At 43.8% G+C, this 72,089-nt stretch overlaps 1 protein-coding gene across 2 annotated transcripts; it reads left to right on the top strand.

The window, feature by feature from the left end:
* The first annotated feature begins 38,281 nt into the window (after nt 1–38,281).
* Nucleotides 38,282–68,809, top strand: LOC147421129 (uncharacterized). Of its 2 annotated transcripts, XM_086504905.1 has the most exons (4): nt 38,284–38,349; nt 38,477–38,550; nt 38,612–38,640; nt 68,139–68,809. In XM_086504905.1, exons 1-4 carry the CDS (start codon nt 38,284–38,286, stop codon nt 68,615–68,617), a joined length of 648 nt encoding a protein of 215 aa, XP_086361031.1. In that variant the 3' UTR covers nt 68,618–68,809. The 2 variants fall into 2 exon arrangements, with proteins under 2 accessions (XP_086361030.1, XP_086361031.1); XM_086504904.1 differs by having other exon boundaries at nt 38,282–38,366; nt 38,477–38,640.
* The last annotated feature ends 3,280 nt before the right edge of the window (nt 68,810–72,089 follow it).

Genomic DNA, 72,089 nt, shown 5'->3' with positions numbered 1-72,089 from the left:
ACCGGAGATCGAGGACCAAGAGGAGGTGCTGCAGCCCGAGTCCATTCTCCGACATGAAGACAAGGTACTAAGAGGCGGTAAGACTATCCGACGATATCTTATTAAGTTTAAGAATTATCCTTTTGAAGATGCTAGATGGATGCAAGGCATACAATTAAAGGATAACCTAAACCTTGTCAATGCTTACAATGCTTCCCAAGAGTAAACAAATGTACAAAATGTTAAAAATGAACAAAGTTTTTGTCTTATAAGACTCTCTTTTTCTTTATTTGTGCACAAAAATGAAGTAGTATGCATGCTTAGATCAAGTTTGCGGAGACGACGTCTCCCAAACACCAAGTAGAGCTTGTCACTCTACTATGGAAGACTGATAGGACTAATGTGTAGACATGCTTGCGGCAGCCTCAGGCTCTCAAGCGCCAAATGGACTAGTATCCATTGTGGAATGATGTCGTAGGGTAACATAGGGATCCTCTACCCGCTAAGAAAAGGACTCATGAATATGCTTTATCTTCTCTATACCATAGTCAAGGACGACTATGATTTCAAGAGAGAGGTAATGTCATAATAATCAATATCTAATTCTCCTAAATGATTTTCTCATATTAAACTGATCATTTAATGTGGGGAAGTGCCAGGGGAGAAAAAGCTAGAATGTTGACTAAGCTAGCAGACCGGCCACAGTAGGGATCCAAAGGAGGGAAAATAGGGATCCAAAGGGGAGGCCATCTGCAAAAGAGCCATGTGCAACAATGGGCTAAAAAGACCCTAAGGTTTAGCCCATTAAGACTTCCAAAATGCTAAGGTTCCAAAATTCAAAGGTTGTGTCCAAAGGTCAACCCTAGGGAAAATTGGATGCTTTGTGTGTGCCCTAAAAGTCTTTGCACATCCCTTCATGGGAGGGGGCGAGCCCTAAAGGTAGGGGATGAGAGAGAAAGCCACACACACACACACACACACACACACACACACACACACACACACAGGCTCCCTTTACACAAAGGGAATGAGGGACACATGTCAACTCCCTAGGCCAGATGCCCACAAGGTGTGCCCAATTTCTATTGGATGACCCTTGAAGTGGACCAATGAGAATTAAGCTAGAGTAAATCTAGTTCAATTAATTTAAAAACATTTAATAAAAGAAACCAATGAGAATTAAGTCTCCTAGAAGACTATTGGGCAGTCTCCCAAGGGGACCAATGAGCATTCAGGAGCCCCATGGCTTGCCTGATTCCTATTGGCCAGGAGGCAAAGGGGTCCAATGAGAGTTTAGTTTAATTATTTAATTACCTAAAGCTCTCACAAAAGGGGAAAGGGGGACACATGTCAGAAGGCTATCACTTATGCTGCTTAATTGTAATTGGCTTGACTTGGGGAGGGCCAATGAGGCTTCAGCAAGAGCAATTAGCAAGAGGGCTCGCCCAAGAGAGAGAGGGGGCTGATTTTTGGAAGGATTATCACACACACACTCACACAAGCTCATGTGTGAAGAAAGAGAAGACTATCTCTTCCCAAGCTTTAATGGAGAACTCATCACCTACTCCAAGCTTGTGAGATAGAAGCCTACATCAACACTCTCTTGGCATGTGGATGCAAATCCAACCAAGAGCCAAGCTTCAATGCATGCTCATCTCCTCTACCAAGCTAATTACTAAGCTAAGCTATGCTACATATGAGTGATTATGTGAGGAGATGTACATCTTTCTCGTAAGATACTCCTTCTTCCTCTCAATCTACTCTCATACCCTGCTAGCTCTCACCATCTTCGAAGGTGTGTGAGGTCTTGGGTCTGAGAATGGGGAAAATTCACGTTTTGTTTGTTTAGTGTTTTGCTTAGTGCATGAAGTTTCCATCTTCATTGCACTAGCTAGTCTTGAAGGAACACAAAGAATTGTATTGTACAATGTCTCTCTTGATGGGAGAAACCATAATACAAAGCCTTTTGGAGGGGGGACCGGCTCCATGAAAATCCGATCCTCAACTGTTGTCAATAGCTTAATTTCTCTCTCTTTTGAAAGTATTGTCGATGCTATCTAACTAGGTGTTATGCTTTTTGTTGCTCTCACCACCCAAGCACTCTTGTAATTCTCATTAGGAATCTATTCTAATGAAATGCCCACTATGTTCATGCTAATTTTCCGCTACACATAAGTTATTAAGCCATTAAATGTTACATCTTAGCTCCTTATAAGGTTGGGACTACATATACTTTTCAAACTTTATGTACCATTGCCTTGAGCCTTGTTTTAGGCCATATGATGCCTTACACAATCATTAGTTTCTGCCTTGTAGGTTTTTTCTCATGTTTGATTTCAAAACACTCTGGCTATTCATGTGAACATCCTCATCAAGATTTCCATTAAGGAAAGCCATGTTCATGTCCATCTGGACAAGTTCCATGTCCTCAGTGACTAGTAGTCTAAGGTCAAGATGCAACGTAGTCATCTTGATCATCATAGAAAAAATATCATCAAAATCCACGCCTTTCTTTTCCTTGAAACCTTTAGCAACCAATCTAGCCTTGTACTTAGGCTTGGGATCCTCTATTGTGTGTACTTCTTATTGTACACCCATTTGCAAGGCAAGGCTTGTTTGCCCTTTGGAAACTCTGTCAGTTTCCAAGTCTTATTTGTCATAATGGAATTATACTCAAATTCATATACACTTATTCTTTAATACAATAGAATAAGAAGCTGCAAAATAGGATAACATTGTTGTGCGCTCCACCCAAAGTAGGTCTCTCTCTCTCTCTCTCTCTCTCTCTCTCTCTCTCTCTCTCTCTCTCTCTCTCTCTCTCTCTGCTCTCGCACTTGCACTCGCACACGCTTCCCGCAGCACCTTCAGTCTATTTGTCGTATATGCAATGCTCGCACAAAAACTAAAATTAGAATAGTTTAACACATGGATATAGACAAAACGTTGTAGCTACTTCATTCTCTTCTTACTCATATGACCAAGACGGCTATGCCACAAATCAGTACAAAGTAGCTCGACTACATAGATAGAATTATCTTTCATAGAAGAGACCTACACGGAATATAATGAGCCAAACTTTTGGCATTTTATCATGACCAAGTTACCTTTTTTGATAATCTAGGAACCATTGCCAAACACTGTAGTGTATCTAAGATCATCAAGTTGTCTTATTGAAACCCCGAGAGATTCACCATGGAAAAATTACCGCACCATGTAAGTGCAGGGGAGGGGGCTTTTTTACAAGTTACATAAGCGTATAAGTTAGGGGTAGGCCCCCAATAATTTATCTCCCAAACTTCAAAATAAGGGAGGGGGGTATCATATTTATGGGGGGGGGGGGGGGGGGGGGGGGGGGGGGGGGGGGACCTGAGCCGGGTTGATTATGTGTAACGATTGGTCACCAATGTGCACTAGAACCCATATGAATTTAGGGGAAGTTTTTCATCAAGTCAAACATCAAATTTTGCATCAAGCCGGTCATAGATAAGGGCTAATTTGGAGTAGGTCAAGGGTTGATTTGGATGGGTCAGAATTGGACGAGTAGCCAGAGTGCACATTGATAGAACACATAGTTTGAAAGTCAAACTAAGACACCTTGAGGATACATCTAGTTATCAATAGAAATGGTTTCTTAGTACATTAATTGCCAGTCACTATGCTACACACTCTTTGACTAGTTTTACTCAGTTAGATTATGTGAGACCTAAATTCTATATGTAAGATAGGGATATGATAGTTTTATTCGTTGATTGTTGTATAAGCGTAGAAAGGGGGGTCATATTCCCTAATATGAGTTGTATATAGGGATTTTATCAAAGTTGTCCACTCGCGCAGGTGGTGTTCTGTTTTGTATATAGAGTGAATCCCCTAGGATTGAAACCAAGCTCTTCGTTAGCTTTGTACATGTCTAATGCCTTGCAACATGAACTCAATATTGTTGTGCATACGCAATTTCACATCTCCAATGCCAAAAATAGCAAGTTGATGAGAATCACCTAGCTTAAGTGAACCATGTGTGGAAGCATAACTAGAGAACCACTCATTATGAAAGTAACATGAAAATTCACACGTGAGTTAATAATTTAATTCTGGGAATAGCGTTTTTCAAGAGCTAACAACTCATCTGGACTCAAATTAGAAGTGATGACTAGTACATCTGACGGCTGCACCACATTAGGAACAATATCAACATATGGTGACTCAATGACATTGAGCTCCTCTATCTTCACACTACTCGTAGGAGGTGCAGAACTTACGACAATGGCTTTACCCTTCTCTCTTTGCACAAATTACTATCCTTTTTCCTGTGCCCTTTCTTGTGACAACAGTAGCATTCAATGTTTCTCATGTCATGTCCACGACTCTTGCTACGTGCATTCTTGTGATCTTGAGAATGACCACAATTGCGATTACGACCTCTCTATTCTTGATTGTTCTTCTAGCTACTTCCACTTGGCATATATGCATCACCATGCCCACTAGTGTCAAGAGACTGACGTCGAATCTCTTCTGTAAGCAAAACACTAGTAACATCACTGAAAACAAGCTTTCCCTTAGGGACAGAGCTACTAATGGTAGTGTTAAATGTATCCCATGATGTACGCAAAGAACATAGCAAGAAGATGGATTTCATTTCATCATTGAAATTAAGTCCCTTTTATGTAAGTTGCATAAACAAGCTATTGAACCCATTTAAGTGTGAACTAACATTGCTACCTTCTTTCATGTGAAAACACATAAGCTTCTTCATCAAAAACACTTTGCTCAATGCACTCTTACCATCCCATTCTAAGCATAAAGGCTCCCAGAATTCTTTAACATTGGGCTTGTCTATAATTGTGAAGAATTTAGACTCACCAAGATGCAACCTAATTGCTGCCATGGCATGTGCATCAAGCTCCTCCCACTAATCATCAACATTCAAGTCCGCTCTTTAAATGGTGTTTCAAGTCCTTTGTAGGTTAGGACATCAAGCATTCTCTCTTTCATGTGTCAAATGTTCATTGGCCGATTTTGGCAAGATGTGTTTGCTCATCTTCAGACAAAGTTGAGTATGTAGTCTTCTGACCAGCCTGAGTCCGACGTACCAAAAGAGAGGATGAAACAAAGATTAAGGACATGTTGAGAGCTTGTGTCTAGCCATGCCATCAAGATGGGATTCAAAATGATGCACACCATCCTTATTTTGATCCCCGATTGATATAGTACTCTTCTTTCTTAGAAGTTCCAGCCATGACTGACAAGAGCAAATGCAAGAGAGTGAGACTAGGAATTTATGGCTAAATTTTTGTAAATTTTTTTAGTAGAGTCTCCTTTGCATAGAGATAAAAATCTCAAACCTAAAATAAGAAAATAAACGCATAAACCATAAAAGAGTGCTAATAGGGTATCAAATCGCATGTATTGCTCAAAAATCATTGTTAAAAGATTGCCAACCTGGTGTGAAAGCACCTATACCCGTTTATACATATCCTATGGGGAGGCCATGAGTGAGGATCTCCAGCAACTTAATCCACCTCCCAATGGGTAACCCGGCCCCCAGTCCTTGGCTTCAAAAAAACTCATGCAACGACCCTCACAAAAGGCTATGCAGACACAACTAGCCATTGTCTCAAAAAGGGCTCTCCTGGATCGAGTTTCAGAATCAATCAAGATTGCCAAAACAAGCCAAAATCATCTCCACAATGAGGTACAATTGTAGTATCTACAACACAGTGTGTATTCAAAATGTGAAATTGTCACTGCAAAACCACAGGACATATGTTTGAATAAACGTCAATGAGATGCAAGCAACATCATATAACCAACTCCTCCTCATAGGTGTTGGAGAGGAGCGCTCTCATGGAGGATCTCTCTCTCTCTCTCTCTCTCTCTCTCTCTCTCTCTCTCTCTCTCTCTCTCTCTCTCTCTCTCTCTCTCTATCTCTCTATTAAAATATGCATCGCAAGGCATATGAGGAAAAGACTAAGAAAAACAAAGAGATCTCTCATGAAGAAAATGTGCCCAAGGAGGAGGAATTATCAAGCAAATAGGGATGTGCGACCTATGAGGCTGAGTTACAATTGAAAATAGGATTTTGGAATTGCAATGGATACCCATGTAATGTGGGGGTCGGCATTGATGAACTAACAAGCAAAGCCGATGTTGTACTTCTTGTTGAAACTTGGGAGCATGATACACAAAGGATTAATGGCTTGGAGGATTACAATGTACATTCGTTGATGTGGTCAAAAAAACTCAAGCAACGAAGAAGGCAAGGAGGGCTAGCATGGATTACAATGTACATTCATTGATGTGGTCAAAGAATCTTGAGCAATGAAGAAGGCAAGGAGGGCTAGCATGTATGATTAAGAAAGGATTGGAAGATTTTGAATCAACTGTGAAAGATGACGAGTACAAATGTTATGTATGGATGAAAATTATGACACCAAAAAGAGCACCCATTTTTGTAGCTGGTTGCTACATTCCTCCTCATGATTCCCCTTTTATGCGTGCATGGATAGAGATCAACCATTTTTTGATTTAGAAGAGGATACTGCTTATTTCAAAGGTGAAGGTGATGTTATTATCTTCGGGGATATAAACGCTCGCACAAAAACATTGCAACATGATACTCAACAATTTGATATGCCATACATTTCAAGGGAGTTGGAGGAAGATCACTTGTATGATCGTACTTCAATGGATGAGAAAGATCCGAATCACTATGGAAAGTTACTTTTACACATGTATAATAGCATGGGTATGCTCATTGCCAATGGTGTATCTTTGTGGAGTGGAACCAATGGATTTACATGTAGAAAACATAATGGGGATAGTATGATTGACTATATGTGACTCTCCAAAGCCAACATATAGAGTTTTATGTTTGGCCAATGGACCTCAGAATCAGACTATCGGACCTTATGTATTGACCTTGCATGTGGAGAAGCAACTAAGCATGATAATCTCAGCCAAAGGGAAGAGAAGTTATCACTATGTATGGATTTCAAACAGGCACCACTGTACATTAAAATGGTTGAGCAAAAGTTATGGATGACAGAGCTTCAATATGACGCACCATTGAAAACTAAATGGAAAATTTTCAAAAAAGATATTTGTTCTTGTGCCGAAGAATTCTTTGCCATAAAGAATCTCCATGGTATCAACAAAGACATATCACGCAAAAGGTGGTTCGATAAAGAATGTCAAGATGCTCAAAAGTCCTTGATAAAGCTTGATGCAACCATGGACAAAGACAACCATCAAATTCATTTGCATACATACAAGGCAGTGATTCAAAAGAAGAGAAGAAGATGGGAAGTAAAGCAATAACTTTTTCAAGTCCCAGAAAAGGCACGTGTATGTGGAAGATTTTGGAGAAACTTGAGGGGCAAGCGAGTTGAGAATTTTCGTAACTTGTCTTGTGGGTATATACACACATTGTAGGCAATTATTTGAGCAACCGAATGCTAAAAAAAAAACCATTTTATGGTTTGCTTCCATGTATGCCCTCTTTTTTTGCTATTGAGGATGTATGCAGTGGGCTTGAAAAGTTGGCCACTTGCACAGCGGGCGATCTTCAAGGTATCAAGCCAAAGATGATCAAATGGACGGGAGATTTTATCCATGAATGGATGTGTGATATGTTCAACCTTGCACTTCAACATGGTATGCCTTATGATTGGAGTACTAAGTGGTCAAACCTTTGCATAAAGGAGGGGATGTAAAGCATGTAAACAACTACCGAACTATAATGATTGGGTCTCGTACCTCGCGCACTCCTAGTTTCGCGGGCTAACCACTGGCACTCTACTAGTGGGGGTCGATAACTACAAATGAGGCCTTGGCCTCCCTTTTATAATAATGCCCTGCCACACTGGCCAGTTCACACTACGCCCGCTCGGACATTGGACGCCCATCCCGACGGCGTCTAGGCTAGATGCCCTCTCCTATGAGCGAGACATAACATACTTTCCCCCTTAAGAACCATTGATGTCCTCATCAATGAAGTGGGGATACTGAGCTTTCAAATCTCTAATTGGTTCCCAAGTAGTGATAGCCGTTTTTCGGCTCTTTGGAATTGCCACAGTGAGTTACCTCACCCTACCAAAATCACCCAAACACTGTGGCTATCCCTACCATTTCACTGTATATAGGCGTGCGTGAGTCACGGGACTTTTCCCTTATCTTCTTAAAAACCCTCAGCTAGCTAGTCACTGGGCTAGGTGAGCCAAAAAAAAATAAAATAAAAAAATAAAAGTATATTATGGCCTCTTTGTGTGTAAATATTTATGGCCTACATATAGGGATTTTTTATAATTATTTTGGTATTTTATTTAAATATTTCTACTTACGTGTGTGTTTTATTAAACCTATGTACACCTTCTTTCATCCTCTTACACCATAATTTTATTTTTTTGCCAATATGTACATACTCTAACCTCATATTTTTCCTTTATACAAATCACTCCCACATTTTCACCCTCACCCTCGTGAAAACAAAAAATTGATTTCTACTCATTGGTTACTTTTATTATATTATTTACTTGCATACATTTTCCTCTTTCACCCAAAATAATTCAAAGAGGGACCATATCATATGATTCCAATATCTTTCCATATCCATAACTCCTCCATATTTTTATTATTATTTTTACTCATTATTCTAACACCATGTGCTCATTGAGCTAAAGTCCATGAATAGTCCATACACTAGTCCCACCATGTATATATTTCTTTATTCACCAATAATCCTCCTCCATGCATGTGTCAAGGGCAACTTGGATGCTTTGTATTATGATATGACAAAGGAGGGGCTCACTCTTGGATGCATTGTACAAATTCAACAAAGGAGGGGTCCACTAAAAGACTTTTGCAAGCATAAAAACAGGCTTTTTGGTGAGAATTTTGGCACCTATCTCCACTCCGAATTTGGAGCAGTGGTCAAAAGAGAAAATGTAGCCCACGCTTTGAATAATCACCTCAAATTTTTTCATGATTTTTGGAGCTACCAGCGGTGAGCTATGATTTTTTGAGTGGACCCCAGTCTGTCCACTTTTTTCACAAGTAGCCCATAGTCTTCTCTCACCTCTTTCCACACTTCTACACACACACACACACACACACACACATTTCTCTCAATCCCTCACTCAAACCTGCACCTTCAATGGTTTCTCTCACCTTCTTCACCATTAACCTCCCCACTTACTCCCATAGCTCTCATATGAGCTCTCCATGTACATACACCATCTCTATGCCTCTCTCTATTACTTCCAAAGTACAATTCCATCTTACCCCTTATATATATACATAAATTCAGCATGTGTACCATGATTAACCTCTGCAAATCAAGAACGGAATTACCATTTTCATCGCGATAATCAACCTTGGCGGCGGTGGCGTAAAGAAGGGAAGACGAAGAAGAAGGTCGATAGTCATTTTGAGAACCTACACAAGTAAGTCCAAAACTTCTTCAAGCTTCACCATCACAAGGATTTTCTCACTTCATTCAACCATCTTACTTCAACCATCCACCTCATTCTACCCATTGTAAATGTAACATTAACTTTCTAGTGATTACTAACACTAACCACTAACATACTAACACAAAATAGCCATTGACCTAACCATAAAAGACACCTCACCTCAAGACATGTGTATAGTAACTCTCTCTCTCTCTCTCTCTCTCTCTCTCTCTCTCTCTCTCTCTCTCTCTCCTTACTTACTTTCACCTTATCTACCATCAATAATGCTCTCTTTTGAGCCCACACCCATGACTCAAGCAGACAAAGAAGGCCCGCAATGTTTTGATATTCAAAAAATCATAATCTTGATTTGTTAGCTTGTAAATTAGGATTTCTAATAATCTTAATGAGGGGTCTCCAACCTATAAATAGGCCCCTCTCCTTCTTGTAAAACAACATCCAACATCTCACATAGCACCCCAACACTCTATGCGTGAGGAGAGACTTAGGTGTAGCAACCACTTGTGAGCTTCACTATTGGTGTGAGAGAAGCCTTCAAGCTACACATTGCAAGTGAGAGAGCGTGAGTTCCACAAATCTCAAAACCACTATTGTACATGCTCCTTCATCATCAATAAATTGAGGTTTGGTGCATCAAAGGCGTGATTCGACGTTTAAATCTTCGTCCTTCCATTTGTGCAATACGGTTTGGTGAATTCAAGGTGACTTGTGTATTTTGAGTTTTATCGGTTGATCTTAATTTTAGAAAGTGTTTTAGTGTGTTTTTCATTGCCAGTTTTGTGTCCATTGTAAGAGGGTATTGTGGTGAGAGGTCTCCCACACCCTAAGACAGTGTGTGTGTGTTTTGGCAATGTTTAGCAATCACTAAGCATTGAGTGAGTTTTGTACAAGTTCTACGATAGCAACCTAACGAACCATCTCCATTTGCAAGTCACAAATAAGGTATTACGCAAGATCCTTTTCTCTCTCTCTTACCTTTGCTCTAGCTCTCTCGGATCCATTTTGTGTGTGTCTTGGTGTGAGGTTGCTTGTGTGCGTTGTGTGGTGCATCTTCTTGGTTGTACCAAAAATCTCTCTTGCGTCCTAGTTCGCATACCATAACTAGGTGGTGCCCCTATCTTGTTTGGGTTTGGCTGTGGGTTTGTTGTTTTGTTGTGCTTGTGGTTGCCCCAGCCCCAATTGAGCAGCACGGGAGCCTTGAGGGGTGTTTAGAGGCCACCTTTCTTGTTGCCCGCCCCGGACCGCCTCAATTTTGGTGCCCCCACGGAGGACAGACTTGTGTATGTTTTGTGTAGGCTCAACCTTTAGCATAATCAAGTAGCTTGCATGAATCACGAGAATTTGTATGATCCCTTCATTCCCATTGCAAGGCAAAAGGTACACATAATTGTTAGTACTAAGTTGCAATTTCAACGTGTAATTCGTAGAATTTTAGGTCCTCTTAGGTTGGCAGAGATAAACGCATCAGTAAATCCTTTTATTTTGCCTCTCATTAGGTACGACCTTAGTTTGGACGTCTATATTTTTGTTTTGTTTTAAGCATAAGGTCATGCATAGACAATGGATAATGGCCCAAGAATAGAGGTTTTCCCCTTTCATTTCACTCCACACATTAGAATAAACATTGCAATTAGTAGAAAAATCCATTTTCAACAACGTATGGTGTTCATGTTTGGTGCCCAAAGAGTAGGAGAAATTCTCGCGTCACCAAACCCTGTCATCCTACCTCTCATTGATTATCATAGGTCATTTGATGTGAATATTTTTATTTTGTTGTAGAATAGATTGCAATTTAGAGAATATTATTGTGTAGATCTTTTAAAGAAAGAAAAAACAAAACGCGTCACTTTGAAATCAATTCAATGGAGAACCAACGCCAAATGTCTGGATATCCTCTTTTCTTTGGAGAGCCTGGAGAGGATGCAGAATTATTTTTGGCAAATTTCAAGATGTCTTGTCGTATCAAGAGGATAGTAACTGATCAAGAACGTGTAGAAATGTTTGAGGTAGTCCTTAGGAAAGATGCTAGCACTTGGTTTGACTCTTTGCCTGAGGAAGTTAAAGAAAATTACATGGAAGTTGTCAATCATTTCAAGAGATACTTCTTTGATCCCCAAAACACTCAAAAGCTATGGCAAGACATTGTTTCTCATAAGCAAAAAGACTTAGATGACTACTACTTGTACAAGCAAGAGTTCCTACGTCTTTGGGCTCTATGGATACGAAATGTTGCTAACCCTGGTGATGGTGCAGAATTTCTAAAGAAGGAGAGGTTCATAGCCGGACTCTTTCCTGACCTTAAGGTAAAAGTTGAGGCGGGTGCACCTGCTACCTTTGATGCAGCTGAAACTAGGGCTGCTGAGAAATATAGGAAACTCAAGTGCTTAAGGGGGGAGGTTCCAATAGAAGGTCTTAGACCCAAAGGTAAGTCACAAGCATCAACATCTAAGGAGCTTCCTGAGGTAACGGTTGAAGTGATTGAGAAGTTAAATGAATCCTTAAGCAGCCTGTCAATTCACCTTGCACAAGCCGTAGGTCCAAAGGGACAAGCAAAGAAGTCTGAAGAGCGAGACCCACGACCTAGGAGAGTCTTGCAATGTTGGAATTGCGGAGAGTCTGGACATGGGATGTATAATTGTCCTTGGCCCCGTGGAGAGCCAGGGAGACCTAACTTGAATTACCCAGTGATAAATGCAGGAGAAGGAGCTGGTCAACAACCAAGGCTTCTACAAAGGCCAAATGGACCAAGACCACCTCCACAAGGGGTAGAAGGAGTTCCACCTTTGCCAGATCCAAATGTGCATGTGGTAGAGGTGACAAATTCAAATGAGGTTGACATGGAAACCAATGGAATTAAGCGTGGCCGAGGAAAAGGTAAAGAGAAAGAAGGAGTCACATCACAGAGTGACCATGGACAAGGCAAGAAGGAAAAGGGAACCAAGGAAACCAAGGGAACCAAGAGGACTCGACGTCGTATCAACCTCCAAGACTTCCCTCTTGGACATGGTATGGCTCCGTACAACTTGTTGGAAGACATGAGAGGTAAGGGTCCTGATATTTCATGGCCTCAATTTCTTGCATTATGTCCACAAGTTAGGAGGGATTTAACAAGGGCAGTTAGCACTAGGAGAAAGGTAAAAGAGAGTGTGCCTGTTGTAAAAATTGCACAAGCTAAAATGAATGAGGACATTACACCGGTGCTAGACTGTTACATCAAAGGAAGATTGGTTAGGAAAGGTCTAGTGGATGGGGGTGCACAAATTTGCATCATGACAGAGGGACTCATGCAAAAACTAGGCATGCACATCCATGAGACACCTGAAATTAGGGTCAAGATGGCAAACAATAGCAAGGCTAGGTGCGTAGGCATTTGTAAAAATGTTTTTGTGGAGGCCTTTGGCATTAAGAAGGCAGTGGATTTCTATGTCATGTCTACCAAGGGAAATGGTTACCCATTTATCCTAGGAAGACCATGGCTAATGAAAATGCGAGCTTTGCAGGATTGGGAGAGTGGAAAATTAATTTGCAGGAATGACAATCATAAGAAGGTTGTCTTTGACATGAAGGAGCAACGCCAAGAGGAGCTCCATGAAGAATCATCTCAAAGTGAGACGGAAGAAGGTTGGACCGATAGCACTTCAGAAGAAGAAAGTAGCAGCAGCATTACTGAAGAGGAGTCTTCCATCGAAGTCATGGGGGTAAAGTTTAAGCCAAGAAACCAAGAGACCTCTTGTCAAGGCTTGGAGGAGGTAGGTCCTCAAGAGAACGAAGGTGATCAAGATGAAGGGATGCTGGAAGGTATGCTATCAACAACACTTACAAAGAATGAAAGAGAGGAGTTCAAATGTGTGCTAAGGAAGTTTCCTAGGCTTTTTGCTAAAGACTACACCGATGTGCGTGGAGTAGATGTTGTTCAACACAAAATTGAGTTGAAGCCAGAGGCCACACCTAAGGCTCAGAAGCTACGAAGGCTAGGAGTCATCAAGGAGCAGGCTTTACTCAAGGAGGTAAGAAAGCTTCTAGCAGCAGGGTTCATTTATCCAGTGGAGAATTCAGAGTGGGTCTCTCCTGTTGTTGTCACTCCTAAGAAGAACGGCAAGTGGAGGGTGTGTGTGGATTACCGTCCCCTCAATGAGACAACAAAGAGAGATCACTTTCCCCTCCCATTCCAGGATGAGATACTAAATGAAGTAGCTGGTCATGAGAAGTACACTGTGTGCGATGGTTACTCAGGTTACTTTCAAATAGGGATTGCACTGGAGGATCAATTGAAAACAACCTTTATCACTCCTTGGGGTTGTTATGCTTTTAGAGTCATGCCATTTGGCCTGACAAATGCTCCTGCAACATTCCAACGTTTCATGAACATGGTGTTTCAAGCATTCTTTGGAAAGTCAATTAGGGTGTTCATTGATGATTTCTGTATTTATAGCTCAAAATCATTGCATCTACAAAGGGTAGAAGAAGGTTTAAAGAAGCTCTACGACATGGGAGGTCAACTCAACCCCGACAAGTGCCACATAGGTGAGGATGAAGTGATCTTGCTCGGTCACAAGGTTTCCTATAAAGGCATTGAGGTGGATCCTTCAAAGGCAAAGGCTCTTATTGAGCTCCCATCACCGAAGAGTCTTAAGGAGGTCATCTCTTTCATTCAGAAGGTGAAGTATATGTCACGCTTCATTCACTTAGCCTCGGAGTTGCTTCATCCTTTGCAAAAGTTGACACAACAAGTAGAATTTGCATGGTCTGATGAGCTTGAAGAGTATTTTTGTAACATTAAAGTCATTTTGTCAGAGCTACCAACACTCATGCCTCCTTGTTGGGAGTACACATTCTTTGTTAGCTCTAGTGTTGGAAGGGAAACAATTGGTGCTGTGTTGCTACAACAAGATCCCCACAGTACAAGGATGCGACCCATCTGCTTTGCTAGTAGGGTCATGAATGCTTTGGAGAGAGACTACACAGAAGCAGAACTCATGATGCTTTCTCTCATGTTTGCGGTGAGAAAGTTTAGATCCTACTTACTACCAAAACCTTTTGTAATTTTCACTGCAGAAAATTTGTTCCCTTGGGTGTCATCTCAAATGAATCTTAGTACTAGGATCTCAAAGTGGATTATGGAGTTGCAAGAGTTCCAATACTCTTTCAAGGTAGAAGATAGTGTGCGTGCACAATTGGCAGGGATTCTCACTTATAGGGTACATGAGAAGGAAATTAAGGTGCCTCAAGTAAAGACCCTACCATTGCCACCACCAAAAAGTATTCCCAATGCTTTTACTTTGTTCTTTGATGGAGCTTTTCGTCGAGCCACAGGAAAAGCAGGGGGAGGGCTAGTGTTGCTCAACCCAAGTGGAGAGGTGGTCATGAAAGAGAAGTTCAATCTACCAAGTTCAGCTAGCAACAATGAAGCAGAATATGACACTCTACTTCATGGTTTGAAGATGTGCATTGGCCAAGGGATACAACGCCTCATGGTAAAGGGAGATGCACTTCTCATTGTTAAACAGATTTTAGGCATTTGGGCATGCAAGAATGAGAGCTTACGGACAAAAGTTCATGCCATTCGTAGATTGTTTAATCAATTTGAAGAAGTGCAACTATATCATATTCCTAGGAAACAGAATGAAGATGCTGATTTACTTGCACAACAAGCCGTTGCATGTGTAAAGAAAGAAGTGCAGGTCATCATGGTGGCGGCTGCTGTGAAGCAACCGAGGTACCAGGGATTGGAGTCATTGGCTCCCATCATTGGCTACATTTTGGAGGGTGAGTTTCCACCAGACTTCACAAAAGCTCAGAAGAGGAGACTCATGAAGAAGGCAAGCGTATATCTCTTCCTAGAAGGCTCCCTCTATCAAAAAGGGAAGGATCAAGTATGCAGAAGAGTACCAACTATTGAGGAAATTCCAGCCATTCTAAAAGGTTTGCATGAAGAGGCATGTGGTGGTCATTTTGCCCAAGAATCAACTGTGAAGAAGATTTTGCTTGCGGGGTATGTTTGGCCAAGCTTGCATGTGGATGTTCAACATTGGTGTAAAAGCTGTCACAATTGTCAGATAAATGGAAATAGAAGGTTGGTGCATGGCCCGAGGCAAATAGTGCTTGCAAATGGACCCTTTGAAAAGTGGGGCATTGATGCTATGGGTCCTCTGCCTAGGACAAAAAATGGTAAACTCTACATTCTAGTGGCTGTAGACTATATGACTAGGTGGGTGGAAGCTCAAAGTGTGGCAAGAGTGAATGAGGGGACAGTTAGCAAGTTTGTGTACACTCACATTTGTTGCAGATTTGGCACACCTTTGGAGATTGTTTCTGATAATGGTCCAGGGTTTAGGAAGGGCTTGCTCACAGAAGTTTGTGAAGAGCTTCACATTCTACATCGTCATAGCACACCATACTACCCACAGTCAAATGGTTTGGTGGAGAAGGCTAATGGTGTCATTGCAGGAATCATTATAAAGATGGTGCAAAACAAGACAAAATTATGGGATGACTTCTTGGATGGTGCCTTGTGGGCGTATCGAACCACATATAGGGAAGCCACGGAGTTCACACCATTTCACTTGGTCTATGGTCAAGAGGCTTTACAGCCAATTGAGCTAAACATTCCAACAATGCGACTTCATGGCAAATCAGCACAAGATGATCAAGAGGTATGGATGGATCGACTTCTTACGTTAGTGGAGCTTGAGTGGAAAAGAGAAGCAGCATACGAGTGCTACAAGAGGAAAGCCACACAAGCGAAAGAAACGCACGACAAGAAACTGAAGGACAAAGGCATCAAGGAAGGAGAGCTTGTGCTAAGGTATGACAATCGACTTGACAATCGTTTTGATGCCAAGTTTGAAACTAGATGGCAAGGGCCATACATAGTCAAGAAGGCTTTCAATTCTAGCTACTATCAGCTTATGGACTTGAATGGTAAAGAGCACTCCAGGAAGGTAAACGGGTATCGCTTGAAGCCCTATTTGAGTCGCCTTCTACCAAAGGATCTACCAAAGATCTGTCCAAAGGCCGCTGTCTCATGTAAGTATTGTTACATGAAGCATGAGTGTAACTCCAGCCAAAATTCTGAGGGGCCAAACAATGAAGATCTCGTCAAGGACTCTAAAGCACTCTCTTTGGAAAAGATGCTCTATGATGGTACATGAATATACCATCATCCAGGGGGAGGACTAATGATAGCCGTTTTTCGGCTCTTTGGAATTGCCACAGTGAGTTACCTCACCCTACCAAAATCACCCAAACACTGTGGCTATCCCTACCATTTCACTGTATATAGGCGTGCGTGAGTCACGGGACTTTTCCCTTATCTTCTTAAAAACCCTCAGCTAGCTAGTCACTGGGCTAGGTGAGCCAAAAAAAAATAAAATAAAAAAATAAAAGTATATTATGGCCTCTTTGTGTGTAAATATTTATGGCCTACATATAGGGATTTTTTATAATTATTTTGGTATTTTATTTAAATATTTCTACTTACGTGTGTGTTTTATTAAACCTATGTACACCTTCTTTCATCCTCTTACACCATAATTTTATTTTTTTGCCAATATGTACATACTCTAACCTCATATTTTTCCTTTATACAAATCACTCCCACATTTTCACCCTCACCCTCGTGAAAACAAAAAATTGATTTCTACTCATTGGTTACTTTTATTATATTATTTACTTGCATACATTTTCCTCTTTCACCCAAAATAATTCAAAGAGGGACCATATCATATGATTCCAATATCTTTCCATATCCATAACTCCTCCATATTTTTATTATTATTTTTACTCATTATTCTAACACCATGTGCTCATTGAGCTAAAGTCCATGAATAGTCCATACACTAGTCCCACCATGTATATATTTCTTTATTCACCAATAATCCTCCTCCATGCATGTGTCAAGGGCAACTTGGATGCTTTGTATTATGATATGACAAAGGAGGGGCTCACTCTTGGATGCATTGTACAAATTCAACAAAGGAGGGGTCCACTAAAAGACTTTTGCAAGCATAAAAACAGGCTTTTTGGTGAGAATTTTGGCACCTATCTCCACTCCGAATTTGGAGCAGTGGTCAAAAGAGAAAATGTAGCCCACGCTTTGAATAATCACCTCAAATTTTTTCATGATTTTTGGAGCTACCAGCGGTGAGCTATGATTTTTTGAGTGGACCCCAGTCTGTCCACTTTTTTCACAAGTAGCCCATAGTCTTCTCTCACCTCTTTCCACACTTCTACACACACACACACACACACACACACATTTCTCTCAATCCCTCACTCAAACCTGCACCTTCAATGGTTTCTCTCACCTTCTTCACCATTAACCTCCCCACTTACTCCCATAGCTCTCATATGAGCTCTCCATGTACATACACCATCTCTATGCCTCTCTCTATTACTTCCAAAGTACAATTCCATCTTACCCCTTATATATATACATAAATTCAGCATGTGTACCATGATTAACCTCTGCAAATCAAGAACGGAATTACCATTTTCATCGCGATAATCAACCTTGGCGGCGGTGGCGTAAAGAAGGGAAGACGAAGAAGAAGGTCGATAGTCATTTTGAGAACCTACACAAGTAAGTCCAAAACTTCTTCAAGCTTCACCATCACAAGGATTTTCTCACTTCATTCAACCATCTTACTTCAACCATCCACCTCATTCTACCCATTGTAAATGTAACATTAACTTTCTAGTGATTACTAACACTAACCACTAACATACTAACACAAAATAGCCATTGACCTAACCATAAAAGACACCTCACCTCAAGACATGTGTATAGTAACTCTCTCTCTCTCTCTCTCTCTCTCTCTCTCTCTCTCTCTCTCTCTCTCTCTCCTTACTTACTTTCACCTTATCTACCATCAATAATGCTCTCTTTTGAGCCCACACCCATGACTCAAGCAGACAAAGAAGGCCCGCAATGTTTTGATATTCAAAAAATCATAATCTTGATTTGTTAGCTTGTAAATTAGGATTTCTAATAATCTTAATGAGGGGTCTCCAACCTATAAATAGGCCCCTCTCCTTCTTGTAAAACAACATCCAACATCTCACATAGCACCCCAACACTCTATGCGTGAGGAGAGACTTAGGTGTAGCAACCACTTGTGAGCTTCACTATTGGTGTGAGAGAAGCCTTCAAGCTACACATTGCAAGTGAGAGAGCGTGAGTTCCACAAATCTCAAAACCACTATTGTACATGCTCCTTCATCATCAATAAATTGAGGTTTGGTGCATCAAAGGCGTGATTCGACGTTTAAATCTTCGTCCTTCCATTTGTGCAATACGGTTTGGTGAATTCAAGGTGACTTGTGTATTTTGAGTTTTATCGGTTGATCTTAATTTTAGAAAGTGTTTTAGTGTGTTTTTCATTGCCAGTTTTGTGTCCATTGTAAGAGGGTATTGTGGTGAGAGGTCTCCCACACCCTAAGACAGTGTGTGTGTGTTTTGGCAATGTTTAGCAATCACTAAGCATTGAGTGAGTTTTGTACAAGTTCTACGATAGCAACCTAACGAACCATCTCCATTTGCAAGTCACAAATAAGGTATTACGCAAGATCCTTTTCTCTCTCTCTTACCTTTGCTCTAGCTCTCTCGGATCCATTTTGTGTGTGTCTTGGTGTGAGGTTGCTTGTGTGCGTTGTGTGGTGCATCTTCTTGGTTGTACCAAAAATCTCTCTTGCGTCCTAGTTCGCATACCATAACTAGGTGGTGCCCCTATCTTGTTTGGGTTTGGCTGTGGGTTTGTTGTTTTGTTGTGCTTGTGGTTGCCCCAGCCCCAATTGAGCAGCACGGGAGCCTTGAGGGGTGTTTAGAGGCCACCTTTCTTGTTGCCCGCCCCGGACCGCCTCAGTAGCAAACCTTTCAGATTGACCCTTTTAATTAATTAAGTACTCGTCATAAGCCTTTTGGTGCGAATGATGGGTACAATGATCTAAAACTACCTCTGGTTCTCGAGGAATATACTCAGTTTGCATATCTTGCCATACATTTTCCTTGATAGGCACAACAACGTCGGCTTCGCCCAATTTTATTTTAAGGCGGCTGACATGAAACACTGGATGTACACTAACATCCGAAGGAAGAGCCAGTTTATAGGCAACTTCGCCAATTTTCTTTGTGATCAAGAACGGACCACAATATCTAGTTGAAAGCTTATAATGCTTTCGTGTACACATAGTCTTGGAATCCTTGCGTATCTTCAGATAGACCCATTATCCCACATCAAGAGTCCTTGGAGATCTCTTTTGATTAGCATAAGTAGTGACTCAATCACGAGCCGTTCTTATACTATCTTTAGCCAGTTCAAGCATTTCTTGCATGTCATACAAGAAATCACGAGCTTGGCGTTCCTTGACTTTCTCTAGGCCAATAGCAATTGGGGATTTAGGCTCAATTCCATACATCAGCATGAAGGGGAAAAGTCTAGTAGCAGAATGCTTGCTACTTTTATAGACAAACTCTAATTGTGGAAGATACTTTTCCCAATCAGACTGCATGTGAGAGACATAGGCTCTCAACATGTCCTCTAACGTCTGAGTCATCCTCTTAGTTTGTTCGTTGGACTCAGGATGGTCAAAAGACGACATACTCAACTTCGTCTGGAGATGAGAAAACACATCTTGCCAGAATTGGCCAGTGAACTTAGTATCTCGATCACTGATGATACCCTCTGGTAGACCATAGAGCTTATAAAGCTGATCGACAAATAAAACCGCCAACGCATGGCTTTTGACTGACGACGAGTCTATTGACCACAACCCAAATAGCGTCATTGCCCCAACTAGTAGTTGGCAAACCAATGATAAAGTCCATGGAAATACTCTGCCACTTGGCATCTAGGATTTCCAATAGATGTAGCAAGCCGGCTTTCCGAAGGCGCTCTGCCTTATTGACCTGACACCGAGCGCAACTCTTCACATAGCTCTCTATGTAAGAGCGCATCCTTGGCCAATAGAAATATCGCTTGACCAAAGCCAAAGTTCTTTGAATACCTGGGTGCCCAACGCTAGGAACATCGTGGCATTTGCACAAAATCCTTTGTCGAACCTCATCGATTTTTGGCACGCAGACTTTTTTATTTTTGAACAATATCCATCTCTAATGGAATATTGTCACTGTCTCCTCTCTCCAGCACGACTCACTTCCGGGTCACCCAAGCCTGTACGCGAATTATGCCCCGCTTCGACCTCATTCCATATCTTGCCAAAATGGCCATCAGAATGACATGGCCCTCTAAGAGAGAGATAGAAGTCTGTCGAGATTTCAGCCATAGACAAGGCATTAACCTCAAGAATCCTACTGTGAGTGCATCAGCAACTCGATTGATGAATCCTTTTCTATAACGCATCTCAAAGTCAAACTCTTGCATAAGCTCAACCCATCTAGCCTTCCGGCCTTTGAGATCACCCTGATCACAGACATAGCACAAAGAGTGATGGTCCGTCCATGCTACAAACGTAGAGCCATATAGGTAGTGTTGCCATTTCCTCAAGGTGTGAACTACAGTGTAAAGCTCCTTCTCATACGTCGGATAACGCATCTCAGTTTCGAAAAGTTTCTTACTTTCAAACGCAACAGGATGTCCATCCTGGTATAATGCCGCACCAATGACATAATCACTAGCATCCATTTCAACCACAAACGGTTTGCTAGGATCCACAATGTGCAATATTGGCGTAGTAGTCACCAAGTGCTTTAGTGTTCGAAAGCTCTCGTCGAGATGCTCATTCTAGACAACGGGGGGGTTACCTCTATGGTGAGGACCCGAAGTCTTTGGCCCTTTCACCCCTCCTTTTAAAAGTTGCGTAAGCGGAGCAACAACTTTAGAGTAATCCTTAATAAACTTGCAAAAGAATCCAGTAAAGCCTAAAAAGGACTTTACTTGGCGCACAATTTCGCACTTTATTCAACTTTTCAGGGTCAACACGAATTCCATCGCGAGTAATGATGTGACTTAAGTACAGAAGCTCTTTCTTAAATAATTCACACTTAGAAGGCTTGGCATAAAGCTTCTCGGTTCTCAGTACTTTGAGAACAACGCGTATATGCGTTAAGTGCTTAGACAAACTTCGGCTGTAGATCAAGATATCATCGAGAAATACAACAAAGCTACCTAAAAATGGTCTCAGCAAATCATTCATCATCTGTTGAAACATAGGTGGAGCATTGGTCAAACCAGAAGATAAGACCAAAAACTCGTAGTGACCATAACGCATATGGAAACCTGTCTTATGAATATCTTCCACTTTGATCCGTATCTGGTGTGATAGCGTGACCGCAGGTCTATCTTCATAAAATACAATGCTCTCCATGCAATCAATCTATCAGATCATCCATACGTGGGAGCGGATACATGTTCTTAACAGTGAGCTTATTCAACCCTTTGTAATCCACACAGAAGCACATAGTGTTATCCTTCTTTCGAGAAAGTAACACTGGCGCTCCCACGGGGATTTACTTGGCCGAACAAAACCCCTGTTGAGATAATTTTTCAGCTGTTGCTAAATCTCGTCCTCTTCGGTTTTACTAAACCGATAGGGTTTCTTTGAGAAGGGCTGACTACCAGCCACCAACTCAATGCCATGATCTACTCCTCTCGAAGGCGGCAAGCCAGGAGGTAGATCATCAGGAAAAACATCTTGAAATCAGTCATGATTTCTCGGATAAGGTTGGATTCATAGGAATCCACAAGTTCAACAGAAGAACATGAAACATTTTTATGAAATTCAGTGACAGAAGTACCAAGCACTAATGAATCAAACCAAACAGATGGTACACATTGATAAAAGTCAACATCAGAAGACTTTGTATCTATATACATTCCCAACGCATTAACAATTGGTATTGTAAAACCATTATTTATAGAATTCTGATTACAAAGCGACACAGATACATGAGGCATGTCTTGCTTAACAAAAACAAGAGAGTGATGTACATAGTCTATATACAATGAGTTTTGTTTATCATAAAACCATGGAATTCCTAAACTACATCTGCTCTGTCTAGGCGCATGATGTGGAAATCCAGGTTCTCTTTGTAATCAGCTAGCTCGAGCGACAAATTTGGAACCATCCGATTCCATACATCTGTATTCTTGCCACCACGAGCCATCGTCACGTGATACTCATGGTCACTGTCCCACGTCCGCAGGCTTAGTTTCTGCACCAATTTTGCATCCACAAAATCTGTGAGTTTCCATAATCAAGGAGTACGGTCACGTCGTGACCATTGATCTTCTCGAGGAAACGGAGAAGATCGTGCTTATCAAACACTTTGGTGCTAAAAGTACAGTTAGTGCATGAAGTTTGCGCTAAATGATGGATTTCAACTTGAATAACATTAGAGTTATCTGAAATCTCGTGAATCTATACCGAGGACGACGTTGCGATTTCTTTGTCTTCTTCTTGGGGAAATCCTTGATTTGGTGACCCATTTGGCTACATCCGAAGCAAGCCCCCTTCTTCACTGCATCAGCAACTGAAGCATTTTTGGCTTTCTTCTTCTCCTGAGAAGATCTCGGCGGTGATTTGCACTTATGCTGGAATCGGGGTCGCTTCCTCGAAGCGCCCTCACTGGATTGATGGTATGCAGTTCTTTTCTTCTCATAATTCGCTCCATTTATCAAATGGAACGTCTTGGCCTTTGCCACTCCATCCTCGATGTCAATTGGGGCTTTGTCCTTGATTAAGGCCCAACGGTAATCTTCATGTAATCCTAGCAAGTACATGTGCACAGTGTGCGTGGAATCCACCTTGCAGAAGGTGAACGCTTCTTTGAAAGTTGTCGTATACTTATCAAAAGATAGAGCTTTCATCAAAAGACTCCGCAATTTGGCATAAGCTTTCAAAGGATCCCTTTTGGCAAAATACCTCTTGAATTTCACACAAAAGTTAGCCCACGTTGTAGGCTTCTCTGCCATGTCGCGCCACCAAGTAAGCACCTTACTGTGCAAATAGAGAGGAATCATTTGAATCCTCCGCTCATCATGCTCCCCATGGAGGTCAAAATACATGGTCCACTCATGCAGCCAGTTATTTACAGCCAATTCCGTACATTCTTTCTCCTCCCCTGAGATTTGTAGTTTTGTACGGAATCGTGGCAGTTGGACCTCCCTGTGAACGCCCAAAAGGAGCAATCCGCATCTGCAATTGCTGGAGATGGGTTTCGCCCTTGGAAATACGCGCAGTCGTCGACTGAGCCATATTTTCCAGAGTGGTAAGTCGGGAACTAAGTCCTTGGACGGCCCCTTCGAGAGAGGCCAAGCGAATGTTCGTCTGAATGTTCGCGTTTTCCAGAGCGGTAACACGTTGGTCGAAGCTCTGGAAAGTACTTATAATCCATGTGTATAGAGCATGCGTGAACTGAATTTGAACATTATCCAGCGCGTCACCACGCTGCATGCCTGAGCTAGAGGAATCCATGGCAAAATCCGTGAAAGACTGGAAATTTCATGCGAAACTGGGCCTTTCCTACACTTTTCAGTCACAAAAAGTTGTATTGTGAGTAGCTCTATGCATCGGTGTGAGCGTCTGAATGCGAGCAAGTGGTGGCAGGAACACTGGAGTGCGAGCGGGTGAGAGGGAGGAGCAGTAGAGAGAAGCAGAGGGCTGAAAAGAATGAGTTTCTCTGCAAGAAAACTCACTTTGTGTAAGTCTTTTAATAAAACACAGATTTCGCATTCACCCCTTTTATAAAAAAATCAAGTGTCCACACTTAAAAAGACCTGGCCTTTCAATAAAAAAGACAAGCCATCTTGTAGCGTTAAAGAGAAAACACCCAGCGTTGAAAAGAGGCAGCGAAAAAAAAAACACATCCGAGCAGCACGCGTGTAGAGAGAGAAGGCAACATGTGTCAAATTTGCCCCCGCTTAGATGCGTGTGCGGGCTTGTGCCAAGCATGCTACTCTTTCCCACGTTGAGCCCTCCACACTGGAAAACGAAATGCTGGCTTCTTCTCTTTCCTATAGCGTTGCACAGCAGAAGCTTATCTCTGTATTAAGAGAGGTAACTCTCTCTCTCTCTCTCTCTCTCTCTCTCTCTCTCTCTCTCTCTCTCTCTCTCTCTCTCTCTCTCTCTCTCTCTCTCTCTCTCTCTCTCTCTCTATGCTTCACACAGAGGAAGAGTGCAGAGAATATGTACTACATGCTGAATTTTAATCTGAAATCAGCAATTCAATGAATAAGTCACTGATTTTCATCAAAAATGAGCAAAAGCAATAAAAATCCACTGCTTTTCAGCACCTCTGCCTGTTAAATTGCTTAATTTTATAAAAAATCAACGAGAAGCACATTAAATTTCACCTGCAAGATGCTCATGAGAAGAAAATAATCGATTAAACAGTTATTTCATAAAAAGTTTCATGAAATGGTAATTATCCGACTCTAACCAGCCTGTAGGTGTGCACACATTCCATCCCGTAGCCAAGCCGGCTCTAAAACCATGAAATGAATGCAGGGAGTGGATCTCCCGGCTACACAGACCGCCTACAAACACGCGTCGGACGAGCCATCCGACCATAGCCACCATTCGGTAGCTCCCCCATGTGCTGGGGCAGCATCTGGGGACGTAGGTGTGCACCTGTAAGACCCGACATCCCATACCACCTAGCCTCACCTCCTCCAAGTGACCTCGTGCACTCTAGCCTCATGGGCTAACCACTGGCACTCTGCCATTGGGGGTCGATAATTGCAAATGAGGCCTTGGCCTCCCTTTTATAATAATGCCCGGCCACACTGGCCGAGTTCACACTACGTCCGCCCGGACACTGGACACCCATCCCGACGGCGTCTGGGCTAGATCCCCCCTCCTATGAGCAGGACATAACACAAATCGACTGTGCACATTATGCTCACTTCAAGTTCCAGAGTCTGAGTACCACACTCTACTAGAGTGCTCAGCTTTAGGTCACATCCGATCTTGCTTCTCTCACATTTTCAGCCATGACTTAGACCTACACACTTTTCTCTCCGAGCCACAGTTTGGGCTCTCCATTGCGACTCTCATCACCACAATTTTGGAGCATCGAGAGTCATTCATCAACCATACACATACTACATCACATGTAACTTTGGTCCTATTAGGTCATATTTGACCTCCGAGGACGATAATAAAATCTATCTATCTCTCGAACTTGCTACACCTTTTGGAGCTCTCGCAGTCTCTGTCTCCCACACTTTCTCCCAAGTTGGCACTAGCCTGCCCTTGAGAACCAGCTCAATGAACCTGGTCGATCGTTGTGTGTCATGGGGGCACCGTCATCGTCCTGCAAAACTACCACGCTAGTGGCAATTTGATAAGGTTAGAGTAATAAACTCTAACCTTATCGTATGTCCGTCTCTAAAAGATTTAACTTAAAATTTGGTAAAGCTGCCATTAACCACTCTAGACGATAAGATTCTAAATACGTGAGCAGAATAGTGCTTTTCAACAAAAAAAGATGTGCGACAACGAGCAGTTTCATAGAAATCGATATGAGAGAGAAGGTATGTGTGAGGTCAAGGGTCGGACACAACGAGTTGGGAACCAACGCAGGGGTCTGCTTATAAGAAGAGGAGTGACAACGAGAAGTTTCATAAGAGATGATCATGAGAGAGAAGGTATGTGCGAGGTCAAGGGTTGACACAGCTAGCGGGGAACCAACGCAGGGGTCCGTTTATAAGAATAGACATAGATGATTAAAAGAGCATACGATAACCTCATTTTAAGCCTCTCACTGGTATCGAAGCAAAAAGAAAGGAAGCTCGACTTTGATGTAAGCAGCATCCCCAGCACACACACACAAACTCGACCTGCATCAAATCTCTCTCTCTCTCTCTCTCTCTCTCTCTCTCTCTCTCTCTCTCTCTCTCTCTCTCTCTCTCTCTCTCTCTCTCTCTCCCCCCCCCCCGACCCCCCGATGCATGTGGGCTTGAGGCATGTTTTGCGTTTCTATTGCGCCACAAGAAGAGATTGCTAAAGCTCACCATAAGTTCAAAGCCCTCAAATTATGGGGCTTTACTTTAGCCAAGGGGTCCTTCTGTTAGGGTTTAGGCCAACTGTCCAGACACCCATCACACTGGCCGTACTAACATCATTTATTCTTTTGATCATATAGAACAATAAGGACTAGTGAGGCATTCCACTCCTCACATTGAACTCCACCAACACTTTGTGGCTACTCTTCTTCTCCCTCTCATTTGCACGCACCACGCACTCCCCCACCAAAGGTTGTGGTGCTACTCCTCTCTCGACGTTTCCCTCTTCCCGGCGAGCTTCGCATCAGCAATGGATCAAAGCTCAAAAATACCATGCTATGGAGGCATTGTGAGCTCGGCACATAGAACTACATATCTGTTGGAATTAGGGTTGCAGAGAAACACACACAGCTTGGAGAAGACGAAGGAAGCTCAAGGCACACAATAGAGAGTGTGTTACTTAGTGTGCTATGGAAAGATAGATAGCCCTAGAGTGATGGGCGTATATACAATGCACGGGGGAAAAAACCTCCTAAAGAGGGAAAAAATGCCCCGGCGGTCCTAGTGTGTTCACACACATCACTACCACATGTATATGGTAACAAATCCCCCCTGGAGTGATGCGGTGAACGAGAGCTGGCACATGAGTAAAGGGAAGTGCCATGCCCTGAGGACAGGATCAGTCCACAAAGGGGAGTAAGCCCAAAGCTTTGCGGAAAGCTTCAAGCTTCTCACGAGACAATGCCTTTGTGAAAAGATCTGCAAGGTTGTCCTGTGTTGGCACATAAGCCAAGCTGATCTCTCCTGCTGAGAGCCTCTCCCTGACATAGTGGTAATGCACCTCAATGTGCTTTGTGCGAGCATGAAAAACTGGGTTCCTCGCAACTGCCAATGCGCTCTGACTGTCAGTGTAGATAGTGTTGGCAGTGTCCTGTCCAACACCCAAGTCAGCCATAAGGCGTCTGAGCCATACACACTCAACCGTAGCTGTGAAGACTGCCCTGTACTCAGCCTCACAACTCGAAGTGGCCACAGTAGGTTGCTTCTTGCTCAACCATGATATACATGAACTGCCAAGCATGAAACAAAAACCACTTGTGGACACTCGCGTGTCAAAACAACCAGCCCAATCTGAGTCCGAAAAAGCATGTAAGTCTGGCGGCAATGATCCCCCCTTGGGATAAAACAAGCCAAGATGTAAAGTGCCACTAAGGTAGCGGAAAATCCTCTTGACAGCCTGCCAATGCTTAGACCCTGGGCTATGCATAAATCTGCTGACCTGCGAGACTGCAAACTGAATATCTGGCCTCGTGTTGCATACATAAATGAGGCAGCCAACAGCAGTTTGGTAAAGAGTGACATCAGCAGGATCGCCAGCATCATGTAGACTCAACTTCAAACCTGTTTCCATGGGAGTGGCAATAGGTTTGCAATCCTCAAGTCCAAACTTACATAGCAATGTCTCTATGTAACTTTTCTGACACAAGGCAATACCACCATCACACTGCTTAAACTGTATACCCAAGTAATGATGCAACAGCCCCAAATCTTTCATCTTGAAAGTAGCATTCAAATCAGCCTTAAATTCAGCAATATGTCTCTCATTTGGTCCAGTGATCAGCAAATCATCAACATAAAGAACCACAATGAGAAATACATCATCCTCACGCTTTACATACAATGTGCTTTCTGTTGGACTGTTACGAAAGCCTCGTTTAACCAAATGAGTGTCAGCTTTCTCATACCAAGCACGAGGAGATTGCTTCAACCCTTACAAAGCCTTCTTACATTTGCACACTTTGTCCTCTTGTCCTTTTATGACAAAACCGCGAGGCTGCGTTACATAAACTTCCTCAAATATGTCACCATTCAAGAAAGCAGTAACAATGTCTGATTGATGTACATCCCAACCAAAATGAGCTGCCAATGCACATAGAAAACGCACAGTAGTCATACGACAAGTGGGAGCAAAAGTCTCTTCATAATCTATGCCTTTTTGTTGTGCATAACCCTTTGCAACAAGTCGAGCCTTATGGCGATCGATCTCACCATCCGGCTTGCATTTCAACTTGTAAACCCACTTCGTACCAATGGCCTTTTTGCCAGGAGGCAAATCACATAAAGTCCATGTGTCATTCTCTATAAGTGCATCATATTCTGATTTCATGGCAACAATCCAATTTTCTGAATTCTGTGCTTCATCAAAAGACAGAGGCTCCTCAACATCATGTAAACTAGACACAGCCAAAGCATAACAATCTGATGCATAAGATGCATGGCGAGAGCCTGAACGAGTACGACTAGATAAAGGTGCATCCAATTTACTGTCACGCAAAGTGTGCACCAGCCATTTTGGCATACCTCTAGCCTGCTCATTTTCAGCCCTTTCCTCATCAAGTACATCATGTACATCTGCATCAGTAATAGGCTATTCTAAAACATTTTCAGAAACCCCCATAGGCTGTACATTTGCCTCATTGGAACTTACATTCGTATTTCCACCACTGAAAAGAGGCAACAAAGTGTCATAAATGTCCTGTGAGCTTACATTACTGTCTCTAGTACATGACAGCAAGGGTTGAACAGAATCTTCCACAAACACTACATCCCGTGAAACCAAAATACGTTTTGTTTGCGGATGATACAACCTGTAACCTTTGCTTTCAGCACTATAACCAACAAAAATACATTTGACAGCCTTATCATCCAATTTTCTGCGCTGCACTTGTGGCACCAAAGCATATGCCAAACAGCCAAAAACACGCATGTGCTCAATAGAAGGTTTTCTATCATGCCATGCTGCATATGGAGTAATAGACTGCAAAGCTTTCGTAGGACACCTGTTAAGTACATAAGTGGCACACATGATGGCCTCAAGCCAAAAAGAATGCGGCAAAGCTTGACTTTTGACCATACATCGTGCCATTTCCGTTAGTGACCTGTTTTTCCTCTCAGCAACACCATTTTGCTGAGGTGTATAAGGCACTGTACATTGGTGTTTTATCCCACGACTAGCCAGAAATGCATTAAATTCATGAGACATATACTCCCCCCCTCGATCGGAACGGAGGGTGCCCATAGTACATTTTGAGACATTTTCAGCCATAGCCAGAAATTGTTTGAAGCACATAAAAACTTCGGACTTCGCTTTAAGCGGAAATACCCACGCATGCCTGGAGTAATCATCAATGAAAGTCACGAAGTACAGGTAATTGCCCAAGGACGGAGTTTGCATGGGCCCACAAACGTCACTATGCACAAGCTGCAACCTGCATGTGGCCCTAACTGAACCATCCTTTGGAAACTTAGAACGCTGCATTTTACCCAGAATACAGCCTTCACAAACATGTTTGATAGGTGCTTCAAGAGGCGGCAAAGAAGCAACCATATCAGATTTCTGCAAACGCAGCAAACTGGCAAAATTCAGATGACCAAAACGTGCATGCCAAAGTTTTGCATCTGAAATAGCCCTTGAATCTGCAACAGCATTTGCAAAATTTTGTCCACACTTGTCATACAAAGTGAGCTTATACAGCCCACGGCACAAAAGCCCAGATGCAACAATTTCATCACCAAAACTGAGATCATGAACTGTACATCTGTCATCCACAAATTTGACTACAAGTCCAAGTCTAGCAAGTGCGGATACAGACAAGAGATTCTTCTTGATCCCAGGTACATAAAGTGCATCAACAAGTGTGAAGGAACTGCCATTAGCAGCAGTGAGCACAATCTTTCCAACTCCCTGAACTGGATAAGAGGCGTTGTTGGCACAAGTGACTGAATTCCCATGAGGGACAGACTCGAGAGAGGTAAACAATTCACGATGTGAGGTAATGTGCTTTGTAGCACCACTGTCGAAATACCACACATGTGAATCTGCAGCAACTGACAAGCATGCATCATGGACAGCAGGATTGTAAGTGCACTCTGCGCTAAAAGCCCATTCTGCATCAACATCAGCATCACAATCTCCTTTCACAGAAGACTCAACAATGGCTGCATTTGTAGTGGAACCAGCATTTGCAGTGGAACCACCCTCTTTCTTCTTAGCCTCTTTGGCCTTCAACTTAGGACACGACTTGATCAAGTGATCATTGGCTTTACAATAATGGCAACGCATCTTCTTTTTGCCCTTATCACCAGAATTGCCAGACGAAGTGCTGCCAGCAGAAGCATTAGGAACAGAATTTTTGCCACTCGCAGCAGAACCATAAGAAGTGGCTGCATTACTGTTACCACCCTTTCTTTGAGAAGCAATAAAAGCCTGTTCAACTGCACGCTGCCTAGTCCTGTTTTTTCTAGAAAGTGACTCTTGCAACAGCAATGTGCATAATGCATCAAACTTGACAACTTCAGGATTTCCTTGGGTCATCAGTCTCCAAGTACTAGCAAAAGTCTGGTAGGAATCTGGTAAGGCATCAAGAACAGTCTGCACAAGGGAACTGTCAGAAATGACTTCACCTGCAGAAATGAGTTGCTCATTGATATCCTTGACACTAGCAAGGAAAGTGTCCATATCATCTTCCTCATGCATAATCTTCGACTCTAGCTCTTTACGCAGCAAAGCAATTTTAGCCTCATTGCGGCTTGCATAAAGACCTGCTAGAATATCCCAAGCCTGTTTTGCAGATTTTGCTGAACGGATGTGAGGAATAATGGTGCGCTTCACAGACAACGCAATCAATGCATGAGCCTGCGCATCCTTAACATCCCAACGAGCTTGTTCTGCTGTAGGCAAAACAACTCTAACAGCTGCAATCCTTGCAGCAAGACCTGCAACATCCTCAATATCGCCTACATCTTCAGAACCAGGACGTACATCAATGCCCTGCACAATGTTCCAGACACCTTTTGACACAAGAACGTGTTGCATCATATAAGCCCACATAGGGTAGTTGTCCCCATCCAACCTGTCCTCAGCAGCAAACATCTTGAACACATCTGTGTTGTTGTTGTCAGCCATGGTAAATGTTGCACCTGATGTGAAAACTGCCCGAAAATAGGAGAAATGGAGCGGGAACAACTTGTGCTATATAGCACAAACCGTAGAAGACTATAAGGAACCTGTTATGCAGAAAACGGCACTGACAGAAAATCTGCACAAAATGACGAAATAACCTGTGCAGTACTGCCCGTAGTGGAAACGGAGGCCGAAATGAGCCCAAATCAAAATTCTGAGCAGACCGAGCTCTTCGAGCACTCCCAAAATATTTGTCGACCTGCGAACGCTTGCCAAAGCTCACTGAAATCGGAGAAAGTGAGCAGGCGTGTGCTGGAGCAGCTGGCGACTAAGCCCGGGAGGACGTGACCTGCTCTGATACCAATTGTTGGAATTAGGGTTGCAGAGAAACACACACAGCTTGGAGAAGACGAAGGAAGCTCAAGGCACACAATAGAGAGTGTGTTACTTAGTGTGCTATGGAAAGATAGATAGCCCTAGAGTGATGGGCGTATATACAATGCACGGGGGAAAAAACCTCCTAAAGAGGGAAAAAATGCCCCGGCGGTCCTAGTGTGTTCACACACATCACTACCACATGTATATGGTAACAATATCAAGGTGACAAGAGGCTGAACTCCATAACCCACAAGAGGAGAAAGATTGAACTTTCTGCAAGCTCAAAGAGAAAGTGAGTAGCTCGGTTTAGGACAAATTGACAACATGTCACTATTTTGCTCATGACGTGAGCTAGAAAACTTGGATTCAAAAACTTTTTTTAATCAAAACGTAGATCTCTTCGAGATCCACAACTTTGTAGAAGAGCTCATCAGCTGGTTCGAAGTGCAGATATGTCTAAAATTGAAAACACAGAAGCTATTTTCTCAGCACGACAGATATGTCTAAAATTGAAAACACATAAGCTATTTTCTTAGGACGACAGATTGTGATTCGAGTTGAGTAAGAGAGGAGAGAGAGTGTAGAGAGAGAGAAAGAGATATCATCATCTCAAGTTCAATATTGAAGGTCTCAAGAACACACACATGCTTCGATTTTCAACATCGACACCATGCAAACCTCTCGGCATTTATAACTCATTTTCTCGGCTTGCAGCATCAGCTTCTCCTCCGACATCTATGTGCACAAGTGAAGTGCTTGTTCCATAAAGGAGTGACACCCGGCATCGGCATCGGTGTCGACAGCAACGACATTGCCTATAGATTTTCACATCTCTATCATTGTAAAGAGCAACAACAAATTGCAATTAGCATCAATTTTATGCATTTCTGAGAGCAGATTTGGACTTCCATATGCATTTTTGGCATTGATGTATGATACTTGTGGTTTCAAAGATTGATTTTCTCTGATTTCTCATGCATAGCAGTGATGGCTTCTCAGAGGCAGCTCTCAGACACGATTTTACAAGCACAAGGAAAGTCACAAGTTCTCTTGACATAGCAGATCTACAAGCATCTTTAATGACATTCATTACAGTTCCAGTGGGAGTTTGGATGCATATGGTTTATGCGTGACTCAACAGCCCGCATGAGGAATTTTGTTGAAGAGCACGTGCGTGCGTACACACACACCAGAGCGCCGCCTGCCTCCCCAGCTCTAGAACTAGCATTAAAATAGCAAATTCTATTCTTTAAAAAAAGAAAGAAAGTTTAAGCCTTTCAATTCATGCCTTTGAGAGAGCTTCTTCCCTACGCATGATGTGGGAAGAACCTTTTCATGCTAAAACTAGAACTCTCACGTTTCAGAATTTTTAAAATAGATTGCAGTGAGTTGATTGAAGACGGGCTGGCATATCGGGCCTTTTCTGATCTAAAAAAGTCCTTGCCACAGCAGGTGGAGGTTGCCGAGGCTATTATTGTAGCGATTCCACCAGCGCTAATCAAAAAACAGTTAGCCAGGCAAGCTAAGCTAACGCTTATATTTGGGTTCAGTGGAAGAATCCCGAACAGGTTTGAGATGATTCAATGGCTTCAGGGCCCTCAAATTCTTGGTCATGGAGGAGTAGTAGAAAGTACTTTCTACCTAGATAAAGGATTCTGTTCAGTGAGATTCAAAGAGGCCTTCGATGTGGAAAAGATCCTTGACAAAGGGCCCCTAGTATTTAATAGGACTACGATGTGTGTGGTGCCTTGGGAGCTAGTGTTCGACTCAGCTAAATCTCTACAAGGATTTCATCCGGTCTGGGTTGAGTTTGTGGGACTGCCTAGCTGGCTGTGGGATAATCTCAGGATGCTTGCTAGTCAACTGGGCACTCCCTTATTTATACCTAGCAAGAGAGGGTTTGGTAGAACCTCAAACAGGGTTTGTATAGGTTGGGATGTGTCACCTAAGAGCATGGTTATCAATGTCAGTGCTGGGCTTGTTACTATTCCGCTCAACTTTGGAACATATTTTGGATCATGTTTTGAATGCAACAACTTTGGACACTTCGCCAAGGATTGCCCCTTGAAGTCTAAAGGTACTGCAGCTCCGTCAGCACAGGCCCCCAATGAAATGAAAACCCCAATGGAAGGGATGGAGAAGCAAGGAGGTAGTAATGAAGAGGCAAATGCAGGGAAGGATAAAGAAGGTATGATGGATACAAAAATGCAAGAAAAGATTATGGAGGAATTGATTCCCATGCAACGAATTTCCGAAGGTGCACGCAATAATAATATAATCATTACTCCCGCTAATACCCCGAAATTTATGACAGTGACAATGGTGACGGCTGTTAAAATCCCTGGTCTGAAAAGTCCCGCTGCACAATCCTTTTGCAGCCCTGCAGGAAAAGAAATCCCCTTACTTGGAACCCCTGGATTCTCCGAAGACCAAGGAGAGGGGGGGGGGAATGATTGATGCTGAAGAGTTCGTACCACTATCCCAATGAACCCCTCATTAATGATGGAGTCTCTCACTATCCAATCTTGGAACATAAAGGGGTTGAAAACCCGTAAGAAGAGTACCCTATTCTGGAGGAAATAAAAAAGGAGAAGGCAGTCAACTACTGGGCCATCCAGGAACACCACTTAGATGCCCATAGCAAGAGAAAGCAGGTGTTAGGAAAGAAACTTGTATTTTATGGGGAAGGAAGTAATGGTTTCGGTGGCGTTCTCAGCATTGCGGACAGAGAATTGGAGCCGAAGGTGGTTCTAAACCACCCTTCCGGCAGAATCTTGGGGATTAGAATCAGATGGGAAGGGCATCCCTTCACCATTGTGAATGTGTACAGCCCTTGCAATGCAAAAGATAGAGCTAAAGTATGGATGCATCTTAGAGATACTCCTATTGAAGGTGAGTGGTTGTTGGTTTGGTGACTTCAATATGGTAGAAAAGAGCAAGGATAGAACAGGGTCCTCCAGTATGTTGGCTAGCTCGGAAAGGTCTAAATGGCAAAGTTTTTGCGAAAAGTGGGTGATGATCGACTTATGGGAAATCGGCCCATGGAACAGCATGCCTGGTTTCACCTACACAAGCCTGCAGTATGCCCGCACTGCCTCCAGGCTGGACAGATGTTATTGCTCACACCAAGCTAATTGGATTCCGCCATTGATGGAGATGAAGGTAGTCCCATCAAAAAGCCTTTCGGATCACATACCTCTGCACATACATTTTAAGAAGAATACAGGGGAGGAGCAGACCCCAAGAGGCGGGAAAAAATTGTTGGTAACAGGTGCACACCTATTCAAAAACCCTCTTTTCAGGAATTTAACCAAGAAAGCACTGGGTAAGCTCAAAAAATATGTCGACATCAACAAACACAATGTGTGGGACCTCTTTGCTCGGAGCATCCAGAAAGCTATCAAAACCTCGGGCCCCGAATCAAGAAAGCTAGGGAAGGACACCTTATGCATCTTGCAGGGAAGGTACAACTGCTTACCTCCAAAAAAGCCAATGGGTTGGCTACTGAGGACGAGCACAAATGATGGCTCAAAGCCAAATCGAACCTTGCTAATGAGCAGTTAGAAGATATCAGAGAGGCAAGGCTTCTCTCCAGGGAGAATTTCTTGCAATCGGAAGCCTCTAATCAAGCTCAATTTTTTAGGGCTTTAAAAATCAAGAAGAGTCGGGGCCACGTCCGCTCGCTCTACGATGAGAAAGGGACAACAGTTCATAACCAGGATGAGATGGCTGGTCTAATGTTGAGCTATCTTAGTCAAATCATTGGGCAGCTAGAGGGACCTTACTTCAGAGTGTCAAGAAGAAGATTCCCCACTCAGAAGCTAATAGCTTGGAAAGGGCATTTTCTGAAGACGAATGTTCTCTTGCATTGCAAGCCCTTGGCAAGGAGAAGTCCCCTGGTTGGGGTGGGATGACGGTAGAATTCTTTAGAGAATTTTGGGATGGTCTCAAGGGCCCAATCACAAGGATGGCCAATAAAGCCATTGTCGAAGGGTCGATGGAGATAAGTGTAAAGAGAGGGCTTATCAAACCCATCCCACAGAAGATCTGCCGTTCTCAACTGAAACATTGGTGCCCTATAACAATGATGTCGGTGGCCTACAAAATTATTGCTAAAGCAGTAGCCCTCAGACTTGCCCCCTTACTAAACAAGATCATCTCTCCCCATCAACATGGATTCATCAAAGGAAGGTCCATCTACGATAACATCTTAGCAGCAATGGTAGGCATCGAATACACAACTGTCACAAAGCAAGAGTGCATTCTGCTGCAGTTGGACCTGGATAAGGCTTATGACAGAATAACATGGTCATATATAGAAGCCGTCATGGAAGCTCTGGGCTTTGGGCCTCGCCTATGTTGTCTGGTACATGTACTGGGGGTTGGAAGCCAGTCAGAGCTCCTATTCAACGATAGAATTGTGGGCTCTTTTGAGGTTAAAAGGTATATTAAGTAGGGATGCCCCTTGGCCCCCCCTGATTTTTGCCATAGGATCGCATCCTTTAATCATGACACTTGAAGCTAGTGCAGAATGAGGGGAGTTGCAAGGCCTAGCTTTACCTAGAAATAGCCAACTCCTAGCAAAGCTTTTTGCAGACGATTCTCTCCTCTTCCTGAAGGCGTGCCCCCAGGTCATAAGGAAAGCTCTTGAGATTGTACAAATATTCTCGATAGCTTCGGGGTCCAAGTGTAATATTGAGAAGTTAAGGTTGATCTCCCTATCGGAAAATGACTCAATTGACCCTTTTGACTGGTCAGGGGAGATTGTCATAAAAGGGAATATCTTCAGACATCTGGGAGCACCCTTGGGGGTGGACGTAACTCACAAGCAAAGATTTGAGTGGGTGCTTGAAAAAATCAAAACAAAAATGAGTAGGTGGGAGTATGCTCTTCTCCCATTCCAAAGTCGGATAAAAGTGATAAATTCCTTCATGATTCTTTATGTGGCCTTCACTAGCCCGCTTCTCACGATGGCTAAGTGTCACTGGAAAGAGTTCTTAAAACCAGTAAAAATGTTTTTATGGAAAAACAACACGAAATCCACCAGGCCTTGGCAATGGGCCCGTTGGGAATCAGTTGCTCGGCCGGTGAATCAAGGAGGCCTCGGAATTCTCAACCCGGTGGCCCATGCAGAAGCTTGTTGCGCCAAATTTGTCATCTCCTTGGCTAAACAAGATCAAGTTTGGGCTGTCATGATCAAAGATATGATGGAAGCGGCTACACTTGGCTCGAAAGGAGGTAAATGGAGAGGGGTGGAGTTCCATGACAAACTATTAGCCCCGGCATGGTCTACCCTTAGATTGGGGGGCAGCTTAGGAGAATTGGTAAGAAAATGCAAGAGGGCAGCAGGAGTCTTAAAGTGGGGGGAACAAACCAGGTACTTCAAGAAATCCATTTTGCATTGGTCCCCCTGGTTGTCCAAAGTTGCAGATCCGCCACAAATTTCCTATTGGATAGAGACAGCCACCAAGAAACTGAATAACAAGGGTCTGAATCGACTTGGGCACTTCTGGGACAGTGACAACAAGAGTTGGAAAACCATTGATCTTCTGGTTGCCCAGTACCAACTTAATAGCTTGGAGGTCTTGCTTGTCCACAAAGTCATGAAAGAGCTTGACAATATAGTGATGCTGATTTGTGACTCGGAGTTGGACTGGAATGCCTGGAAATGGCTCGGAAGCAGTCTCCTATGGAAACCCCATCCTAAAAACATTTATCATACAATGATGCATAAGAAGGATTGGTCTAGCCCCCTTAACAAGATATGGAAAAAACAATGGCCGGAGGAAAGGTGGGAGCAAGTAATAGAGAACTTCTGGAAGCCTAAGGTTTCGCAGCACATGAAGGTATTTTTATGGAAGGTAATCTAGGGTGCTCTACCGACGGGGGTGAAGATTTAGGAGAGAGGGATTGGGTCAGATTGATGCTTGGGGTGCAGGCTCGCTAGTGAAGATCTAGCCCACCTCTTTATGGATTGCCCAACTATCAAAGGCCTAGCAGGGAAAGTATGCAAGTGGGTCCAAAGAACATGGAAAATTGGTTTCTTCAAGACCGATCTATTCCTTGGAGGGAAGAATTCGGGTAGTCATGCCCTCCTCATCGGCACTCAAATTGTCCGATACTTCTTCTTTCGTAATGTATGGCAGACAAGGAACTGCCGTGTTTGAAGGAGGTTTCGAGGTGGCAAGCTTTGTAGAAATTATACAAGAAAGAAAAGTGCTAATATGGACACTCGGACGCAAGCAACACTCGGAGGATTGGGCTAGGATTACTTGTGCCTTTTTGTCAGCAGTTGGCATGCCTAGGACGGGGGAAAATACTAGCTATCGGTAATTAAAAGATATCAGAAGAACATGGCAATGGACTTTGGTGCCCTGATAGCCGTTGTGATTTTGGTCCGTGTATGATGTCATGGCTCAACACGAGCATGGCAAGACTTTGTAATTTTTTAGGTTGATCAATATAATTCACTCACAATTGTGAGTTTTGCAAAATTAAAAATTAAAAAAAATCATGGTAAAAACTCGAAGGAATGATTGAGTCATTTCCTTCGGCTGGACGAGCGCTCACGATTCCACCACGCGGGTTGAGCAGCGAGGTATCGATCATACGCAGGTTATCAACCTGCTTAACATTTCTTTATTTCTGTGCATCGCGAGCTTTTCATACAAAAATGATAAACCCGGAGCTTGGTATGATGCAAGTTGCAACACTTCATTGTGCAGAAATTGCGCTATTTGTGCGACCATTTGAGGATATTGAGAAAGCGTGTCACACTTCATGGACCTCCATGCAGATCGTTTTTCCTAAAGAGATAATATGTTTTTGATCCGAGTCTGCAATGCTTTCTGCCTCCATAGAAGGCCAGTCTGCAATCACCTCCTGTCTGGTAAATAACAATTAGGCTATATATTGTTTGGGGGTCTTTTTGATGAGTAAGATAATTGGCAATTTAGTTATTTGTTTTGTAATAAATTTATTTCGGTAAAATGTTTGATGTATAAACAATGATGGAAGTCCGGTCCTGCTTGTACATTTTATGATTCTGGTATACTTCTTTATTTTGGACATTTTTCTTAATAATAGGAACTGCATAGGGTTGTCGACAGTCTATGTTTGCTCACACCTTGCTTGCGTCTGCCTTCGGTTTCTGGGTGCATTAGTCCTGGTCGTTCTTCTTGTATACTTTTTTGGTGTATAAGGGGAGCGACCGGGCGTGCCCTACCCGACTCCGAAAACAAAAAAAATGTCTCCTACTTTAGCATCATAATGTCCATTGTTTATAACTTCTCACTGTTTATGATTGTGAGCTGTTCTATGAATTGTTCCTTCATCACATTTTGGCTTGTAGATGGCATACTTTTCTTGGTTATGGCAAAGCCATTTCCATTTTATGCATTATCCAAATTCATCAAGATTCTAACATAAGTTCTATATTTGTGTGCTACAGTAAATGGGGTGAAAAGAACAAAACCACCATGAGTTGAACTAAAATAACAGAATACTTGAACTTGAAAGAGAATTGAACACTAGAGACAAGACACGGTGGGGCGGAGTTCCCCACTCATATGTATTGGCCCCTTGGGCAGGCGCTTCTTGTGGTACTTCCTTTTTATTCATTCTTCACAGTTACAACTATCGAGGAGAGCCTCTCTCCAACTTCACAACTTGCAAGTATATAGAGCCTCCTCCAAGGTTTCGTATTTAAAGGCATTGTGGCCCAGCTTTTACAAATCACTCTCAAAACCAAATGCCAACAATAACTAGCACCCAAAAAGCGTGAAATCATGTGCTCTCATAACTGCACCAAAAAACTCCCAGCTGCCACGTCGGCTTGGGATTTGTGCCACGAATCCTGTTAGGATTCTCGTCGTGTTTCACACTTTTGCAACCCTTGATTGCTCTTTTGATCCAAATCCAGCTGGGTTCCTCTTCCGGTCGTGTCAGGTCATTCCACACCATCACTTTGTGACATTACCTAACCATACCATCACTCTCATAGGGGGGGCGGTTAGGTAATGTCATGCCCTCTCTTGTAAAATGTTCTACCCCAAAAATGGTTGGAATTTGGACCTTCTGCTTGGACAATGCATTTGTTGGGTGTGCAATTAGAGGATATGCAACTACTAAGTGCTTGGACATGCACGATCTGCTCACAGGCTGACGAAGGACACTTCCTAGGCTAACCTGAACCCTAGACCTGAGATAGCTTGTTCACATGCACATAGGGTTAGGTGTGCACGTGACATCGGCCATCTGAATGTGGATGAAATGTAGGTGAAAAATGTAACTTCGTGCCAAAAGTTTCAAAGAGTGCTTGCCAAAATGTGACGTAAACTTAGTATCTCTATCTAAAACAATTGACTTTGGCAAACCACAAAGGGGATACCACCGCTTAATAAACAAACCTGTTATATCTTGTGCTATCAATGTGGCATACAAGGAATGAGCTTGCAAAACTTACTGAAACTATCTACAATGGTTAAACACTGTGAATTCCTTGAATGCAAAGTAGGAGAAAGATTAGTCACAAAGTCCATTGAAGTGCCCTAAAGGGGCCTTCGGGAATAGGCAACAACATCAAAAGACTTTTCCGCTTACCCTGAGGGGCTTTAATTTTTTAATAAATAGGACAATGCGTGACATATCTAAAAACATGTTTTCGCATGTTAGGGCAATAAAAAACCTTTCTTTTTTTTCTTAAGTGGTATTCATGCCTTTGTGCCCACCCGTGAGTGGATCATGCGCATCGTGCAATAGGGCTTTCCTAAGAGAAGGTAACACACAAAGATAATGACAAAAATACAAGAGACCCTCACAAATGAGATAGTTTCTAGGTCCTTGTGCGACACGAGCGTGCAATCATTGCTTACCAAACTCGGAATCTGCATATTGATTTTTCATGCTATCAAAAGATGCTACTTGAATGGAGATTGTAGATCTTTGCGACTTAACACATCTGCAACTAGGTTATCTTTACCTAGAAGACATTCAATCAAACCACCATTTGCTCAAAAAATTGTGACGACTTGGCTTAAAGTCCTATCCTTTTTTGCTTAAAGTTGAGTACTTGTTTTAAGCCAAGTAAGTTGCGTCATCATATTTTACGCATGCCTTTTCTAAAAACTGTTTTAAGTTAATAATGTTTTGTTTTATCTAGTTTTGTTTCGTAGCAAACAAAGTGATTTAGTTTGTTTGTTTGTTTTTGTTTTTGTTTTTTCTTTTCTTTTCTTGTGTACCTTGCTTTCATAGGTTTATGAGTGCTTTATTCCCTCTTATAATTTGTGACTTTAGACTATTCTGAACTTATGAAGGTATACACCATTTGCTCAAAAAATTGTGACCACTTAGCTTGACGGTCACTCCAATGCACTCTAGACATAGAGTGGAGCCACTTGAGGGCTTGATGATTAGTACGAACCACGAATTCTTTGCCATATAAAAAATGCTTCCGATGCTAAAATAGCCAATGAATGACAGAGAGAAGTTCCTTATTGTATACTGAGTAATTCTTTTATGCAATGTTTAGCTTTATACTAAGAAATGTAATTGTACGGCCATGTTGCAAATGCGTGCAAAATCCATAATGTGTGAACTATATGCCTGACACAGACCAAAAGATGAACACACATCATATGTTGTTTTGGGTAAATCCCTACGAACCTGTTCTACTTTAGTGGGGTCTAGTGAGACACAGTCGCAGAGATGATATAACCCAGATAAGTAACCTTAGTCAGAATTTTTTTGGCTTCTTAGCTGCAATATACATCAGTGGATTTCCCTAGTTATTTGGGCTTGAAGTTGACTTTCGAGGTGGTAAATAGATCCAAGAAGCGTGTTCGTTTCGAAGATGACCGAGATTTTTCTTCGGCTTCAGAGAGTTTTGACAGTTCGTCGTTCTCTAGTTCTAGAGAGGATGAGAAAAGGCACAAGAAGCAAAGAAAAAGCCAAAAAAAGCAATAAAAGCAAACTCTAAAAAAAGTCTAGAAGGCATAGGAGGCCATCTAGCAGTTCATAAGAGGAGAGCTCGTCCTCTTGTGACAATGAGAAAATGAACAAGAAGACCAAGGAGTTCAAGGATGGGGTCAAGCAGTCAGGTTTGACACATTTTCAGGCTACCAAGACACCCATCGAGCCCTTAAGTTCATACAACAACTTGACGTCGCCTTCTTGGTAGGTCGTTTTGGTTCTTGAAACGCTTCAAGGTGCGAAGGGGGACATCTTACATGAAAGGAAATGCACAAACATGGTGGTCTATTCTGTTATTACGCAGGAAAGGAAATGCACAAACATGGTCTACTCTGTTATTACGCAAAGAAGCACCTAAGAAGTGGGTAGAATTTTCACTTTTGTTTGGATAAGGGAAGAATATTAGGAAGATGTTATCACGGCTTGGCATCATCTGAGAACGACTAAGAAAGATACGTTGGATGATTACTGCCAGAGATTTTGGGATATTTGTCAGCGCCCTTGTTTCGATGGTCACTTTGAGAAGCTTGACTCTATCTAGAGACTTATGGGACATGCCAAACAAGGTTTTGGTGTGCATGCCGGCTCATTGACTTATCCTACGGACAAGCCAGTGTCCACCTCAGTAGGGCAAGAGTCTTCCAGTGAAGAGAACGAACCAAGGGAATTGGATGAAAGCTCATCAGAGGATTCCAAAGATGTGAGAGAATCAGATGATAGTGCACTGTGCACCAGAGGGTTCCGATGAACAAGGGAATCAACTGATGGTTCATTAGAATTCCGACGATTCAGATTGAGATGCCAGTGGACAAGGGAGGCCATCGGGGCTACCAAGAGGTCAAAGGGCACAAGAAAAGAATATAAAGGCAAGCTAGGTCCACTGGATAATTTGGTCAAGGGTACTTGTTGGCCCTTGATGTTAGATTTACACCACTGCTGCTTCACACACGTCTAGGGCATACATGTACGGCTAGTATGTCTCCGGGCTCCGGGCTCTGGCCACCCACTGCACTGTCCGGCCGTCCACTCCTTGCCGGCTGCCCACCTATTATTTTCATGCTGGGTCGTGGGGTTTCTTTATGCATTGCCCTACCTCCCCCTTCGGCACCTATATGAGGGGCCAGGGGGGTACCCACAGTCAGTCAATTAGACACATTGTACATTGCAGGTTTGTGGTTGTTGGTAGTCATGGGGGGCTGATCGCCCCTCTTCCCTACATCAACGTTTTGGTGTTGTGTTTTCTCTCTCTCTCTCTCTCTCTCTCTCTCTCTCTCTCTCTCTCTCTCTCTCTCTCTCTTGGGGGGGATTGATTGCCCCCTCGTCACAAAGTGATGACGTGGCTGCCTGCTGCTTGAGACCCTAATTGCAGAAACCCTAACCCTAACCCTAATTGCAGAAATCCTAACTACAGCCCGTGAAACGCGGAATTTCCGTACACTTGCTGACGTGGCAGCCCGCAAAACGTGGCGGAATTTTCGGCAGTTTTTGGCAGCTTTTTGGAACTGCTTTTTCTACACAACTGATGGGAGAGAGAAAAAAAAGTCTCTTTGCTTTATTTTAGCAAAGAGAGACAGAAAAAGAGAAATTCCTGCTTTATTTTTACAAAGCTTTTGAGCTTTTGATTTTCAGCTTTTGGGGCTCTGCTTTTGGCATCCCATGTAACCTTTAATTAAACGGGCCGGCCTCTCACAACTCAGAGCATCTGGACGCAGAGTCCGAGTGTGAGGGCCTGCCCACACTCTTGTACTTTGAACTCAGATTAATACAAAAAGAAATACCGAAAGGGGCGCCAGTCTTTGGGGCCAATATCTCTAGGCACGGAACTCCGCCGGGCCAAGTGTCGAATAAATTGTGAACTATGAATTGTTTTGAAGTGGTTATTTGGTGCTGTCGCGGTAGATTCTTGACTTGCAATGTCCAAGTCTATTACACCTCTTCCCTACATCAGCGTTTTGGTGTTGTGTTCTGTGTCTCTCTCTCTCTCTCTCCTCTCATGCTTCTGCACACATGCACTCTCACATGGTATCAGTCACCAGCGTTGAGGGCACATCATCACCCGTATGAGGTTCTTCTCCCACGATCAAATCAGCCAGCATTTCTGCCAGCTTTTTTACACCAAGAGGGGGGGCGGCATCAATTGGAGTCTTTTCATCGTTTTTGCTGGAGAACACCAGATCTGCATTCCCCACACCAAGCGCTAGCAGCAAGACAGTTTTTCGTCGCCAGAAAACCCTCTGTTCCACTTGCATTTTCGGCCAGCATTGCACTTGCGTTTTTGGGGCTGAAATGCCAGGGTTTTCTGGACAGCAGGGCAGCGTTTTGCAAGAGAGGGGGAGCGCTAGCCTATGCCCATTATGGATCTTGCCTTCCTACCCGGCCTTGGATCCAGTGCATTGCCGGCCCTATTCCTCTTCATCTGCTACAGATCTCAGCCATATACACCTGCTGTTTTTTCTCTGTTTTCAGCCCACCCGGGGTCGCTACATTGATTCCCCACCCTCCTCAGACCCTCTGCACCGCTCCGGACCATGCCGGGAGCGCACGAGCACGCTGAAAATCGCTGGACAGCAGCGTTTTCATTCGCAGTTGCGTTTTTGGGTGGACAGCAACCACATGGCTTGTGTTTTTCACAGAGAATGAAGTTACCTCTTGCCAGGACACCATCCAGTGGTGGTCCGTGCGATCTCTTAGTGACTGTTGCAATACACGGTATCTTCCACATCGGCTTGATCATCTATTGGCGTACGATCCTTGGGAGATCCATTCATTCCAGCCATCATTCGGCAGTTGCGCACTCCAGAGGGAGTGATGACTTGTGGTTTGTTATGGACACACCTATGCACTCATCAGAGGAGTTCACACGAGATATGGCCATGCTCATGGCATATGGGATTCCGATGTTCCTAGAGAAGACACCACCATCTTGGGTTGACAGACACTTACCACTTGACCTCGACACGTCAGATCACTTGTTTATACAGGAGCATCTACATGGACCTAGGGAGAGGATCTTGGATCTCTTCTTGGCCAGGTTCATTGCTTATACAGGAGCATCTACATGGACTTAGGGAGAGGATCTTGGATCTCTTCTTGGACAAGTTCATTGCTTGGATCTACAGACTGGAGTGGGACTTCAGTGCTTTCGACTCTCTTGGAGAGTTTACCCGCAAGATGCGGGAGATCAGACATCATTATGCGATTACATCCGGAGTCACCCGGAGCTTTGCTTGGATGGTAGTGCAATTGCTCTTCTACACTCCTGATCATTTCGATTGCTACCTTCAGAGTTGCCTACACTCACCCTCGGTAACCTTACAACAGACTTATCCTCCATCCTGGGCAGCATGCCACTCCTAGCTCATTCACATTGAGACCCACACCGAGATGCAGTTTGGTGGCGTTGTTGGCGCAGATTTTGTTTTGGTTGACACCGGAGGATTGGAGGCAAGAGATACAGGCAAGACGGCGCAGACAGATTGGTCCGGCCTTTCCTCTTCTCAGAGGATCTTCATAGTGCAGACTACTCAGTTTGGCTTCCCTACTTCATATAGGATGATTACAGTGCAGATAGCTTGGTCCGATCACACCTCTTCTCAGAGGCCCTTCACAGCGCAGACTGTTGAGTCTGGCTTTCCCCTCATCTTGAATTACTCTACCTAGTGACATGACACCATCTGATGGTGGTCTGTGTGGTCTCCCGGTGATTGCTGCAGCTTACGGTAGCTTCTACAGTGCAGATTGCTTAGTTTGGCTTTCCTTGATTCGGAGGACGTTTATGGCGCATATTGCTACATCTGGCCTTCCTTGAGTTTTACACAGCTTAGCCACCTGGCCACCCTGGGTAACAGGTTCATGCATTGACAAGCTTCCGGTCATTCTCATGATGGCTCCTTGGCTTCCCTATTTTCTCCAGACGTTTTGACTACAGACATCAGAGATCCTATTGGGCAGGACACTTGTAGGTCTATTGGCACTTCTTTCACGAGAAGGAGTTGTTTCCACACTCAGTTTGGGACCTTCACGCAGTATCCTTCACCGTGTATGGGCGGAGTACAATAGTTTGCTACACTGCTTGTGACGGCACTTTACCATGGAGATCTCTCGGAGGTTGGGACACCCTAGATTGCTGCTACACTCGCGGAGTATTGTCCTTTAGTGGACATCGCAGCAGACTCTTCATCATTTGCCTCACATCTTCGGCTTCATGCGGTTTGTTCAGCATCGGGTGCTAAGGGGGGGTGTTAGATTTACACCACTCTGCTGCTTCACACAGATCTAGGGCATACATGTACGACAGTATGTCTCCGGGCTGGCCACCCACTGCACTGTCCGGCTGTCCACTCCAGGCCGGCCGGCCGCCCACCTTTGTCCGAGCGCCCATCCTAGATTTATTTCATGCTGGGTCGTGGGGTTTCTTTATGCATTGCTCTACCTCCCCCTTGGGCACCTATATGAAGAGCTAGGGGGATACCTAGAGTCAGTCAGTCTGACACACTGTACATTGCAGGTTTGTGGTTGATGGTAGTCATGGGGGGTTGATCGCCCCCTCTTCCCTATATCAGCGTTTGGGTGTTGTGTTCTCTCTCTCTCTCTCTCTCTCTCTCTCTCTCTCTCTCTCTCTCTCTCTCTCTCTCTCTCTCTTCTGCACACGCGCACTCACACTTGATGCAGAGTGAATGGAGGAGAACATCTCAAATTCTCTTTAGAGAGAGCTGTACCTTGAAGCTTTTGGAATTAGCCGTGTCTATGCCAAAAGTTACCAATCAGCTGCTGTACCTTGAAGCTTTTGGAATTAGCCGTGTCTATGCCAAAAGTTACCGATCAGCTGGTACTGTGTGGAATGCACAAAAGGTGAGCCACTCCACTGCTTTCTAACAGATTGCCTAGATTGAATAAAGTCACTAATTTCTCTTTGAGATTTTAGGGATAGTGATAGGTTGACAATATTTTGCGGAATGACTTTATGAAAATATGTAATTGAATTGGAAATTTCCTTGACTAACTGAAGACATGTGCTTTTTCATGTGTGTATTGTTAGAGACATGTAGAGAAAGATGAAATGTCTGCAACATTTTATCTGATGAATGATTTGGAACTAATAAACTTCTATAAGCTGTCCCACTTTTGTTGGGTTGACATTCCCCTACTCTAACCCGACTTCGGCAGCATGACCATAGTATAAGTCTTCACGGACAAAATCCCAAGTAAACAGTGACTTTTTGCGCACTTTAGAGCACTATACAAAACCTCACAAGCAATTACAGCACGCTGAAATCTCTGTTTTTGGCCTCCAATTTGCACCAAAATAGAGCTTCCCTGAAGCTCTTGGGACCTATAGGCATCAAAACTGGCCAAAACTCTAAACCTGCAAAAAATTATAGCAGGCTGTAATTCTTTGTTCTACGCTCCTATACACGTGTCCATCACCCCTGTGGATAGCTCTTGAGCTCTTGCACTTGTAGGGTCACTTGCCCTTGAATTAGACAAGATCCCTCTCGGGAAAACTCTCTAAATTGTATTGTACAAGCACCCAAGGCTTCCGCGAGGCTCCCCTGGCATTACCTTGCAATATAGGTGCAAAACCCTAAACCTGCAAAAAAACACAGCAGGCTGTAATTCCCTGTTTCGCATCGTTTTGAGTGGAGCAAACATGTCTATGCGTGTCTTTGAAGCTCCCGCACGTAATGGAAAGTTCCCCTACAAATCGGACGAGTTTCCAAGCGAGAAAACTCTCCGTTTTCGCATCCCTTCGCGATGGAACTATGCATACCCGAAGGGGATTAGCAATTAGCTAATCTGGTTCCTATACAGAAGGCTCTTGCCTTGGCAAACGCGCATAAAACCCCCTGAACTGTACATGGTCATCTGAGAAGCCCAACTAGAGGGGCATCACCATATGTGCAAAGGGGGGAGAGAGATATGTGCAAGAGCAAATCATTGCGCTGCATAAGACAAGGGAGAAGGCAAGCTTTCTATTAAAGCTGTGATCACCTGCACCCACTACTCACACAGACACTGTGCTCACAATCAATAAAAATCAGCTTGGGACAAGACTTCTGGAACTTGAGTTGGCCTGCAGGTTGCTCTCCTCTTGCCATGTGTCCAGTTTGCTTCTTTTTGTTTAATTCCTAGTACCCACCAACTTATAAAGTCGTGCCGAGGGGCCTAAATGACTTTAATTGAGCCTAGCCACTTCTTTACTGGTCAGATTCTAGTGCTGATCGGCCCAACAAAGGAAAGAAACCAACAAATATATATAGTGGTTGTCATAGTCTCGTGACATACCCCCCTCTTAAAATCGCAAACGTCCTCAATTGCGTGCCATATATACATGCCATGAATGATTTAGTGTGGTAAGCACCCTTTTATCATCGCATGTATCCGCAAGAAAGACTGTCAAACATGTGTACAAACGACTTAATGAGAGCTTCAAACTTTTGTCAAACAATATACACTGCTATTGCATTGAATCCTTATGTACATATGAAGTGCTAGCTCTATCATCACCCCTCTTTTGAGCACGTGTCAAGCCCTTTGACCTTTGCTCTACTGAAGTGATCTGAGTTGGAGAATACATGGGCTGTAAACCTAAAAGCTTCAAGGTAAAGCTGCAATACATTTGATGACTCTATCAACTCACTTTCTTCCATCCACTTTGCATCCATAGGTGGACAGTTTTTGAACTTCACCAAATAACTGTCTTGCAACTTTTCCCTTAACTTTTCTTTCTTTTAGCTTGTCCTCCATATGACTCGGCTGAGTCTTTAGCCTTCTCTGCACTTTCTAACCCTTGGGAAGCTTCAGGAATCGCTTTTGCAAAGGACTTCTTTGTTGAATTTTTCTTTGACTGACCCCCTTTCACGTTGCCCTGAAACCCACTGTCCTCTCCCTTCAAAAAGGCATGACCAATACTGGCAACTTCCATAAGTTGAGTTAGGGTGGCCACTCTGTTCTTTGTACAGTAGTCTCGAAGCCCTGCCCATAACAATACTTCTCAATCTCCTTTGTCAGTGGCACAAACCTGTAGGAGGTTACTGAGAGCAACGCTTTACAGAACCTCCGATTGTACTCATGTAGGCTCTTGCAAGTAGCCGTAGTAAGTTGGTGCCAATCCGTCATGAGATCGGCTTCAAATTCATTTGACAGCCACGCAGATGCAACCATTTGCTTGAAGTATACCTATCACTCATGTGACGGGTGCATGTCCTTGCATCAACAGTGTCGTCCATCATGAACGCGCATTTCCTTGAAAGGAAGTGGTAGCTGTCTTGACCTTGGAAGCCCGTCTAAAATTCCCCTTTGCATAAGTTGTATCAAACTACTGGAGGAAAGTAAGAGACTTTGTCTTATTCTCAAAGCCATTGAAAGTATCAAACTTCACAACTGCACCACCTTCTTTGTATGGTTTTGGTTTTTCTAGCGCTCCCAAATTATTATAGGGAAGTGTCTGCAACATAGGCACTGTAATAGGGATCATTGACGCCCCTTGGTCATTGACATTTTGAGTCACTGGTGCCATATTTGCCTGTTGGTTGGAAAAACCAGCCATGCCAAAATTGTCGTGTGGCACCCCAAATTGGTCCTCATGGTACTGGCACCCTTGCTGCATGCTAATTACCATACATGGGGTTTGGCATCATGCTTTGCATACCCCGCAAAGACATGGGGTTTGGCATGTACTACTGGTTTCCAGGCGCATAACCAGCCATGCTTTGAAACACAGATCCACCCCCGAAATACCCAAGATGTACATTGGGTGGTGGAAAAACCTGACGCATACCCTGGAATTTCAACCCCTTTGATGGCCATCAATTCTCAGCCCCTAGCCTCGTCACGGTTGCAGACCTGGGTCGTCGACAATGCTAGCAGATTCGGGCATTCAGCCTGAGTGTCATCGTCTTCCTCCTCCTCCTCGCCGTCATTGTCATCGTCGTCGACACAGTACCCCAGTTCCTAGTATCCCTTGTGCCTTGGCTCAACATAAGGACCCACAGAACGCGTCGTTGACATCATCGTCGGCGACATAGAACCACTAGTATCTCGTTGTCATTGTCATCGTCGTCGACATAGACCCATCCAGAACCTCGTCGTCGTTGCTATAGTCGTCGATATAGACCCATCAGTACCTCGTTGTCGATATCATCGTCGTCGACATAGACCCATCAGTACCTCGTCGTCGACATCATCGTAATCGACATAGACCCATCAATACCTTGTCGTCGACATCATCGTCCGACATAGACCCAGCGGTAACCGTCGTCGTCATCATCGTCGTCAACATAGAACCTCTCAGTACCTCAGTTACTTAGCACCCAGAGTACCCACAATACCATCAATACCCAGTGGTACCAAGCATCAGGACCATTAGTACCCTGTAGTACCTAGCATCAATAGCATCAATACCCATTAGCATCAATACCTCAACATTTAGCATCATTATACCAGCATTGTGCAAGAATAAAGAAAGTACTTGCTTTGGCAATAGAGCAAGCGGGCCCTTGAGGGTTTGGGACCCGACATTCGGTGTCGTCTCTCTCTCTCTCTCTCTCTCTCTCTCTCTCTCTCTCTCTCTCTCTCTCTCTCTCTCGTGTCTCTCTTTTTGTTCTGTTCAGTTCAGTTCTTTCAAGTGAAGTAAAGTGTCCCTTGTGTTTGTGCGGAGTACTGGATCCGAGCTAAATCCGTAAACACTTCCGTTGCACCTGACATTGGTATTAGAGCCCTGTGTGTGCTTCGGCTTTGCGAACTCAAGGGAAGTACCAAGAACCTAAAGAACCCTAGAAGAACCATCAAGAACCCAAGCAGAACCGAAGAACCCAAGCAGAACCAGAGAACCCAAAGAACCCAAGCAAAACCAAGAACCCAAGGAACCTCTCCCGGTTTTTTCCCTGAAAGAATCTTCGAGTCTGGATCATGGACTTATTAGCTCACATCTTCATTGCCATGTCTTTGAAGGAAGATTGACATCGGATACACGACAACCCAGATCTTGAGTACCAAGATCTACTTGCCTCTTATGGGGATATGGAAGGAGTTGGAAACAAGATCCTTAACCTCTTCTGCATTCGCATTCGCATTCGCATGTAGCGTGCATCCACTTCCGCCGACAAGAACCCCTTGGATACCCCTGCAATGTTTTCACAACAGGACTTTTTGAGTGGTAGTACTTGCTCGCAAGGCAGAGTCAGCACCAAGGCTGGTATTCTATGAGAGTAGTAAGCCTGCCTAGTAACTCGGTTGGTCGGTGTTTACATCTCAACAATACCTACATTCACAGTATCCACGATTTTGGAGGAGTTTCATTGGTTATGCATCCACAAGCATCGGAAGTAGTCAACATCAGAAGTACAAGAAAGACTCCAAGAATAGAAGTTCGAGAGTTGTGCCTCACCGTCAACAGGGGGGATGTGCGCACTGCGCTACGTGGACATGCTTCTGCTACAATCTAGCATGAGTCATTGGCTTAGGACCTAGCCTGGCACCTCTGTGAGCCTCTAGCAGGACAGGCATGTCCAGGCCGGTCATAGTTGCATACCCTCTCTTGCACAGGACCGCATTTTAGCACATGCATATATTGGGCTTGAACCACCTCTTAAAGTGTGTTGTTTTTTTCTTGAGAAAAGGATCCTTCCATTAGTTAAGAAAAAACTGCCCATAGGACTACAAACCACCTCTACTAGAGAGGGCTACATCAAAAGCATGAGGAGACTTTCCCAGTGAGTAAACAAAATATGTACAATGAGGCTTAATTACAAAATGGGAGGAGGAACGAGCCACACAGGTGGCCCGTAGTGCCATCTGGGCACACCCTGGACCATGGTGAAGAAGGGACCTGGGCGCTAGAGTCGGACGAAAGCCTCCCTACGCTCCGGCATGCGGTCGAAGCTGCCCTGAAGTCTCTCGAATTGACCCCTGAGAGTATGAATCAACTCCAGCGAAAAGTCATGAACAGTCTCTGTCGGTGGGACAGGGCGAGCCTCAAAGATGCGGAAGCAACGGACCCACTAAATGAACAAGAGTGTCAGGCCACAGACGAGCTCCCAACACACCTCTCTCTCACTGCACCGCTCCTAAGGGGTAAGCTCTGTAGCAGGTTGAACTGTAGCTCAACCCCCTTGGATCACTATCATCGTGCTGCTAGAAGATAGCTCAAACTGGAGCACAGGGCCCGTGAGGGTGGACCAAACAACAACACCCCATGTGTATTGACACGTTGTGGATAGAGCTGGCATCAACGGAAGAACCCGAAGCCAAATATGCTGTGCCATGGGGCAGTCCCACAGATAGTGATGCTGACTCTCCAAAGGATGGTCACAAGCTACACAGGCTGTCGAAAGGCCACTATGTACTAGCGAGCTCCCCACTGCTGTAGCTTTGTGTGCAACTAGCCACTGGAACAAAGTGACTGGCCTTGGCTGTTTGGAGTCCCACAACCACTCCCAAAAGCTTGACAAGAACTCAGCTCTGAGACCCTCCTCTTGCCTATGAAGTGGTGGAACAGGACGAGCCTCTCTTCGTGCTGCCAGTATGTGACGCCGCAGTCAAATAGTGTACTGGAAGAAAGGGATCCCAGGGTGGTCGGTTGAAGAGAAGGGGTCTCTCCAAAACCACTCTCCAGGGTCCCACTGTACTCGTGCTAGAGGGCAGCTCTCCCAAGCCCAAAGCCTCCAATGGCCTGTCTCAAGATTTGTCGGGTTAGGATCTGTGACACAGGTCCTCCCATAGATGCCCACTACTTGTATTCTCTGATAATAGCACTCTGCAACCTGTGGAACCTCTATCGAGACTCTTGTGTAGTCGACCCTTGCTCTGGATCTCAAAGAACATGGGGGGTACGGACTTCGAGCAAGCATGAATTGCGATGAGGACCTCTAGTCCCGTGAAGGCCCCCATCCATCTGGAAGCTTTTGTCTCTAGAGGGGCGAGCTACTTAGCTGGTAAAGCCTGTGTAATGTCCTGGGACATGCTCTGCACCCCTCTCATGCCTCGTAGCTGGATGCTCTGTACCTCCTCTAGCAAACCTGAAAACTGAAGCCAGTCGTCGAGAGTGCGGGCTGGGCCCTCTGCCCATAGTTACTGGGGAACGCGTTCCCTAGGCCTTGGAACGCTGGAACGCCGTTCCCTCCCTCCCTACCAGGTCAGAACGTCTCGGAACGGTTTGCCGTTCCGGGCGACCACCTGATACCGGAACGGCTCGGAACGGCCAACTCTCAAAAATGGGGAGAAATGGGCAGTTTTTGGCAAATTTGTAGTGAACAAGTGTGCAAGGACTCAAAATGCACCCCCTCACACCCATTCCCTTCTCAAGCAAATCCACATGCCCTCAAGGTCTAAGGCTAAGCCTTAAGCTCTCTCGACTCTCGAGTCTCAAGCTCTCCCCCTCTCACTCCCGCAAGCTCTCTCTCTCTCTCTCTCTCTCTCTCTCTCTCTCTCTCTCTCTCTCTCTCAAGCTCTCTCCCTCTCCCTCCTCCTCGAGTCTCTCCCTCTCCCTCTCGCATCATCCATGGCCTAGGGGTCTTCAAATCGAGTTTTTTGTGAGTATTAGAGTCAAAGGACTCTAATAATACTTGTATTCAAATTTCAAACATGTAGAGCTAAAAATTGCATTATTTGGGTGTTTTTTATGCCTCCCGGTCCGCGCCATTCCCGTTCTGAACCCCTGTCTGTTCCTTCGTTCCGTGGGGGTCCTCGTTGCCGTTCCCGTTCTGCGTTCCGGGTAACTATGCCTCTGCCATGGGACCCCAAGAAACATGACGCTAGTGCTCTGAGGGCCTGTTGGAGCCCCTGTAGGTGGAGAGGAAGCTCAAGTCTCTGTCGCATCTCCTAAGTAACAAGGCAAGGCAGCTGTGCTCAAATCTGCTCTCTGCATGTATCCTGGTGCTCTGACTGAGGCTCAGCTGACAACAGATCACCGTAAAAGTCAGTAGCAAGTGGACGCATATCCTCAAACTTTGAAGCAACTGATCCGTCGGGTCTCCTCAACTGACAAACACTGGTGTGCGCATGACGTGGCCCCACTGTCTCAAAAAACTCCCAAGTGAGATGCCTATCGATGGAAGGCAAACTCATGACACCGCTCCTCAATGCTAGCCAACTCATGTCCCGGGCTACAGCCAAGCGAGCTGCAGACTCCTGAAGAAGAAAGGACTAAGCTCTGCTAGTCCAGAGGCCCCTCTACCAACAGGGGTGTCATGCGTGTCCAGGCTCTTTGTCCAAAGTGCCTCCATCCGCTCTCTAAGCTCTAAATCTAGTAAGATCCTCTCGGGGATGTGTAGCATTGCACTCCCCCTCCTCTGTCTGTCTGTCACATTGAGAATCACTGGTGCATGGTCGGAAAAAGTAGTCCCTGCTAGGATGCAAACAGATCCCCCCATGTCACAAATGTGGTCACTGGCGTAGAAGCGATCTATCCGAGATAGATTCTGTAACAGACTTGGACACTCCAAGTCAAAAATCAATCGCGACAGCACCAAATAACCACTTCAAAACAATTCACAGATCACAATAGATTTGCACCGGCCCGGCGGAGTTCCGTGCCTAGAGATATTGGCCCCAAAGACTGGCGCCCCTTTTGGTATTTCTTTTTATATTAATCAGATCAAAGTACAAGAGAGTGGCTAGGGTTTCACTCTCAGACTCTGCGTCCAGATGCTCTGACAAGTGAGGCCCTCACCACTAATTTAAAGGTTACAAGGGATGCCCAAAAGCAGAGCCCCAAAAGCTTCAAATCAAAAGCAATTGCTCTTTCTCTCACAGAGAGTCAAAACTTGAAAGCAAAAGCATTCTCTCTCTTTCTCATATTGTAGAGAAAAAGCAAAATTTGCGTCGCTCATCATTTTCCAAAAACTTTTTTTTTTTAAATAGCCTCCGTGATTTCCGGAAAGTAGGGTTTCTAGGGTTTTTGTTGTCCGCCACGTCATCACTTTGTGACAGATTCACTCCTACCCTGCGGTCAAAGCGATTGCTGTCTGGGGGTCTCACAAAGCCCGAGTGCTGCCAAACATTAGAAACCCTCATAGTCATACATAGCCGCTCCCAAGCTGCCAACTCAGCCTTTTGCACCGTAGCATGGCCACCTCCAATCCTATCAAAGAGGTCCTCCAACATGTTGAAGTCCCCCCCAACACACCACTGCGCTGCATGCGGCAAAGACTCAACAACATGAGACCAAAACTCTGCTCGTGCACTTGCCACATTGGGCACATATATGTTCAGGAAACCCATGAGGCAACCCTGAACCTGCATAGTAATCCACTGAGCTCTACCTGGCACAATAATACCTCTGCCCACGATGGCATGCTGCCAAGAATCCTCAATAGTCATACATACCCCTCCCTAGATACCTCCAGGTCCAAATGTAGTTGACCAAAATGTCTCATGGCGACCACGCAAAATCTGATCGCATTGTCTAATGCAACTCACACAAAGATGATGCTCTTGTAGCATAAGAATATCAACCTCACCACCCACAAGGCATCTCTGAAGCTCCTCACGCAACCGACCCCTCTGACGCTGAAACTAGGGCCCTCCTAATCCCTGCACATTCCATGAGACGATCCTCATGGAGTTGGTCAGAAAAACCAGACGCTGCAGCAACAGCCAACCTGCTATCTTTGAGGCCGGTGTGGATGGGGAGTAATCCGCATCCGAGCGACCTCTAGACAAACGCGTCTGAAGTGACTGTCCCACCCAGGCCCAGGCCGAACGTGCAGCCCGTAGGGTTACATCCTCTGTCCAAGAATCCTCATGTACAAATACATAGCAAGGGGGGCTCTGAGTGTCAGCAAACAAATGCACCACAATGTGCCTGCAACCTACTGCATCCGGCAGTGTCACATTGAACTTGACTAAAGGCCAAAGTGTCTGTACGAGATCTGTCAACCCCAGGTCCCCTGTGATGTGAGAACTCAATGGCTTGGACCTGGAGCCAAGGTCCACTCTGTTGGATCCCTGCCGCACAATAGAAAGGAGAAACCTACCGCTGTATCCAGAGCCTCAGTGCCTCGGGCTGCTAGAAAGAGGACAGGGACTCGAAAGCAAGCATCCTCCAAGTCGGGAGAAGAGTCACCTAGGAAGCGTGTGAAGCTGTAATTGAAGAAGTCTCATCGTCTGCGAGTGTCAAAGCTGGTCAAACCCCGAGGGACTGCTACCTTTTGAGAGGTATGAACCAGAAGTGGCGTCCTCAGGTGAGGTTGTCCCTCCCGAGCCATGCAACTCGTAGCGAAAGCACTACCAAGAGATCGTCTTGTTGCAGATGTGTGTCCAGTTTCGTGCATCTGAGGAGGAGTGTGGGATGGGTCGGGTGATGAGACTGAGGGCCCCATCGGGGAGAGAGGAGGAGCCGGAGGTGGGGGTGAGGGTGGAGGAGGGGGATGCGGAGGAGACGGAGTGGATGCGTCTGAAGGTGGAGGGGGGGCGGTGGAGCTGAGGTGGAGGGAGCCTCCTCAGGGGGGTCGTGCTGGAGGGGGTCAATTCGGAACTGAATGCTGTTGAGCTACAGGAGGTCGGCCACCAAGGGGGGCAGCGTGGCGAGCCTGTCCCTGTCGACAGCGGCCGGACACCTGCTGCCAACCGTCGAGCCTTGGATGTCTGATCATTGGCCTCTGTCGAGGTACCAGCCTGTGTGTCTTGGGTACCTGTCTGCTGGGCATGCTCAGCCTTGGGAGGCTGCGCATGAGCTGTGGGTCGAGATCTCCTGTGAGGACATGCCTTTACTAAGTGGCCCATCTACCTGCAAATGAAACACTGGTTCGGGACACCCGAATACTCCACACTCATTCTGATCCAACCGCTGATCACCCGAGGCAACAATATCATCTTCGGGAGGGAGAGAGTGTCTCGAACAAGAACCCGCACAGTAGGTAAACATGCGGCCTTGGCCACAACTGAAGCTGTAGTACGCGGTGACTCCAGAACTATCCGAACATGGAACCATCCTAGGAAGTAGAGGGAGGTACTCTCTCCTCAGGCCTGGGAAGTAGACCGAAATAGGCAAGTTGGCCTCAGAACATCTGTAGTAGGGTCAAAACCATGATGCCATCGTCTGAAGTAAGCTCGAGCTGCTAAAGTTCATTTTATTAATAAGTGACTTTTCATTGACCCTTGTTGGAATGTAGGTAGGGCAAATGGCTAAAGGACCTATGAAAGAAAGACAAAAGAGTCAGTAGTAGCAAAAGATCTGCAGCGCCAGCGTTTGCAGACCAGCCAGCCAGCGTTTTTAGCCCTCTTCTCCATCAGCGTTTTCAGCCAAGAGGCCTCAGCGTTTTCAGCATTTAGCACCGACGTTTTCAGCCAGAACAGTTAGTGATTCAGCCCCTTTGATCGCCATCAGTTCTCAGCCGCTAGCCTTGCCACGGTTGCAGACCCAAGTCGTCGACAATGCTAGCAGATTCTGGCATTCAGCCTGAGCGTCAGCGTCGGCATCGTCATCGTCATCGTCGTCGTCGTTGTCGACATAGTACCCTAGCACCTAGTACACCATCAGTTCTCAGCCGCTAGCCTTGTCACAGTTGCAGACCCGAGTCGTCGACAATGCTAGCAGATTCCGGCATTCAGCCTGAGCGTCGGCGTCGGTGTTGTCATCGTCATCGTCATCGTCATCGTCGTCGTCGACATAGTACCCTAGCACCTAGTACCCTTGTGCCTTGGCTTGACATAAGGATCCACAGAACCCCGTCATCGACATCATCGTCGTCAATATAGTACCCTAGCACCTAGTACCCTTGTGCCTTGGCTTGACATAAGGATCCACAGAACCCCGTCATCGACATCATCGTCGTCGATATAGAACCATCAATACCTTGTCATCGTTGTCGACATAGAACCATCAAGAACCTCGTTGTCGCCGCTACATAGACCCATCAGTACCTCGTCGTCGGCATTATCGTCATCGACGTAGACCCATCAGTACCTCGTCGTCGACATCATCGTCATCGACATAGACCCATCAGTACCTCGTCGTCGAAATCATCGTCATCGACATAGACCCAACCCATCGTCGTCATCATCGTCATCGACATAGAACCTCTCAATACCTCAGTACCCACAATACCCACAGTACCATCAGTACCAAGTGGTACCAAGCATCAGTACCAGCAGTACCCTGTAGTAACTAGCATCAGTAGCATCAGTACCCATTAGCATCAATACCTCAACATTTAGCATCATTGTACCAGCATTGTGCAAGAATAAAGAAAGTACTTGCTCTGGCAACAGAGCAAGGGGGCCCTTGAGGGTTTGGGACCCGACATTTGGTGTCGTCTCTCTCTCTCTCTCTCTCTCTCTCTCTCTCTCTCTCTCTCTCTCTCTCTCTCTCTCTCTCTCTCTCTCTCTCAGTCAGTTCAATTCAATTTTTTTAAGTGAAATAAAGTGTCCCTTGTGTTTGTGCGGAGTACTAGATCCGAGCTAAATCCGTAAACACTTCCGCTGCACCTAACAAAGCGCTTCCAAGTAGACAGCGACACCCTGTTAGCCCCAAAGATTGGCTCCCCTTTCGGTATTTCTTTATTCTTATTACACTTGAGAAAAACCTGTAAACTTCTATAAGTTGTCCCACTTTTATCGGGTTGAAATTCCTCTACTCTAACCCTATTTCGGCAGCATGACCACAATAGAAATCTCCACGGACAAAATTCCAAGTAACATCGACTTTCCACGCATTTTACAAAACCTGGCGAGAAATTACAGCACGTTGAAATCTCTGTTTTTGGCCTCCAATTTGCACCAAAACACCTGTTCGGTGATTCCCTAGCTTCCCCGAGGCTCCTAGGACCTGTAGGCATCAAAACTGGCCAAAACCCTAAACTTGCAGCGAAAACTTACAGCAAGCTGCAATTCTCTGTTTTGCGTCCCGATTCGCGTGCCGATCACTCTTATGGATAGCCCTCCAGCTCCCCCACTTGTAGGGTCACTTGCCCTTTGAATTAGACGAGATTCGTCGCGGGAAAACTCTCTAAATTGTCATGTACAAGCACCCAAGGCTTTCCCGAGGCTCCCTTGGCATTACCTTGCAGTTTAGGTGCAAAACCTTAAACCTGCAAAAAGTTTCAGCAGGCTGTAATTCCCTGTTTCACATCGTTTTGAGCGGAGCAAACACGTCTATGTGTGTCTCAAAAGCTCCCGCACGCGTGGGACAGTTCCCATGCAAATCGGACGAGTTTTCGCATCCCTTCGTGCTGAAACTGTGCATACATGAAGGGGAATAGGTTCTTGTACAGAAGGCTCTTGCCTTGGCAAACGCACATAAAACCCCCTGAACTGTGCATGGTCATCTAAGAAGCCCATCTAGAGGGGCATTACCATATGTGCAAAGGGGAGAGAGAGAGATGCACGAGAGCAAATAATCGCGTTGCATGAGACAAGGGAGAAGGCAAGCTTTCCATTAAAGCTATGATCACCTGCGCCCATAAAGTTGTGATCACATGCACGCACTACTCACACACACACTGTGTTCACAATCAATGAAAATTAGCCCCGCTCATTTTTGGGCGTCCCTAGCTGGGACAAGACTTTTGGAACTTGAGTTGGCCTGCAGGTTGCTCTCCTACTGCCATGTGTTTAGTTTGCTCCTTCTGGTTTAATTCCTAGTACCCACCAACTTATAAAGTCTTGCCAAGGGGCCTAAATGATTTTAATTGAGCTTAGTCACGTCTTTACTGGTCAGATTTGAGTGCTGATCGGCCCAACCATCTTGTGGCTGCTTGGCCTTCACCCAACGGCCATTTCACACTGGCCATGTAATGTCCAGGCATTTGTGATTTTAACAAGAGGGTCCCAAAAATTAAATAAAAATCAAAGGAAAGAAACCAACAAATATATATAGTGGTTGTCACAGTCTCGTGACACGATGGGAGATCATCCGTCAAGAAAAGATGCTGTCACAGTCTTGGTCAACTCCAAGACGAGAATTCAACACGACACAAGAGAGAATCACTTAAAAATAATTCAAAACTTAAAATCATAGTTCAATTTTTGGTCGACACGGCATGACGTAGTTCCGTGCCCAGAGAGATTGGCCCCAAAGATTGGCTTTATATCAATCTTTGAGCAAGGTACAATTCCCGAAGGGTCCTCTGCTCTTAGACTCTACATCCAGATGCACTAAAGAGTGAGGCCCTTGGGTTCCTTTTATTCTTACAAAGGGATGCCAAAAGCAGAGCCCCAATAGCAGTTAAATTCAAAAGCAACCGGTTCAAAAGATTCTAACTCAAAAGCAAAGAGTCCCAAAAAGTAACCGGTCCTTAAAAACTGCCAAAAAGCACTAACGCAATTTATGGAATTCCTTACTGCCCTGCCACGTTAGCAGCCAGCGTGAAACACGAAAATTCGTACAATCTACCACGTCAGCCTGTCAACGCGTTTTGCGGGATTCCGTGCTGCTACCACGTGGCATTTCTGCCGCAGGGTCACTGTGTGTGTGTGTGTGTGTACAGGCAATGTTGCCACATCATCATTTTGTGACATACCCCCTCTTGAAAGAATTGTAATCGCCCTCGATTATACCTGCAAAACCTGACATAAGCCATATACCAGTTCGGTAGACACTGACTCTAAGTACCTACGCACTAGACGACACAAATTTAGCACTTGTACAAAGATGACAGTCACATCACATCACAATCATATCACATCACAGAGAGTTCATTCTGATCTAGGACCATGATTCTTGGCAACGTATTTAGCAATCGCATCTAGATCCGTCCCGGACCTCAATAACTAATCCCATATTGTGATCATGTCCATAGATTTCCGATTCAAGCACTGTCGTGTGTGAGTATTTCTTGGGATCCCAATCCAACACTAAGTTCATACTGAACAGAGTGGTCTAATCATTCAATTCTAGCTCTGTGGCCATCTCATCCCGCAGGAACTCTTGATGCGCGCACGATAGTTCCATTGAATCAGTCGTGATTCATGACTCGTTATCAGGTTCATTCGGGAGCCGTCATTGCTCCAGAATCATCATCATCTTATTCTTAATCTTGTTATCTGTTCACAAATAGTAGGTTCTTTTATAAAACATTAGTTTCATTCAAAATTCAAAATCATCTTTCAAAAAGTCTTATTTCATAAATTTATCAAGCAAAATAATGCTAATTCATCTATAATTTTTTATTTAAATTCTGTTCTGAACGAGTATCGCCTCGTCCTTCTGTCCTTTCGATCTGTCAGTCGTCCTGATTCTTGTGCCTTTTTGGGGCATTGTGCAGTGATATGTCCTTGTTCTCCACATTCAAAACACTTTCCTACTTTGAAATATTCATCTCTCTGGTCTTTTGTCAGTGGAGGTCATCTATCTTTGTCGTCTATTTCTGTTATGACTTGTTGAAGGTTCATCTGATGGGTAAGTCAAGTTACCCGAATGTATAGCAAATCCCCGTTTAGCATGTCCCATCAACTGTTGTATAGACTCGGACTTCTTTTCAAGACAGTAGTCTCGAATTTCTTTGGGAAGTCCACAACAAAACCGCTCAATCTGCTCCTTAAAACTGATTTTCTTAAAGGATGAAGCAGGTAGAAAAGTATCCCAAAATCTTTCACAATAGGTATCCAAAGTTTCGGCCTTAACCGTCCGAATATGATTCCAGTCAGTAATTACGTCTCATTCGTATTCTTGAGTGAGCCATGAAGAAATAAAGAGTTTTTTTGTAATTTCAGCCAGCTTGTCGGTGCTTCTTTTCTTAACAAGAGAGTGGACCACCATGTCCGTGCATTGCCTTTCAAAAAAGATGCTGCCCATCTAATCTTGGAGTGCTCGGTATAGCGGCCTCTCGAAAATGTGATATCAAACTGTTGGATAAAGGCTAAAGCCTTGGGAACATCTTGAAACCCTGAAAAGTACTCAAACTTCACTGCTTGTCCTTCCTCTTTGAATTCTTTGTCCTTTTTGCCCTTGTCGTCTAGGAAATCATACTGATTGGCTCTGTAAAAGTGCTTCCTTTTTGCATATAACATATGATCTTTCCGTCGTTTCTTGCCCTTTCTGTCCTCATCACTCGAGTGAGAAGAAGATGAGCTGTCGAAGTTGTTAGAAGAAGATGAGGATGAACTTGGCAATCCTTTGAAGCGTACACGCTTCTTTTATTTCTGGCGTTTTCAAAAGAGGATTTTTGGCCCAAGTAACCAGGGAAATCAATTCCGTTGCTACGTTTCTTCAGTTGCTTTTCTTTTGACCCCAATAGTTGGTTGACTCGTTTCTCAACAACGTCCTCAAGTTCATCTTCAGTAAACATCCATAAAATAGGAGGTTGCTTGAGGGTTGACTTGATTGGGGAATTGATGGCTTTTTGCCAATGAGTGTGCACCTCGTCAATCGGGTGCCGCGTCAAAAATTTGGCATACTGAGTATCCTTTGCAAATTTGAGCATTTGCTTTGCACACTCATCACGTTGCATCTCCATTAGTTGATTTTGCGTAGGCCGAGGTGGTCCGTATTCATGTTCTGCTAATCCATTCGAATTTTCCTTACCGCCTCCTGTTTCAAAAGTATCAGGAGGGTTCGTTTGATTCTTGCGGGATTCGTCGTTTGAACCCATGTGTGTTGTGGTAAGAGGATCGGATTTCCCAGTAGAAGAGAGATCTACCGTGCTTTCATACCACTGTCACAGTCTTGGTCACCTCCAAGACGAGAATTCAACACGACACAGGAGAGAATCACTTAAAAATACTTCAAATCACAGTTCAATTTTTGATCGACATGGCCCGACGTAGTTCCGTGCCCAAAGAGATTGGCCCCAAAGATTGGCGCCCCTTTCGGTTTTTCTTTTATATCAATCCTTGAGCAAGGTACAATTGCTGAAGGGTCCTCTGATCTCAGACTCTGCGTCCAGATGCTCTGAAGAGCGAGGCCCTTTGGTTCCTTTTATTTTTACAAAGGGGTGCCAAAAGCAGAGCCCCAAAAGCAGTTAAATTCAAAAGCAATTGGTTCAAAAGCTTCTAACTCAAAAGCAAAGAGTCCCTAAAAGCAACTGGCCCTCAAAAACTACCAAAAAGCACCAGTGCAATTTATGGAATTTCATATTGCCTTGCCACTTCAACAGCTAGCGTGAAACATGGAAATCCGTACAATCTACTACGTCAGCCTGTCAACGCATTTTGCGGGATTCCATACTGCTGCCACGTGGCATTTTTTCCACAGGGTCACTGTGTGTGTGTGTCCCAGGCAGTGTTGCTACGTCATCATTTTGTGACGGAGCTCATACTTCTTGAACAAACCTGAGTAGTGTTGTGTACTCTTGAGGTACTTGTTGGGGTGGCACAAATAAACGTGGCTAGAGCTCCTTTACGTAGCTCTTGTTTGCCTACACATGAGAAATTAGTGGCAAAGAAGGAATGTTGTGCTCACCGTGATGACCATAAGAGAGGCACCCTCTTGAGAGAGTGAGCGTAACATCTTTCCAATTAACTTGTGGATCTTTTCATGTGACCTTTAGTGTGACACTTATAGCATCTTTCTTCTTTTCCATGAGTAGTTCTTTCTTTAAGACTTGACCATCCTCCAATTATTATGTTAGAAGATTTTTCATTAGGGGTCAACAAGGGGTTGCCTGAGTTTTAGCTTGTCCTTTATTATCGTTGTTAGGTGAAGAATTCTGAGCTTCAGGTGTAGTGGAAGATCGAGAAGAAGAAGAGCTACCGTTGTTCTTATCATTTTGCTGATTCTGCTGGTTCTACGGGGTACTGGAAGGTACTTTGTTCTTCTCCTTAGCCTTACCTTTGTTGTGCTTCATTTCTTGCTCTAGTGCGTCATTGTAGTTAGTAAGGCCGTCACGTCATATTAGTTGTACTCGTTTAAATGAAAAAGGAAAGTATCCTTGCGATCCTCGTTTGACTTACGCAATCAAATACTAATTTGCAAAATACGATCAGAAAAGGGCATAAGAGGAGTCCCATTTTGTTCGAGATCTCGTCAATCTTCTTTCAAAGGATCAAGGTACTGCAGTGGTCTAAAACGCTCCATGAGCTTAGGTTGGAAGTCTACCCAATCGTAAGACAGTGGCTCACCATCGTCAGTACACTCAAAATGCTTGGCCATCTGTGCCTCTTGCCAGGCTTAATACCAATTGACGGGATCACCCGGCAAATACATGGCAGCTGTTAAAACGCTACTGTTACCGCTTTTCTTGTTAGTAGCAAAGTGTTAAATTGATGCAACCAAGAATGAATCACAACAGCGTCCATCTTACCAGCAATACCTATTGAAAGTCAACTTCTGAGTGAATGGATTGTTGGAGTCTTCGTCTCTACCCAGTCTACACGATGACTCAGCGGCTGCTTTTGGTGGTTTGCCCTTGCAGAAGAGGATGTGGTAGATCAACTCTTGCATGCATAGGTCTCTGTGTGCCTCACGCTCTAGCTCCATAGCCACCCTCTTTTCTTCAATAGCTATATGTTGAGCTTCACGTTCCCTCTCTAGAAACAATCTTTCCCTTTCAATTGCGGCCTGCTGAGCTTGCTATTGTAGCATCATCTCCACCATTGAATTCATCAAATCCTCCATATCATCTCCACCATTGAATTCATCAAATCCTCCATAAAGGTTGGTGCAATCCGTGGCAAGGATGGGGACGGAGTAGGAGCCATGAACAACCCTCCTGGTGTACGGAGTCCAGACTTCACATCACCTTCACTCGAAGTATCCATTCTGTTTCGGGTGTTGGCGATGCAGTGCGTATGGAGATACTCAAATATTGTGGATACTTGGTTCTGCTTGAATCTGCGCTTAAGAGACATTTTCTCTTTACCCACGCTTCACTCCTTCCTACAGCGGGTGCATCCCTTGGCGGCCTTGCGCTCACACCGAGGTTGCTTTTTCCCACCTCAAGTTGATTGGTTCCGCCTCAAAGCAAGGCCCGCTATTGATGAGTGGAAGTGAGGATCTATGGGAGGTTGGACAAGCCCTTCTTTTCTAGGTTACCTACCACTCTTCAAAAGCATAGATCAGAGAGGCTGGCACGCCCTTCTTTCCTAGGTTACACGCCAAATCTTGAGACCAAGCAAAAAAACAATAAAAATCCTATGGTTCTTTGGGTTCTTTTCTTTAGTGGTGATATTGAAGCACTGCCAAAAAGCTGTGATACCAATGTTAGTTGCAAAGCTAAGTGTTGATGGTGATAGCTCTGGATGTGCACCTCGCACATACACAAGGGTTCCTTTTACTTAATGAGAGATGTGCAAAAAATATATAGAGAGAGAAGAGAGAATGGAAATGCGAGTGAGAGAGAGAGAAAGAAGACTAACACTAGATGGCCCCCCCCACTCTATTGCTAGAGTGTTATTTGCTTTAGATTCCACAAATATTGATACAATGGTTCTAGATGTGGAGATGCTGATGGGAGTATGCTCTTGGGTGCTCGGTAATGATGGTACTAGGGTTAGATGTGCACGTGTTACAAAGTGCACTAAGAATGTAAAGAAATACTGAAAAGGGCGCCAGGGTTTGGGGTCAGTGCTCTCTTGGCATGGACACTCTGTGTCGTGTGTGCCATGCATTTTTTTCAGTTCAGTTGTTTTGAAGTGCTTAAAGTTTGTTCCGTCCGCTCTTTTTTGTTGGCAAGTGGTGCCCTCTCGTTACAATGTGACAAGTGAAGCCTGAGAATATGGGACCATAGATGGACGTAGTGTTGGTGGCGCCAGGGCACAACGTTGCAATGACAACTCTCATTGGAAAGATTTGCTTGCATTGTTAGGGTTACACTGGGCACGAGGCCTTCCATATCAGGTCTCTTGAGGGCTGTGATGTGCTCTTGGGAATGCATTGGCAGCACAAAAACAACGTGTTAGTGGATTCAAGGGCTAGAAAGCTCAAGTTGAAGAACAACAAAGGCAATGACGTGGTGGTAGACGTGAAACTTAAAGACAAGTTAGTCCTTGTTGTGTTGGCTTTGTCCGTTTCAAATTTGATAAAATCATTTTTTTTTTCTTTACGCGATCTTTGTCAAACCAATGAGTGATTTGGAGGATTCAAAATTTTCAGAGTTGGAGTCGGAGCATCTCAATTTTCTTCAGCCTAAATACGATTTTTTTCCAGAGGGCTTACCTTGTGAGTTACCTTGAGAGCTACGCGAAGATCATACCATCAACTTAATTCCAGAGAGTACCCCTTCGAACTGACCATCGTACAGAGCGAGTAGAGATCAATAGGAAGAGATCGTGAGCGAAGTAAACAACATTATGTAAAAGGGTTTGATCCAACCTAGTTCTTTATTGTTTTGTTCACCAGGGCTACTTGTACAGAAGAAAGACGGAACTTGGAGGATGTATATAGACTACATGGTTCTTATTAAGATTACCATCAAGAAACAGGTTTCGAGTACCGAGAATCGATGATATACTTGATAGATTACAAGGTTCTACTTGTTTCATTTGAAGCGATCTTAAAAGTGGCTATCATCAGATTAGGATTGCTCCTGGAGATGTACACAGGTCGGCATTGAGGACGTCCTTTGGCTTGTACGAGTTGTTTGTGATGCTGTCTGGGTTCACTAATGCTCTTGCAACGTTCAACAGGATGATGGACAAGATCTTTTAGAGCATAGGTAGTATGTGGGCACATTCATTGATGATTGTTCTCTCGAAGTTTGAAGGAGAACATAGAAGATCAGCAGAGTTTGAATAATTTCGTCGTAGATGAAGTTGTCAGAAAAGCGTGTCATGTGCAACGGCAGTGGAAGGGTTGAATTGGCTCAGATCAAGTACTTTGCACAAACACAAGGTTATTATACTTCACTTGAGAGAACTGAACTGAACACAATGTGAGAGAGAGACTGAGAGAGTCTTGTATAAGGATGACACCGCATGTCGGGTCCCAACCACCCTCAAGGGCCCCCTTGCTCTGTTGCCAGAGCAAGTACTTGCTTTGAGTACTTGCACAAATGCGGACACAATGGCTAAATTCCAAGTGCTAATGCTGAATACTTCATGCTGATGATCTGCAAAATGCTAGGACTGATGTGATGCGAAAATGCTAGGGTTAAGGCTGATGCTGAAAACGTTGTTGCTGACTTGCTGATGTTGAGGATACTGGGGAAAAATGCAAGGGCTGATCTGATGTAAAAATGCGAGGCTAATCTGGTATTGGGGATACTGCTTGATGGAAAAGGTGAGCCCCAGTCTCACTTATATACTGAAATGGAGTAGGTCGAGCAGTAGGCTGAATTATGCCCCCACGACTTCACTTAAAAGGGATCATTTATTATTAAACGGCTTAAATGCTTAAGTGACTGTAATGTGCAAGAGAGGGTATGCAACTATTGACCTGCTTGATCATGCATGTCCTAGAGGCTCACAAAGTGCCAGGCTAGATCCTATTCTATACTAACTAAGACTAATGCTGACATGTAGTTGTAGCTTGTCCATGTGGCTCAAGTGCAATGCACACGTGACATCCCCCCTGTTAAAGGTGAGACAACTGTCGAACTTCTTCGTGTGGATGCTTTCTATAATGTTGATGCTTGTCGATGCATAAACCGATGAAAATTCCAACTTACCGATATTGTGGATGTAGGTACATGTAAACACTGACTAGTCGAGTTAATAGGTAGCTTTACTCATCTATTAATAAGTGACTTTGACATGAGATTTATTAACAGTAGGTAGGGCAAATGGCTAAAAGATCTATAAAAGAGTCACTTTGCCTTCAGATTAGACACATCAAAATCTAGTACCCGAAGTACAAGTACACACAGCACAAGCACCCACCAGCGTTTCCATCGCCAACGCCTTCATCATCGTCAATACCCTATGCACCAGCAGATCAGCACCAGCGTTTTCAGCCTACCGCACCAGATCTGCCCAAGCATTTTGCATCAGATTCAGCCCCAACGTCTTTGCATCAGTATTCAGCCCTAGCATTTTTGCATCAGATCAGGATCAGCATGAAGTATTCAGTATTCAGCATTTAGCCATTGTATCATCATTTGTGCAAGTAATCAAAGCAAGTACTTGCTCTGGCAACAGAGCAAGGGGGCACTTGAGGGTGGTTAAGACCCGGCATACTCTTTCTCTCTCTCTCATTGTATTCAGTTCAGTCTCTCTTTCAAATGAAGTAAAGTAACCTTGTGTTTGTGCAGAGTACTAGATCCGAGCAAAATCCTTAAACCCTTCCGCTGCATCAGAAAACTTGGTTCTTTTTTTAACCTTTATGTCATAGACTGGAACCAACAAGCATGAAGTGCGTGATCCTTGGAGGAGTAACTGAATTCTGCTAAACCATCACCTCTGTTGGTTGGTCAATGTTCTTTTTCAAGTACAGAGAAGTTTTCCTTTGGCCTCTAGATATTGAATTTTAGAGTGTGTTGATGTGACAGTGATTTTTCAAAGTGGTACTTAGTTGTCATAAACTGTGTAATGTTTGTTGCTAACTACAAAATAGTTTTCAGTTCTGGACATGAGGGCCTCAAGTTCATTGTGTGGTTGTCACAGGCTCCAAGTATATATGTTCAAAGAATCAACCTGGTCATACTGAAAGCAATGGACAAGGTGCTGTTGACGACGACGATGACGATGACTGGCCTAGTATGGATACCTCTGAGAATTCCCTGGTAGACTCTCCAAAAACCAGTGAGGGGAGTGATCAAGGTGCTCACCATGCAAATGATTCTGATGAAGACTACATGAAGCCACAACCAAGGAAAGAGCGCATTAAGAAAGCCCTAGCAAAATTAAAAAAAGGGCCTGATGGACGCTTCATCAATGTTTTGGAAGTAACTTCAGACATTAATATGCTTATTGCTGCCTATCAGAGCCTAAAAGCTAAATCTAGACCAACGTATTTGATTGAGGATTCAGATGACGATGATTCCATGGAGGGCATCGATCTTCAGCGGTTTAGAAAGCTTCAAAAGCGGCTCCGGAATGGAACATACATACCTGAGGCTTTAAAAGAACCAAAGAAAAAGTAGCATGCCTGCCAATTCTTGTCTACTATGTAGGCATGCGCGTTGTCGATTGCTGTCAAGATATATCCATGTGTAAAATTGTTGGGAGGCTAGGTAGCGTTAATCAAATATCAAATTTCTTCTCCGCCGACTGACGTCAAGACTGACCTACAAGTGGGGTACTTCTGTGAATTGATTGCAGATATTTCCAAGTCTTGCAGCTCTTGTGGCACGCATAGAAGGAAGTGAAGCATAGTTGCCTGTATAAAGCATAGTTGCCTGCTATAAGTATTGTGGTCTTTGAGTCAACAAAAGTTAAGTATGTCTTCAGCTCGATATGCACTTTGAGTAGCAGATGATACTTGCTATTTCAGCTGCAATGCCTGCTTCCAGTAAACATTGACGCCATTTGTAGCTAGTCAGAATGCTCACTCTTGACGAGCAATTAAGAATGGTGTGGAGACCACATCTATCAGATATTAGTTAGATAAAACTGATCTAGGATTGGAACTTTTTATCTTGAATACAAAATGTGATATTTTGCTTCAATATCTTCAAGCATCAGTTGAATGCTCTGGAGCATATCATGTTGGAAGGTAGGCCAATTATCACAAGATGCCACTTACATGCGTATGATTAAGACTCCCTTGGTAGTAATGAGGAGTCAGTGGCTGTTTGTCAGAAATACTGCCTTTGTAGCTATGTCAAAGCATCAATAAGTACAGCAAGATGACATCCCACGCCTTTCTTTGCATGTGTAGGATTAAGGGCCCATGCTTTTGTCATCAATGGAAGTGTTTGTCACTGGATGATTTAAACTGACATGCTGGAAGAATGAGGCCCTTGCTATTACTCTCATGTAAATGGGAGGCTATAAGCCCAGAGGCCCCAAAAATAAGAAGAGGAAACTGGAATACCTTTCTATCACCAAAAGTGTGGTAGATTGGCTATCTGAGTTTCCTCTTGAATTACGTTATAAAGTGTAATTTTTTTTCAGAGGATAGCTCTAGAAAAAACCTGTAAATTTTCACCAACCCAATTTGTTCAATGTGTTCAAAAAAACGCTCTTTGGGAATATAGCATCTACCCTGCCCCACATAGCAGCACTAATTATAGGTAGTATCATATCAAATCTAGTTACTATATGAGATTTTTAAAATTGGGAAGGCTTTTCTTTGATGATTGTCAATAACTGAAGTGTTGATAGCTAAAAGAACAATGCTGTTCTTAAGGTTATAAGTTAAAATCGACGCTTGTTCATAAAGTTATGGTTGCTTTCTTGTTGATGGAAACATGATAAGAGTTTTGGTAACTAGTTTGTTTTGGCCACATTGTTTTCCATGTTTTACTTATCATTTGCTGTAGATTTTGTGGACATGAGCTTTTACTTACACTGTTTTGGTTCTAGATAGATAGGGTAATTTACCACTAAGAACACGTAGGTATGTGAGATTGCTATGTTTGAATGCTGTGAGTGTAATAATTTTTTTTAAAATGTCAAGACAGATTTGATTTCTAGAAGGAATGCTTGTTTGTAATTTGTTATTGCTATGACAAGCTTTTTTAAATTGGGAAGGGTTTTCTTTGATGATTGTCTAAAATGAAAGGGTTGATATTTTATAAAACAATGCTAGAATTTGCATGATCTTGGTACTCTTTATGGACATTGAGCTTCTAGTTGCATGAAGATATTGCATGCAATCAAACATACCATAATGGTGGTTGCTAACTAGTGTACAATGTAACTCAATTGAAAACCACCCTTGCAAGAACTAACTCTAAGTGTGCTCACCACTAACTCATGTGAATACAACTACAGAAGCATTCACTTTAGGTTTAGAATCCCATTGTCTATCTAGTTCACCACATCACGAACTTCATTTCTGAAAAGTAGGCAAGCAAGGTGAAATCTTGCAATAGTCTAGAAGTGATGAGAGAGAGAGAGAGAGAGAGAGAGAGCGAGATATGAAATGATATATTAACATCTTCAAAAGGCCAAAGTGACACAAGACGAAACAGTTAAAAAGTGGTGAATCTGATACGACGTCTGAGTATAGAAAAGAAAAGACTAAATGGTATCGAAAAAGATTCTGTAACATCCTAAACTGTTGGAAGTGAGCTAAGCAGCTAATCGGAACTGTGTAGGGTATGAGTAATAGCTGATACAATGAGTGATACAATCTCAACAATTAGAATGCTTTGCAACTTGTACGCATATCGCTTAGTGGTGAGCACATTGAGTGGGTTGGGGATGTGTTTTCAAGTGAGTCACAACATGTGTACTTAATAAGATCCATTTGTGGTATGTCTGATTGCTTTTGATATCTTCCTGCAACTAGAATCTCAATGTCCACATAGCATGCTCTAACCATGCAAATTCTAGCATTACTTAAAATTTTTCAAATGTTGAAAACCTTTCAATGTAATCACACAACTTGTGCAAGCAAAGTCTTATGTAAGTAGAAGTTGATGTCTACAAAAGTTGTTGCGAATGATCATTGAAACAAGGAAACTAGTAGCTAAGCAAACTAGTGATATAAACCTTGTCATATTCCCATCAACAAGAAAGCAACCATAGAAACCTTAACCTTAAAATGCACTTGGAAAGGTTGCTTGTTTTATAACCTTCATAGAGAGCTACTCTTCATTGCCAAGAGCCGAGGTACCTATATATTCTGTTCTTTTTTTCTTCATTTGAAATGGCTCACTGTTAAGAGTATGAACAAAAAGTATGGAGGTAAAGAAGATCAACAAAGCATTATTGAAGCGAAGGTTGATGGTGATGCTCCCCTAAGGCAAAGCTCGCGTTGTCCCACACACCTCGCGTCTCCATTTTCCTTTCCCCTCGACGTGTCTCCTCCTTGGCTTTTTCACTTCAAAGCCATCCATCCTCAGTCCAAGGCATCCAATTGTTTTCTAAGAGTGGCAGGACCTATTCTATTTGTATCTCCTAGAGTGGCTCCACTTTACTCTATGGGAAAATTACCAAAATACCCCTCTAATTTGTGGAAATTCCCAAAATACCCCTCAAATTTCAAAAATTCCGAAAATACCCTTGTATCTATTTTGGTTGGATTATATAATCAAGCTTAACAGTACTTTATTCTTTTCTGACAATCAAGATCCGTTTTTGAGTGCTTAGCATGTAATATGTCACAAATTACCTTGCAAAAAAGGGCAATTATATCTAAAACTAATGAAGCAATTCATCTCCAAGGCATACATAACCTACTCGAATTCTAGTTTTAGTATCTTGTATTGATTGACAATCAGTCTTCTTATGAAAGGTACAAAATTTTTTATGTTTGGAAAAATCTAATCTCACAACCAGGGGTATTTTGGGAAATTTTGCAAAATTTGAGGGGCATTTTGGGAAATTATGACAAAATATCGGGGGTAGTTTGGGAATTTTTGAAATTTGAGGGGTATTTTGGGAATTTTCACAAATTAGAGGGGTATTTTCCCTTACTCTATTAAGTCGAATCTTTGTGGGATT

The sequence above is a fragment of the Adiantum capillus-veneris genome, chromosome 28 (assembly GCF_014529385.1).
Source record: "Adiantum capillus-veneris isolate H3 chromosome 28, ASM1452938v2, whole genome shotgun sequence".
In the NCBI taxonomy this organism is placed as follows: Eukaryota; Viridiplantae; Streptophyta; class Polypodiopsida; order Polypodiales; family Pteridaceae; genus Adiantum; species Adiantum capillus-veneris.
Note: the sequence above shows the minus strand (reverse complement) of the source record. Positions and strands in the feature narration are given on the sequence as shown.

What these genes read in the sequence shown, in the direction of transcription:
- LOC147421129 (XM_086504905.1), top strand. Translation starts at nt 38,284, where the DNA reads ATGATTGAGTCATTTCCTTCGGCTGGACGAGCGCTCACGATTCCACCA. An exon ending in CACGCGGGTTGAGCAGCGAG is followed by an intron (nt 38,350 to 38,476) that starts GTATCGATCATA and finishes TTCATTGTGCAG; the next exon opens with AAATTGCGCTATTTGTGCGA. An exon ending in CATGGACCTCCATGCAGATC is followed by an intron (nt 38,551 to 38,611) that starts GTTTTTCCTAAA and finishes CTGCCTCCATAG; the next exon opens with AAGGCCAGTCTGCAATCACC.